Source organism: Oncorhynchus tshawytscha, linkage group LG04 (genome assembly GCF_018296145.1).
Source record: "Oncorhynchus tshawytscha isolate Ot180627B linkage group LG04, Otsh_v2.0, whole genome shotgun sequence".
In the NCBI taxonomy this organism is placed as follows: Eukaryota; Metazoa; Chordata; class Actinopteri; order Salmoniformes; family Salmonidae; genus Oncorhynchus; species Oncorhynchus tshawytscha.
Window position 1 is genome coordinate 41,688,272 of NC_056432.1, and position 70,591 is coordinate 41,758,862.

At 43.4% G+C, this 70,591-nt stretch overlaps 5 protein-coding genes across 11 annotated transcripts in view; 1 reads left to right on the forward strand and 4 right to left on the reverse strand.

Annotated features, from left to right (window-relative positions):
* Positions 1–2,738: 2,738 nt before the first annotated feature.
* Positions 2,739–4,490, reverse strand: gadd45ga (growth arrest and DNA-damage-inducible, gamma a). Its single transcript, XM_024418146.2, has 4 exons — positions 4,330–4,490; positions 4,109–4,210; positions 3,778–3,988; positions 2,739–3,574 (listed from the first exon to the last, which is right to left on the reverse strand). Exons 1-4 carry the CDS (start codon positions 4,386–4,388, stop codon positions 3,461–3,463), a joined length of 486 nt encoding a protein of 161 aa, XP_024273914.1. The 5' UTR covers positions 4,389–4,490; the 3' UTR covers positions 2,739–3,460.
* A 3,845-nt stretch (positions 4,491–8,335) lies between these two features.
* On the reverse strand, positions 8,336–17,206 carry creb3l3l (cAMP responsive element binding protein 3-like 3 like). The gene is made up of 10 exons (XM_024418147.2): positions 17,048–17,206; positions 15,796–15,933; positions 14,413–14,803; positions 13,356–13,462; positions 12,188–12,280; positions 11,444–11,550; positions 11,158–11,226; positions 10,946–11,030; positions 10,202–10,295; positions 8,336–9,966 (listed from the first exon to the last, which is right to left on the reverse strand). The coding sequence occupies exons 2-10, from the start codon at positions 15,931–15,933 to the stop codon at positions 9,545–9,547; spliced, it is 1,506 nt and encodes a 501-aa protein (XP_024273915.1). The 5' UTR covers positions 17,048–17,206; the 3' UTR covers positions 8,336–9,544.
* A 1,245-nt stretch (positions 17,207–18,451) lies between these two features.
* On the reverse strand, positions 18,452–40,937 carry nim1ka (NIM1 serine/threonine protein kinase a). 2 transcript variants are annotated; one of them, XM_024418148.1, is made up of 8 exons: positions 40,591–40,937; positions 30,777–30,868; positions 27,678–27,740; positions 27,207–27,506; positions 26,966–27,078; positions 20,895–21,016; positions 20,562–20,708; positions 18,452–20,372 (listed from the first exon to the last, which is right to left on the reverse strand). In XM_024418148.1, exons 4-8 carry the CDS (start codon positions 27,419–27,421, stop codon positions 19,617–19,619), a joined length of 1,353 nt encoding a protein of 450 aa, XP_024273916.1. In that variant the 5' UTR covers positions 27,422–27,506; positions 27,678–27,740; positions 30,777–30,868; positions 40,591–40,937; the 3' UTR covers positions 18,452–19,616. The 2 variants fall into 2 exon arrangements, with proteins under 2 accessions (XP_024273916.1, XP_024273917.1); XM_024418149.1 differs by lacking the exon at positions 27,678–27,740.
* Positions 40,938–43,869: 2,932 nt separating this feature from the next.
* znf131 (zinc finger protein 131) lies at positions 43,870–51,016 on the reverse strand. Of its 5 annotated transcripts, none has more exons than XM_024418152.2 (9): positions 50,702–51,016; positions 49,565–49,734; positions 49,265–49,366; positions 47,084–47,228; positions 46,746–46,875; positions 46,347–46,577; positions 45,802–46,186; positions 45,205–45,335; positions 43,870–45,065 (listed from the first exon to the last, which is right to left on the reverse strand). In XM_024418152.2, the coding sequence occupies exons 2-9, from the start codon at positions 49,680–49,682 to the stop codon at positions 44,580–44,582; spliced, it is 1,728 nt and encodes a 575-aa protein (XP_024273920.1). In that variant the 5' UTR covers positions 49,683–49,734; positions 50,702–51,016; the 3' UTR covers positions 43,870–44,579. The 5 variants fall into 5 exon arrangements, with proteins under 5 accessions (XP_024273920.1, XP_024273919.1, XP_024273923.1 ...); XM_024418151.2 differs by having other exon boundaries at positions 49,565–49,697; positions 50,702–51,015; XM_024418155.2 differs by having other exon boundaries at positions 46,380–46,577; positions 49,565–49,697; positions 50,702–51,014.
* A 17,035-nt stretch (positions 51,017–68,051) lies between these two features.
* The window catches only part of LOC112248822 (selenoprotein P), a 3,661-nt gene continuing 1,121 nt past the window's right edge, over positions 68,052–70,591 (forward strand). Inside the window, exons 1-5 of one of the 2 annotated variants that reach the window (XM_024418156.2) lie at positions 68,052–68,186; positions 68,912–69,142; positions 69,305–69,517; positions 69,652–69,769; positions 69,876–70,591. The exon at positions 69,876–70,591 is cut by the window's right edge and continues 1,121 nt beyond it. In XM_024418156.2, the coding sequence (XP_024273924.1) occupies positions 68,940–69,142; positions 69,305–69,517; positions 69,652–69,769; positions 69,876–70,553 (1,212 nt within the window). In that variant the 5' untranslated portion in view covers positions 68,052–68,186; positions 68,912–68,939 and the 3' untranslated portion in view covers positions 70,554–70,591. The remainder of the gene's footprint in view (positions 68,187–68,911; positions 69,143–69,304; positions 69,518–69,651; positions 69,770–69,875) is intronic. The other variant, XM_042320748.1, reaches the window with a different exon arrangement.

Sequence of the window (70,591 nt, forward strand, 5' to 3'; positions counted from 1 at the left end):
CTTCCCTCTCCACACTGGCCCCATGGTGCACCTGTAAAGAGAGGGTAAACAAACACGTTGTTTTTGTTCTGGGTATAAAGTTAAACTGGGTCGACTCGGGCAGAGAGACTCCATGCAGTTTCTCCACACATCCAGTAGCAGTGATCCTTTGTCTTCATTTCACATTGGTTTAGGTCAGTCTTGTTGAGATACAATCTCATTTCCGAGGAAGGTAGCTTATTGACCTAGGATCTGACATTTCATATTCTTTAGAGTCTAAAAAGTTAGGGGAGGGGGGGCCATAGACAAACATGGAATTGTTTTAAGATGGTCATGCTATGGATTGTTTAGCTATTTGATTTAGAATTTTAGGACCCCTTTAGGAATCCCCAAAATATATTTTTAAAATTATTTGATAGAATATTGATTTTGGCCATTACTACTAAAGCCCAAATAAACGTGTCCCGTGACACTTGTGGGAGCAAAATAGAGCAAAATGGTGAACACCATGGTGTTCGTGAGAATCTCCCCTTTCCACAGTGGGGTCCGATTAGTTTGTAGCCAAGTTGATTCGGATGCTCCAAACAGAAGTTGGCTCATCGATGGTACCGACTTCAGACAAGTCTCCTTTGTGGGGGTCGTAGAGCAAAACAGGACTCTCCCCTTTCCATAGAGGAGTCATTAATAGCTTGCAAGCCAAACCGTTCCGACGCACAGACGTTTACGTGAGAAGACCGATTTTCGGGATGTCTTACGGTCACCGCAGATGCAGAAGTGCGACACTGGCAGACGTGATGGATTGAGATGCATCCAATGCAACAAAAAAAAAGCTGATATCTCTGGCTGACAGATTTTGATAGGTTTTTTCTTGTTGTTGTTATGGTGCGTCACCGGTGCGTCAATCGACTCTAGGGGGTTAAAGTCAATTGTATAGGACCCCATGTAAACTAAGGCAAGGAGCTATCCAACAATTACCAATTAAATGCTACTGACCGAGGCAATGTTTAACTAACATTACATTCAACATTTATATTTCTCCAAGATATGAGATTTCTTTTATCTGGGGCATGACTGAAATAGTGCTATTCATTTTTTTTTTAAAGAAATGGGTCAAGTGTGAGTAGTCAAGGAGCTGCTATTTCTGCGTATTTCTATATGGTGTTAAAAGTTCAGACAAGTTGACTAAAGTCAAGGACTGGTGTGCAAGACTTTTGGCTTTAGTAATTATTGGCTTCAGGGCAAGTGCAAAAGAAAGAAGGAAAAACCCTACATTCACTGGAAATAGTCTTGATAGAACACATTTTGGGGAGCAATTTGTTGCCAAGACTATTTCAAGGGAGAGTGTTTTTTTAATCAGATAGGGACCTGCACAGCAAAACACAACCAGCATCAGCAATATAGTCCGATTCTGCTTACATGAACACATTAAGACACTTCTTTGTTTTATGGACTCACTGAGTTATTTTGGGGAGAATGTCTTTCAGTCATTGGTTTACACAGCATGATTATTTAGATGAACATAAATCATTTTTGACTGCAAAACATATTGTCTTTTCAGTCTAGCAAAGAAATGTTGTGCTATAGTTGTTTCACTCCCCTTTAACTGAATGCACTTTCTGTTAATTGCTCGAGGCAATGCAGTGCAAATGTACAAGTACTACTCCTACACATTGGAGGGATTGCAGTGGCTGCCCAGTGCCTTCTAGTCCAGTGACTAATGGACAGGGGGAATTCCTTTTGACTAGACTTCTATTAATCTCAACTCAGTTTAGCGGTCTTCTTCTCATAGAATAGCATGATGAGTGTTTACAGGAAGAGTGTGTGCGTGTGTGTGTGTTCCCCTTAACTCGGACTCTTTGATGTGGACGTGTTGACTGTCAGCTTAGGGCTACACCACATCCACCTTTCCTCTGACCGCCTGAGCCCCTTTCCAACTCACAGCCCCCAGCCCGGACTTTCAAGACCATGTCAAGGCGTGTGGGTATGCATGTGTTACTGGAAAGACCACATGCATACACATGGTAATTACTAATAGCTGTGCTCACTTTCCCTTTTGAAGAAGTTTGAATCTTTCCTTGGTTTGTGTAATGTTTTACGATAGTGTTTGTGCGCAAGAGCTATAGCATCTCGGAAACCTGTCACTCAGGGTGTGCAAGTGTGCATTGCTGTTTCCTAACAGCGTGCAATCCCCTTCAGTGAAACAAAATGTGTGCAACTGTACTTCATGATTTATTAAGAAAATCCAGTTAGCACACTTCCCCGGTTACACACACACCACCAGCCCCCTCGCTGACAGTGCAGAAGCCATGCTCTGGAGACAAAGAGAGCCCTCTAAAGCACAGGCTCCTAGCCCCTCTTCTCCAGCCCGCCCCCGTCTCTGGCCCCCCCAGCCCTGGTTGCTGGCTCCTGCGGTTGTGCAAGCTGTTGCAGTAAGCAGCTGGTGTATGGGTGAGGAAAGGTCACTGCTTGCCTGCCTGAAAAAGCTTGTGTCTGAACCGCTGGTGTTGCAACTACCTCCTACCTGTCACCCAGTTATTCTTACTCTCTCCGTCAACCCCCGCAACCCCCCCTTTGGGGTTCTTTGTGCCACACTTCCTGCCTCACCTATCTCTGTCCAATCAGATGCCACTTTGCAGCAGGTTCATCCTATCAGATTCCACTCCATCAGAGACAGGGTCAAGTGAGTGCAAATTGCGCATCACTGGAGATTGCTGCACAGAACAATATATATTTTTTCAAATCACAGCATAGAACTTGGGTAAAGTTTAAAGCATTTATTAAGAAATTGTGTAAAATGTGTTTACAGTTTCATAACAAACAGAATGGCAGTAAAATAATCAATACAATTCATAGTCCAACAAATTGATGTTTGCCAAGTTCATTCAGTGGTAGGCTATAAGAACAGCTTGCATCATTTTAAGAAAGTTATTGTCTCTGAGTTTCAATCCGAGCACTCCCCAGTGTCTTTGTAAAACTTAAAAAATGAAGTCCAATATTTTCCTTTCTCTTCTGAGAACCTTCTGAAGTCCGTCTTCTTCCACATCTCTTTCTGCTACAACAAAACCACCTCACATCCAGCCATGTTTCACATTTTCACAAGTCCACCTCCTCCTCCTCCCTCCTCCTCTCTCTTTCTCTGACCATCCCCTCAGTTCACCCCTAACTCTTGACCTTAGCCATGGCAGCTATAGGGTCATGACCTGTCTCTGTGTACTGCAGAGTCCATTCCAGTTCAAGTCCCTATCCTGATCTGGGATTTCATGACATGACATGGGCCCAGTCCACATACACCTGGGCCAGTCCACATGAGTAATCCAGAACCACACTGCCTTCCCACACTGCACTCTGGGTCCTTGGTTACAGCCACAGCCTTATATTCCAATAGACAGGCAGGCTTCAAACCCTGAGGTTTCTGATTTATTTGATGCTTTCTTCGTCATCTTCATCATCGTCAAATGAAGCATGCAGAGGGTGTAGTTGTTCAGCGTTCAGGGAGGGTGATGGTGGGAACCCAGTCATACACACTGCGGCTCTCCTCACAGAACAGATGCAGTTTGTCCAAAGCAGGGTCTTTCCACGACTCAGCACCGGGGCTCTGTGAGGAGGAGAGAGGGAGCAGGAATTAGAATCATGACAAACACATCAGATAGACAGCTACTCTATATCATATAGAATTAGATTGAATGAGTGACATGCTTATTGCTTTGTCAGCGCTCAGGGCGGCCACTATCAGCAAGAACTATGGGTAAAACATGCTGACTGGATGACTCGTGATCAAGCATGTAGACCAGGACGTACCGTGACAAGAATGCAATGTGCGTCCTTGGGTTCCCCAGTTTCGTCCGTGCCCACGAGGTCAGCCAGGCGCTCGATATCGTTTACGCGCACCACGTTGATGTCGTTATCGAAGCAGAAAGCCTGGATGAGGGTGAAGTGGATCTGGAGCGCGATGTCGCATTCGTACTCCTCGTCTGTCGCCAGAACGCAGAATGCCACATTGTCTGCGTCACTGTTGAAATAAACATAAGAGGCAGTTTAGAAGCGGGTCCTATTCTGTAATTGTACACTACGCCATACATCGGAGCATGAATACTTAGTGCATGACAAAAACCATTAGGAGTGTACTTACACATTCATAACTTTGGCAGACTCGTAGACTCCCACCGTAAGATAGTCCTGCTTCTTTGCAGACACCAACAGCTCCTCCAGGGCTGTGCCTGCAATTTGCAGTCTGAAGAGAAAAATATATATTATTAATCTCTGCACACTGTCATTACATAGTAACACAGTATCAAAAGGTTCCAGCTGCAGTAGGTTTGCATTCGTTTGTAAAATGTGTAGGCTATTTACCTATCGGTGGTATCGAGTGCGCTCTCCTGTCCACGGATCTCTTCCAGTTCCAGAGTCATGATTATAATCCAAGTGTATATCGGGCTTGTTCAATAATTGATAGATAGATACAGGTTTACAATTCACCGGCAGCTCTTGCGTTATTCTGGGCTCTCGCAGCGTTGCAGTTGTTATATAGCAGGTCAGCGGAGTTTCTCGGCAAGAGGCGTGGTTTTCCCCCGCTGACGGTCGTGATTGGCTTTGGGTATGTGCGGAGCCAAATGTCCCTGTGTGTTACAGTTTCGCTTGTTGACAACCCCACGTGGGGCAGGATTACAATATTACAAGAAATCCCCCCACCTTCATTGACTTTTGCCTTGACTCGCTGCCAACATCCAACATCAGCACTGTGCAAAACTGAAATTTCCCCTTTTATATAAATTTGAAAACACCTCACAGAAAAGAGGCTATGGGCCGCAGACTTGAAACGAATGAAACTTGCAGAACTGAATAAAGCTCCCAACCTGTACTCTTTGTTCAGTTACGGTATTAAAATTGACATGCACTCACTGGGCATATGAAGCCTACATTTTATTGTCTCTTAAAAGACAAAATGGAGGTCATTGCATAATTCGTTTCTTTAGGGCTGTTTAGTATTGATAGGTAATAATGCCTTATTGGTTTGCAATTGAACCAATACCAAAAGTTGTAAAGGCTTTTGGTATCTGGGCTACTTGCAGCAACGTTAAACATCAAATGTGTGCCTTATCTATTTTCCCAAAGTTGTTATTGGTTCCAATACGTATCTGAGCAGCCAATTGAAATACGTTTTTTTGGTTTTTGTTTTTTACGGAGAAATGACAAGCGGAAGAGAACAGCTTGCACGCGGCACACGCCAGTGTTTTGCATCTGAGGCGCAAGAACATAATTGCCCGTCTTGGCGCGTGGCGATTTATCGCCAAGACAACAGCCGCTGTCAGAATAATGGCGCGTGCCCCACCTGCCTCCTGTTCTTTCAGGATGAGAGTGAGGCCGGGGGGGAGTGGGGCCGGGGGGGGAGTCAGGGTGTGTGTGTAACTGCAACAGTTACTGCAACAGCTGCGGACAGATGCACGTGCTCACTAAAGCCTCGTTCTTACCTGGTTCTAAACATGCTTCCTTTATTCTTATCTTGTCCACATTCTGATTGTGCCCACATTTTCAGAAATATGTGCACATGGTACTAAAATGTGTCTCTTATCCGTACACTGTGCCCACATTGTGACCCACATTGTGACCCACATCATGGTCCCTCCCTGTATGCAAATTATTTGACAGCTTTTCTTACAAAATAATATTTATTTATTTATTTTAAGACACCTATTGATGCCATAAGTCAATTGTGCCACCCGTCAATGATTGTAGAAGGTGGATAATGATTATTTAAATGGTTTCACTGTCCATATCCGTCTTCACTTGTAAGATATGCAGACACAATGCATGCCGAACTACCTCCGAAGGTGGTCAGGCAAGATCTAATCACAATCAGACCACAGTGTGTTTTTTAAATTGCACAATGTGTCTTTTAATTGTCTAAACCTGTCTGGACATGTGGGCAAAATCAGAATGCGAACAAGATCAGGACAAAGGATGCATGTTAGAACCAGGTATAAACAGGGATTTAGAGTGGCACCGGCTGGCCCTTTCACTCTTTTATCATTCTGATGAATGGTTTTGATTGATACGTCTGATAGCTCGTTGAAAGATTTGACATACTAGCTCATTAACAGTTATCAACTATTTGTCTGCTATCCACACTCCCTTTTTACTCATCTGTCAGAGTCGCCTACAAATAACGACTTGATAGGCCATCTCATGAACTATTAGCTCTGGCCTAGGCTACTCAGCACTGAAATTGGAATACAATTCATGGCCAATCCTATAGGTACTTCACTCTACTAGGACTAACAATAGAAAGTTAGATAATACATATGATTGTGAAACTTGTTATAATACAGTTACTATTACTAGATCTGATATAGGCCCACAATAGGCCTACATAGGCAGGCATCATTTAAAACAGTGTTGCCCCTTAGTCAAAGGATGGCTAAAACAGTTGAGCCCTACACGGGCATGAATTTTAAGCCCTACCCATGCCCGTGACGTTAAGGCCCTACCCTACCAAGGCCGGATTGCTTCTGCCAAATTTAAGGCCTGGCCCTGCCCTGCCAGATGCTCTAAATCAGAAATAACTTCCTCCATGAGTATATCCATAAACTGCTCCGATCTGTCTGTCACTCGCTCCCTGCGCACAACTCACTCTGCATGCACTCTGCTCATGGCTCCTCTGAGTCTGTGAGTTTCCATAGCAACGGGCTCTGCTTGGGCTGCTCTGCTCAATGAAGAGACATGAGACATGAGTTGGCAGTTAGCTGTCAGCTACTTTTCGTCACCCTAAACTCTGACAAAACTCAAGGAACATTATTCTTTTCTGTGAAATAATCTCTCCTGTTGTATATTTGACGAGGTTTAAGTACGTCTGACACCATGTTATGATCTTGGTCAGATATCACTGTACTTACACAGCAAAGCACAAGCAAAAGGCTCAACTACAAAATGTTAGGGATCAATTTAGTGATGCCCGAGCCCTGCCTGTAGCCTAGTTATTGATGAAATTAACTGGCCCTACCAGGCCCTAAACCTCATATGTCAGGGCTGTCAGGCTCCAATCGGGTAACAGAGCTCTACAAAACTGTGCAGAAGTCGCCACCCGGTGGTAGTACATGAGAATTACCTTTACCCTACATTGCCAGACATAGAGTTGTTGAATAACAAAGACTCATGATGACTCTATTATGAGTCATTTATTCCTTATAGAAGGTGGTGAACATGTGCTGTTATTCACTCTTCTGTTGTAAGTGATGACTCAATGATGCTATCACACACTATCCTATACTTCCATCCTTCCATCCACTCAAACATTCCAGCATCTATCATCATACCTTCTTCACTCCATCCATTTCTACATGCATCCCATCTTTAAAACATGTATCTAGTGAAGTACAATTGTTTAAAACGAGGGGCCCAGATCTGCTAGCCTGGCCCCAGATCTGTTTGTGCTCTTGCACTCTACAGTCAAAGTGCACGTTTCAACTAAAACTTGCTCAATTTTGGAATGACAATGAGTGACAGGGATTTTTTGGCATGATAGCACAGACTGGCACTCAGGCTAACAATTTGCAGATGGCTGAACACATTTATACTATGCAAAAATTAAGTGTAATTGTAGTATGCAGAGAGGACTGTTGGGAGGTGGAATTGAATGTCTAACTATTAGGCCCAATGGCTGTCAATTCCCTATTTACTAAAACAAAAACCTAACCAACTTATAAGAGGAAGTCATCAATGTTAGTTAAAAACCCTAATTTATTTAGAAGACATTTGACATTGAGCTTTTGCAGCCCAGGTGTCTCCTCCTGCCTCCACACAGGCTTGTGCTGCTGCGTACTGGGTGGGCTGAGAAGCCTCTACCTCTACCATTTTGATAGATGATACCAAATGAGCATCTTGCTCAGCTTCTATAGCTTCCAGTGGCCATGACTTTCATAACATTTCCATGATGACCCAATACTGTAGCCTATATTTTAACAAACCTATCTCATGAGACGGAAATAACCTCAAGTAATTGTCTTCCAACGAAGAAACCATTTCCATGAGCATTTTGTATTGAAGATTGCCAACTAAACTTGAGCAAAACATGGTTTACACAACTAGCCCATTTCATGTTTTTGATTTAACCCGATTTGGAAGACCAGGTGTGATGAATTTAGTCCATCACTGGCCTAAGTGCGACACTTCAGGAACAGGGTTGCCAACCTATGAACTAGACCTTTGGAAAATCCCCAGAAAAACGTATAGCTAGATCTAACAAACTGTGGTAACACCAGTTTCTGCACAAAGAAACAGCACACGTGTAAGCAATATTTGAGCACCATGGACAGTAGCAAACTCATGACAATCCTTAATAAAAAAAACATTTAAAAAAAAGGACTTTTAAATAGTGAAGTTTAATGTCATACATTAATTGTTAAAAATGAACATTAATCATTCCAGCCTATTTACATTCCAATTTCGGACTATGGCATATCAGTGCTTCTTTTCAACATGATTAAGCTACATCTAAATCTCTTCTTTGACATATCAAAAATAACAAAGAGTTCCAATACCATTTAGATTTCATAATTCACTGAACTGAAGAAAAATTAAAAAAAAGACAACAAAAATGCCTCACTGAATGAACCGACAGGTCATTACACTTGAGTATAGTTATACTGCAACACTGAATTAACATAGCTAACAGATTTTTTAAAAATTGTTCACCTCTCCATATGACATACACTTAAAAAGATGTCCAGAGGTTTACAGGGGTAAACATACTGTAGGTCCAGAAAGAGAACCACTGGATGAAGGACTCAAACAGCTCCTACCTAAAAAGGTCAAAACTAGTCACAGTTCCGTCACTGGCACTGGAAAATGGGGACTAATTCCAGAGCACTCCCACTTTCAGTCATTTAAATTTGTCAACGAGCTAAAAGCAAAACAAAGAAAACACAAAAGAAAGCATGAAAACCCTTGTTACAAGGAAAATACCAAGAGATGTCCACAAAATCCAAATGGCCAAATGTCCTGCAATGTCTAAAGCAGAGTATACAGACAGATCAACCACTAAGCTAGCATCATGAGTATACATTTACACTATGGATGCTGAATGTGCAAAGTAAAATAGCAGAGGACTAGACATGCGCTATGGAAGGAATTGGTCATTCGCTAGCAAAGTGCTTAGCAATAAGACCTGTTGGAGACACGAAAACACAGATGGCAAGAACTAATCATTTTGTTTTTCAAGAGAGAATTTGTGTTTTAAAGTCTTCAGCAGTCAAGCGATTCCAACAGATGACTATTCCCTTTCATAGTGTACTTCCCCCGATGAGAGGCTAACGCATAACAATGGAAATCTCAGTAGTCCATTCTACCACTGGAACGGAACATCAGAACAAAGTGCTCAAAGAGGAACAGTAGTATCACCAGGAGAAGGAGGAACAGATAGAGGAATACTGTCATAACAGAACATCTACTACCCTTTTCCCACCGAGTTTCAATCAACATTATCAATAACAACTGAAACCTTTGATTCGTCCCCTTCATCCTAGCCCGCTTCCTCCCTCTGTTAGTTGATTCAAATCTGGCTCTTATCTGTCTACATCTCATCCGAGCGGTGTTGCTGTATAATGATGGACGTTGGCTTCCTGTCGATCCAGTTTTCTTTGGTCCCTGGAACCTCGTAGGCCACAGGCGTTCCCACTGGATCTCTGGATCCCTCCTGCAGGCCCCCGGGCCCAGCCCCCGGCTTCAGCTCGTTTTGACCTGGTTTGGGGAAGTCTGCAGACGAGTTGCTGTTGACTCCGCTCTCTGTTTCCGACTGCTCCACCTTCTGGTAGTCCGGTGTGTGGTTCTGGCCTCCAGTGAACATTGCCTTGGGGTTCTCTACCTTGGCCACTAGGAGGAGGCTGAGAGGGGGCGGCTCAGCGCTGTCAGTTTCCTCCACAGGCTCAGAGTAAGCCAGGGGCAAGGGGTCTGGGGTGTCATCAACAGCCACGGAACGCAAGGTCCTGGACACAACTACAGTTCAAAGGGAAAAGGCTTGTTAACGTATTCTGCATTCTTACACAATGTTTCATACAGCACCTTAAATGGAAGAGACAGGAAATATTTGTGAACAATTTTAGATGTGGTTTATTGTTGCATACATAGCTATTCTTTGTACTCTAAATGAATGTTGTTTTCAACAGAAGAACATGTTATTCATAGTTTAGACAGTCTTAGCATTTCAGACGACACTTCTCTCCTGACTTACCGGAAGAGGGGGTGTATATCTCCTTCTGTCCAGGGCTGCGGCCAAACGGGTTGACAGAGGGGAAGATGATGAGGCAGAAAGACAGCAGGAACACCTGAGCAGAGAAGAAAAAAAAACATAAGAAAGTTGTTAAAAATGTGGTGTGTGCGACCCAGATTTACAAACCCAGTAGATGAGGTACATCGCTCAACAAAGATGAACGCAAAAAGTATTTTACTGTGTAATTAAAAAATATAAAAAAATCCATTTGTTTTTCTATGTTAAAGTAACCTTGTTTTGTATAAGAAATATAATTCTCATCATTACGGACCCAAGCAACACTCGTCGTTTGTTAACCGAAGCGGAAGTACTTGTTGATTTATGTTTCCAACATACCATTGATTGGCAGTGGGACAAAATCATGGGTAGTCAAAGTTGCGTTGGCCTCAATAGAACACTTTCATAAAATACACTAGTACAGTACAGGCAGGCACTCCTTGAGCACCATATGAAACCACAAGCAAGCCTCAATCAGGGTTGGGCTATCATGTCCCAAACAGTTGAAGCTATAAAAATGTCAACACAGGCTGAGCTGGCAACCTGAAAGAGCAGGATGTAGCACCCACCATGTTAAAGTTTAACTTCAATTTGAAAAAGGTTGACAACCAAAATGTCAACAAGTTACATCTGCAGACGTAAACTTGTATGTGGGAGTCCTTCAGTACTCGTTTTGCTACTAGATCTACTCTGTGTTAGTCCTCTTACCATGACACAGGTGCTGGTGGTGGTCGTCTTCATGGTTGACATCTTCATCATGGACTGCAATTTCCTTAGCTGCTCTATCAGAGACCTAGACAGGGGGACAATTATAATACCCATTGGACATTTCCTCAACATTAGTCTACAAACGTTCATTCTCTGATACTCATCATAACAACATTCATTCCATAATCATGATAACAGCAGTGGTGTCTTACATGTTTTGTTTCTGCAGTTGTTGGACCTTCTTCTGCAGCTCCTGGTTGTGAGCGGTGCAGATGGAAACCCTAGGCACCAATCAGCAATAACTCAGTCAATCAACCAATCAAACTCTACTTAACACAGACACACAAACACAAACACCTTTTGACCCGACGAAGACATAATAGGCTAAACATTGGTGGAGTGAAATGGTGAAATCAATCATACGATGACTAATACTTTATTAGTAGTGTGTGCTGGCTTTCAATTCATTTTCAGAGATCCCGCCATTCGTTCTCTCACCTGTTCTCCAGGCCGTCCACGTACACCTTCTTCTTCTTCCTACTCTCCTGGGCCGACTGCTTGTTGCGGATCTTCCTCCTCACCCTCTTCAGGGTCCTCTCCTCCGCCTGCGACAAAGACAGAGGAGGAATGGTTACCCATCACATGCTTGACATGATTGAGCGGATAGTACACAGTGCTGAGGAGCAGTCTGCCGTCACACTGCTGGAGCCAAACAAGCTATCTGGGACGGTTTCTCATTTGGTTTGATTGGAAGTGATTCTGCAGGGTTTTATTTATTTTTTCTCATTTTGAAAAAGGGTCAACAAATAATTACGCTGTAGTCAAACGTGCGTGCAGGAGAGATGTCTATTATTTAATAGACATTTTCTGTCCGCTGGCCAAGTATGAAACATAGATTAGAGGAGGCTGGTGAGAATGGGCTCATTGTAATGGAATAGAGTCAAACGTGTTTCCATATGTTTGATACCATTCCATTTATTCCATTTCAGCCATTACAATGAGCCCATCCTCCTATGGCTCCTCCCACCAGCCTCATATGATAGATTTTGCCTTCATAATAGCAAGCTCAACACTCTAGCAACAAAAGTAGCAACAAATTAGGTAGATTGTGTCACACCCTCCCTGGCTGTCATTTTTAAGGGGTGCTCCCTGAATGCCAATTAGATCAATGTTTACAATGGTTTCTAGGTTGGTCTCCAGCGCGTCAACAAGTATTTGTAATAAATCAATGGAGAAAATGACCTTAGTAAGAGGCATGCAGGACGGTATGGTTGCTCCTTCCTTAGCGAGAAGTCTCCTTTCCTCATCAGTCAGAACAATCTCCTTGAACTGGAACTAAAAGGGAAGAAAAACATTTTTATTTGTTTTATGAGATGTGCTGAAGATCTGCTCAAGGCCACACGTACACCACTTTGCCACAAAGATTATGTCTTGTGAGATTACATTTTGTTCATGTCCTCCAGGGATAATAACTAGTAGCCGCGGGCCGATTATGTTCTCGAGCGGCTGGTCAGGGGGCCAGAACATAATTACAAATCATTTGCTGAATCTACTAGTTAATGATCCCTGGAGTACATTAACAAAATGTTCTCACACATTATCTTATTATTTGACCCTGCTGGTCATCTATGAACATTTGAACACTCTGGCCTTAATGGTCATGTACTCTTATAAAATCGGAATCCGGCACAGCCAGAAGAGGACTGTCCACCCCTCAGTGCCTGGTTCCTCTAGATTTCTTAGCCACTGTTCTCTCTACATCTGCATTGCTTGCTTGATGTTTGGGGTTTTTAGGCTGGGTTTCTGGCTAAGCACTTTCTGACATCTGCCGATGTAAAAAGGGCCTTTATAAATACATTTGAATGATTGAGACTGCAAATTGACCACAAGGCCAAACAGATATTTGACTAAAACATTTCAAACCATGCTTATATTTGTATACAATCTCTCTGTTATGCGTGGGAATACTTGGAAACAGATTTTCAAAATTAAAATAACTTTGATACAATTTCCTGGTGTTGTTACAGTTTTAAATAATTGTTCATATGGGGGGGGCAAATAAAACCACCCGGAGGCCAAATTCAGCCAGCCAGTTGGGGAACCCTGGTGTACTCAAATAATGTACAATCAATGCCATTCTTACTAAAACAATGAGTTTGGCAATAAGTTTAATGGAGAAACTGCCACTTCCATTTGCGATACTACATCAGAGACGTTCCTGCAAACAACAGACATGCGATACAACAGGATATGTACTGCCATTGTTTTTTGTACCACATTGGGCGACGCTCCTCACCTCCTCTTCATCAACAAAACAAAACAAAAACAGCCTTTCCGGATGACATCTTCCGAGACTTGATCATCTTGTTTCCTCGTCTATAATATATTAATTTGATTATGTGAAACTCACCAGATCAGCTTTGTTGTTCTGTGTAGAGTCCTCTATGGCGAGAGAACAGGGAAGTTCTTCACTGGAATAGATCTGTTCCACTTCCATCCCCTCACTGTCCAGGTCGTCTGATGAACAGGAGAGCACAAAAACACAACATATTCATTTTTTTCTGTTCACATGAACAGTCAAGTTCTCAAACCTTACTAGGTTATTCTTTTGAAATCTTCTAGCCCAAGGACACGAGTCTAGTGACTGGACTCAAATCTGCTAGACTTAATCCCCAAAACATAGAAGAGATAGCTGGAATTAGGTGGTGCGAGTCTAACTGATCTTTATAGTTTTAATGGGAATATTTAAGATGAATAAAGTTCATATTCAGTTAAGAGTGATTAACACAATACTTAACATATTTAAGTTTTCGCTTTCTGTAATACACATGATTTCCAGTGTTCTGTTCAAGTAAGGTTCTGTTGATAGGGATAGAGACCAGACTGGAGGTACAAGGACCAAGGACACTGATTATTATTGTATTATGTGAAACTGTGATTCTGTAGCAGCTGACAACATTACTGCATTCAATTTTGACTTCCTAAAAGGCTCTCAGCTGGCGCTTACAGACCACTTGGTACCGTCTGATTACAATTAAAAATGGCATGTCTCCAAGAGGCCAGCTAGACATTTTCTCTGCTTCTGTTCTGGAGGTGTCTCCCTGCCTGTTGCAACTTGTAATAAACCAGATTGATTTCGGATAGATTTGATCAACGACTGCTCTCCTTGTGTTTCACCTGGAAATTCCCCATTACAATAGTTGATTGGCTGGTGTGCTACATTATTCACGATTCATGACCAGCTGGGCTAGTGTGTGTGTGTGTGTTGTGTATGGTCACACCTGGGAACCTCTTCATTTGCAAAGCCCCCTAAAGTTAGTCTACAGTTAGTCTGTAGATGCTCAAACTACCAACAAACTATCCAATTGGTTGAATTGTCAAGAGCCAATTTGATGTCATGCAACTATTCATACCACCCAAAGCTATGAACCTGCTAGACAAGTATAAAGGTCTAGATCAACATTTACCCAGATCAATAAAGACATCCATGTCAGGCTTCTCAGCCCTCACACTCTGTAGAGCATTCAGGTCTCCTCCCTGAAGTAGAGAGTAGCTGTGGTCCGTTTGCACAGCCAGGGCTTCAGGGCTCTCAGCCTGGAGCTCCAGGGCCATCAGGGGACTGTCGGAGTAGCCCGGGCTGGGCTGGGAGTACCCTGGGCTGGGTGCGGTATCACTGTCACTCCCCTGGGGGCTGGGGCAGGCCAGGAAGTTCTGTCCAACTACGCCCCCAGTGCTGCTGTCATCAGAGATGCCACTGTCGCTGCCCAGTGGAGAGTGTGAAGCACACGAGGCAGCCATGTTGTCTTCTCCCTCCAGCAGGCTGGACAGGAAGTCCTCAGTGTCCATGCCTGTCAGCATCTACAACAAACACAGCAGGATGTTGGTGTCCATTCAATGACTGTTTATTCCACAAAGAGAAAATGTGAAAAATTGTTATTCTGCTTTAAAGTAAGGAAGTAGTGCTGAGCAATTAGTGCTTTTTGAAGTCGTTTCGGTCGATTATAAAAAGATAATCAGGGTTTTTGATGTTGATATTTTTTTTAGATATTATATGCACTTTGCATTATGTGGGTTGAATGCTGTAACACTTTATAAAATAATGAATAAAAGTCCCATGATGGTAGTGGTTGCCCATTACTGCTTATCACATATGAATCCATCATTTAGTCAAATTACAATCATTTAGTCAAAATATTTTTTAATTACTATTATTTCATATCCAAGTCATCATCTCTATAGCGCTGCTGCCTAACAAAATCACTATTTTAGTAGATCAAAGTAAATATGACTTCTGAATACCAACTGTCAATTACTTAGATAATGTATTTTCAGGCTCATGAAGCAACTGCTTTCTATCCCTGTCGATCGCACGTTCTCTCAGTCTCCTCTCAGTCTCCGTGTCTGCTCCGTTCAGACCGGACAAGTTTAAGCAGGCGCGCAATGGATTATGGTTATTGTAGTTCATTACTACGCTTTCTGCACTAAACTATGTAGAATATTGGCCTGCTGGAAACAACAACTACTACATCGCACAGTTCAGGCTTCATCTGATTTATCTCTACAGGAACTGCACATCGAGCTCACCAAACAAAAACAAAATAGAATTAAAAATATTGAACCAACGTCGGTACAGTTAGTTGTTAAAAAAAAATCTAATAAATAACTGATATTTCAGTTAATCGCTCAGCACTATAAGGAAGTTTATCACATTATTGATGTAAAACAAAATAAATTATTCTGCTTTACTAGATACCATTAAATTAATGGTTCGTTCCCTGACAATTACAAAACTCTATTAGCCTATTGGTTAGCAAACATAAAACAGTGTTATTCCTAAGTGGGAGACATACATCTTGCTCGGCGAGCCAGTTTTCTAGCCCATTCCCATCTGTGAAGAAGGGATCGTCGGCTCCAGTCTCTCCATACTGGCACAGGATCCCCAGAAGATCCACTCCATCCATATCAGGAAGATCCTCAGTGACTGACATCTGGGAAAACAGAATCAGCAATGTCACCATTACAATCAGGAAATATAAGACTTTGGTTTGGGGGCAGGTTCAGTTCAATGATGTGTGATAAGATAATTTTGACTGAACTCATTCTTGTTCAAATAAAAAGGCAAATATATAGGAATATCCTACCCAATAACTGTATCTTTCATTTTAAATTCTCTAACATGTAAATTCTGGACATGAGAAATTCTGGATAGAGACTAAAGTGAGAATTGACACCAGTCACTAGTGTTCGGCAGCCCCCACCCATTATACAGCTGCGCGCTCCCATCAATGACCTCATTCATATACATCGCCCCGCCCACTTCCCCCTTTGTCACATGAGAAGCAACAAAACAAGCTAGTCTACCTGCCGCGTTCAGATGCAAGTCGGAACTAAGAAACTCGGAAATGTCCGACTTGCTGATTCGTTGAACGCGGAAGGCGAATAAATACAACCAGTTAGCAAGTCGGATATTTCCGAGTTTCCTAATTCAGACTAGTACATGAACGCGGCACAAAATGTTCGTGATAATATTGCACTTCAAATCTGGATGAAGTACTCACATTTGATATGAACTGCTGCTGCGAAAAATCTAGCTCACAAATAAATGTAAACCAGTTTGTGCTCAGTAGGCCGATGGTTAGTTAGCAAGCTAGCTAGGTAACGTTAGCCAGATACATTGTTGCCGGCCTAGTTTATCTAGCTTTCGTTAACTACAAGAAATAGCATTGTTAGCATAGAAATATAATGTACTGACAGTGCAGACACACGGGTTAGTAGTTAACGTTAGGCTAGTTAGTTGGCTAATCAAGAGTTTGCTTGCCATACGCAACACAACTGCATAGTTGACCAGCCAATGCATGTTCCATGACCTACCAAATTTGACAAATAACTGAACATAGCATTTCCAATTAAATATAAAGAATCGATGGTCATAAACTGCACACCACGGCTTTACACATGTTTAAACTGACAGCAGCTAACGTTAATAATGTGCCAGCACGACATATTCATCTGTGCAAATATTGCTGAGGGCGTGGTCGTTGTATGTGTTCGTTTATTAATAAAATAAATAGCATTAATTTATCATGTCTCAAATATACTTACATTTCTCAGTATACTGCCTGACAAGTTACAATAGCATTCGGGTGAATCAGTGAAGCTATTTTCGTTTTCTATTCGCCGTTACTGTATGTAGAGTACACTCTCAAGTATGACTACTCTCTTCCTGATGAAATCACCTTGCAGTTCCAACAAGACAGAAATTGCGTCATCACGTATCGACGAGTCAGCATGCGCAATATTAGTCCATTATGGGAAATGTAGTATAGTGTGTGCAATACAGTATGATCACAGTACACAGACTCAAACTATACTAAACCATGAATCAAAGGCATCACAAATGGATGAGGTTTACTGCTTGTGAAAATGTATTCTTGATAGGATATAATGGCATTTTCTCTCATACATCTTTGATATTTTTGTTTCTTCAGAAAATATTGAGCTGCACGAAGAGAGACATACTGAGACGAGGGCACGACAAAGCCTATTTCGCCTCAGGAGACTGAAAAGATTTGGCATGGGTCTCCAGATCCTCAAAAGGTTCTACAGGTGCATCATCGAGAGCATCCTGACTGGTTGCATCACTGCCTGGTATGGCAACTGCTCGGCCTCCGTCCACAAGGCACTACAAAGGGTAGTGCGTACAGCCCAGTACATAACTGGGGCCAAGCTTCCTGCCATCCAGGACCTCTATATCAGGCGGTGTCAGAGGAAGGCCCTAAAAATTGTCAAATACTCCGGCCACCATAGTTATCGACTGTTCTCCCTGCTACCACATGGCAAGCGGTACCGGAGCGCCAAGTCTAGGTCCAAAAGCCTTAACAGCTTCTACCCCCAAGCCATAAGATTCCTGAACAGCTAATCAAAGGTCTACCCAGACCCCTCTTGTATGCTTCTGCTACTCTCTGTTTATAATCTATGCATAGTCACTTTAACTCTACCTACATGTACATATTACCTCGACTAACCAGCACCCCCTGTATATAGCCTTGCTTATTTTTTACTGCTGCTGTTTAATTATGTTACTTTTATATATATATATATAGACTCTATATATATATATATATATATATATATCTTTTAAAAATGTATTTTTATTAACTTCTTAAAGCATTGTTGGTTAAGGGCTTGTAAGTAAGCATTTCACTGTAATACCTGTTGTATTCGGTGCATGTGACAAATACAATTTGATTTGATACTGTACATTAGGCAAACACATCATGCCTCCCTTCAGTTTCATCCACAGCTTAGAGACTACATATGCCGATAAGCCTGATGTGTAGGCTAGTTACTGTTTCTGTATTGTAAGTAAGACATTAGGGTTGTTTCTTATCAGATACAGTCACCATTTATTGTCCATAATATAAACCCATTAACCCTAGATGAGAAAAATATGTTTTGCAATGAACATTGACATGTGAAGTTTATCAAAACATTACAGGACAACAAAGTATTTCAGCATTTTATTTAATATTTTGAAAAGATATATTGGGCAGTAATATGGCATCATAACAATTGAAAATCAAATTATTGGCGTTGACAGGTAAGGTGTACAAATAACTGTCAACCCAACCGGGCCAATGTGTTCCTGTCAACCAGTTACCTGCTGATATCTAGCCTGGTCCCAGATCTGTTTGTGCTCTTGCCAAGTCCATTGCTTATTGTCAAGCCAAACATGTTTTGCATGACAAGGAGTGACAAGGAGTTAGCATGATAGCACAAAAAGCAAAAACAGACTGGCTCTCAGGCTAAGAGATATAGACATCCCAAACCTCTCCTTGAGTACCCCCAGCCACCCCAGTTATTTTATGTATTCCAGAACTAGCACTGCTGATTCAACAAATGAAGGGTTTGATGATTAAGTAATCATTTGAATCAGCTATGCTAGTTCTGAAATACATCAAAGAAGAAGTGGACTGGCTGGGGCTACTCAAGGATAAGTTGGGGAAGCACTGTGATAGGATATCATACGCAAAATGAATAAAAATAACATGCATTTATGAAATAGGAGATGAAAATGTCTAGAATCATGATGGCATGTAACTGGAAAAAAAATGTCTCTCAAAAACAGTGCAATAAAACATTCGAGAGATAATCACCTCCTGATTTCTAATTCAGATCATCAGATTCTTCTTTCTCATTAGCCTGGATGCTTGACTCTTTCAGCATTCCACAATGCTACATCTGGTTTTACCAAGCCTCAGACGCTATAAACCAGAGTTGTATAGGATTTATTGCTGCTTGAGGTCATATGAATATACGTATGTGTTAACAGTATATCACTTTGGAGAAAAGCGTCTGCTGGATGACCGTATGAACAATTTTAGCCTTGTCTGGTAAGATAAAGTCGAAGAAGACAGGCACCCAGGCTAAAGTATATTCACACAGAGACTGATATAAAAATAAAACAAATCCTAACATCAATCCCAACTTTTGGATTTCAATTTTTTTTAAATTATCAGTGGTTAACATTTTGTCGATAAACATTCAAGACAGAAGTTGTACTGATTTAAAATTCACCACCTCATTCCTCATTCACAGTCACAGAAATGTTTACTCTATTGACAAAAAAAAACTACAACAAAAGTTCAACTATAGGAGCGAAGGCTTTTCGTCACAGAATCACACAGAGCTTGGAGGTGTGCCGTAAGCTGTGGTACGCCTTTAGCCGGTCCTTTTTACTCACGGTGGACCCGACCACATGTGTAACCACAGGCATGCTCTCCACCGCCCGCCTCTTGTGCGCACGGTGCAACAGAATCCTATAAACGCCCGTAACAGAACTCCTACAGTCCTTCCCCTGATTATTTAAGATATGCTCCGGGGTGATCCCTAGTATCTCCAGCGCCTCCCTCACCTCCGCCTCATCTTCCTCCAACTCTGAAGGCGTGCTCTCGGCCAGATAGGACGGGTCCAGTTTAAAGGGCTCCATGGCCCGAGGGAAGTCTATAGGCAGCAGCCACTCACAGCCCATCATCTGCTCCACACTGCAGCGGTCTGAGGGCTGGGGCTGGAGGATGCCTCTGATCAGCCTCTGGCAAGGCTCCTGTACCCAGGAGGGCAGCACATAGGCCCCCTCTAGAATGCAGCGCTTCAGTTTGGCCACCGTGTCCGCCCTGAAGGGCATGGTTCCTGTCACCATGAAGAACAGCATGACGCCCAGGGCCCAGATGTCTACGAAGACACCTAGGTAGTGTTCGTCCCTGAAGAGTTCAGGCGCGGCGTAGGGCGGGGAGCCGCAGAACGTGTTGAGGGTCTCATCGCGGCGACTCAGCGTGCTGAAGCCGAAGTCTCCCACCTTGACGCAGGTGCTGCAGGTGTAGAACACGTTCTCTGCCTTCAGGTCACGGTGGATGATGCTGTTGTCATGCTGTGGGGTGGGTCAAAGATTTATCTGGTTAACATACCGATATGTACCTTAACTACATCTCATACTCTTTAAATTACATTCAATGTTGCACAACGGAAAAGAAAAGAGACTGCATAATATTTATTTGGGTGGGCTCTGATGATTACACTGAAAAGTGTATGTAAGCAAGACTTCAGCCCTGAGCCATACCATGTGTTTGACAGCCGAGAGGATCTGAGAGAAGACGATCTTGCTGTCGATGTCCGACAGTTTCCCCTCCATGCTAATCTTGGTGTAGAGCTCTCCTCCACCAGCATACTCCATCACCAGGTGTAACCGTGACAATGTCTCCACCACCTGTCACCCGGCAGGAAGGCAGAGAGAGGATGGTCAAGTTGTCTTCTGATAAACTCTGTTTAAGTGCATTGCAGTGATGATCTTAGCTTCTGACGAGGCTTTGTGTAACTCATTCCTTATCAACAGTGTGTGTGTGTGTGTGTGTGTGTGTGTGTGTGTGTGTGTGTGTGTGTGTGTGTGTCCGACCTCGTAGAGACGTATGATGTTGGGGTGGTGTAGTCTCTCCATGCTGGAGATCTCTCTGGACAGTAGCCTCTGGGTCTTCTGGTCCAGCTTGGTCTTATCCAGGATCTTAATGGCCACCTTGTCTGAAGGAGAACAGACAGAGGGACATGTTCATGAAACATAGAAGTTAGTACCAAAAAGAAGAGGCTGAGAGAAGGAGTAAGGCTATTTTAGCTTTTGGTGTTTTATTCTCTATTGAAAAGACTGTGCAATACTTTGTCGATGTCAACACACACTTCATTAGCATATCTGTATGCATAAGCAAGTTATGTGGCCGATGAAATGAGTGCATTCTACATTCTATTCCAAGCTAGGTGGCTTTCTCAAGTATGATGTCATAATAAGGACTGACATTTTTCATACTTTTCGGTTTCATTCTGTCACTATGATAATGGGATATTTATATTCAATATCAGTTGTGGAATGTGGTTCAATATTCTGGGAAATGCCCAAGTCCTGACTTAACACTTGTGGCAAGAGGATGTGCTTTACAGCGATCTACCCAAAGTGATTCAAAACGCATAGCTAGCTAGCCTATCCAAAGGCGACTATCTGCAGATTTTTCTCAAAGTAGCTTGCTTGTTCTGCAGCATTGGCCATCAGTGTGTGCTTGGTGCTAGCTTCCTTTACTGCAGGAATCAGGAGAACCTGCAGGAGTTGGCTGAATATGAGCCAGTCAATGTTGTGGATGTAAGTCCTGAGATGAGGCACGGGAGGAGCTGGATAATGTTGACTTTAACTTTGTGGAACAACTGACCATTGAAAACCTCAAGGAGAGCTATCTTATGTCTGGGGTTCAGCTTATTCCGTTGTCCCCCAGCATTCTCCTTTACCACCACGGCTATAATTGAATGAACAGAATGACATACAACACTCCGCATGGTGCCTTGCAACACAGAAAACAAATCGCAAACTTCCTAACTAAATGTAACACTGCTGGGCATCTCCATCCATTATCTGGGGGTGCACCAGAGCAAGCAGCTAAAGCCTATGACTGTCTCCGGGACCAAATCCCAGGATGTAGTTTTAAAAGAGCTGTAGAAGCCTAGACAAATCTGCAAACAGTTAGATATAGGCTTATGATATTGCTTTCTTGTATGCTATTGTATATTGTCAATTTTCTCTGAGGCAACTAACTAATTTGTTAGAGCTTGATTTTCATGGAAACCCATTTTCTTGATTATAGCCTATTCTAAAACAATCAAATATAAGTATTACTCGTTTCAACAAGTACTTTCTTGAAAAGTCGTATTTGACTATTGATGAGACGACAGGACAGAGCAGAAATAACCGAACGGAAATTATGATCACACATACTGTGTAGGTTGTAGAGAACATAAAGAACATGAAAACATCCAATTGAACCCATTTAGGAGAAGGGTGAAGCTGGTTCAGATTTGGCTTTGGGGAGGATAAGCTCCTCAGAGGAGGAAAGGGAGGAGCATCCTCCTCAGTGAATTTAATACAATTAAAAATAGTGAAACAATAAAAAAAAGTTATCCTTTTTAGAAAAATTCTATACTAAATATACTATATATACAAAAGTATGTGGACACACCTTCAAATTAGTGAATTTGGATATTTCAGCCACACCCGTTGCTGCCTGGTGTATAAAATTGAGCACACCGCCATGCAATCTCCATAGACAAACATTGGCAGTAGAATGGCCTTACTGAAGTGGTCAGTGACTTTCGACGTGGCACCTTCATAGGATGCCACCTTTCCAACAAGTTCATCAAATTTCTGCCCTACTAGAGCTGCCTCGGTCAACTGTAAGTGCTGCTATTGTGAAGTGGAAATGATTTTTATATTTATTTTTATTTCACCTTTATTTAACCAGGTAGACTAGTTGAGAACAAGTTCTCAATTACAACTGCGACCTGGCCAAGATAAAGCAAAGCAGTGCGACACAAACAACAACACAGAGTTACACAAGGAATAAACAAACATACAGTCAATAATACAATAGAAAAAGTCTATATACAGTGTGTACAAATGAGGTAGGATAAGGAAGGTAAGGCAATAAATAGTCTACAGTGGCAAAATAATTACAATATAGCAATTAAACACTGAAGCGATAGATGTGCAGAAGATGAGTGTGCAAGTAGAGATACTGGGGTGCAAAGGAGCAAAATAAATAAAATAAATAACAATATGGGGATGAGGTAGTAGGATGGGCTATTTACATATGGGCTATGTACAGGTGCAGTGATCTGTACCACCATAGAGACTGCCAGAGGTCCGGACAACAGGCCCGCCGATTTGACACGCTGAACTCTGTCTGAGAAGTAGTTGGTGAAACAGGCAAGGCAGTCCTTTGAGAAACCAAGGCTGTTGAGTCTGCTGATAAGAATGTGGTGATTGACAGAGTTGAAAGCCTTGGACAGGTCGATGAAGACAGCTGCACAGTATTGTCTTTTATCGATAGAGGTTATGATATCGTTTAGAACCTTGAGCATGGCTGAGGTGCACCCATGACCAGCTCGGAAACCAGATTGCATAGTGGAGAAGGTACGGTGGGATTCGAAATGGTCAGTGATCTGTTTGTTAACTTGGCTTTCGAAAACCATAGAAAGGCAGGGTAGGATAGATATAAGTCTGTAGCAGTTTGGGTCTAGAGTGTCTCCCCCTTTGAAGAGGGGGATGACCGCGGCAGCTTTCCAAACTTTTGGGATCTCAGACGATACGAAAGAGGTTCAACAGGCTGGTAATAGGGGTTGCAACAATTGCGGTGGATAATTCTAGAAAGAGAGGGTCCAGATTGTCTAGCCCGGTTGATTTGTAGGAATTTTGCAGCTCTTTCAGAACATCAGCTATCTGGATTTGGGTGAAGGAGAAATGGGGGAGGCTTGGGAAAGTTGCTGTGGGGGGTGCAGGGCTGTTGACCGGGGTAGGGATAGCAAGGTGGAAAGCATGGCCAGCCATAGAGAATTGTATTGAAATCATCAATTATCGTGGATTTATCGGTGGTGACAGTGTTTCCTAGCCTCAGTGCAGTGGGCAGCTGGGAGGAGGTGCTCTTATTCTCCATGGACTTTACGGTGTCCCAGAACTTTTTGGAGTTTGTGCTACAGGATGCAAATTTCTGTTTGAAAAAGCTAGACTATGCTTTCCTAACTGCCTGTGTATATTGGTTCCTAACTTCCCCGAAAAGTTGCATATCGCGGGGGCTATTTGATGCTAATCCAGTACGCCACAGGATGTTTTTGTGTTGGTCAAGGGCAGTCAGGTCTGGAGTGAAACCAGGTCTATATCTGTTCCTAGTTCTAAATATTTTGAATGGGGCATGCTTATTTAAGATGGTGAGGAAAGCACTTTTAAAGAATAACCAGGTATCCTCTACTGACAGAATGAGGTCAATATCCTTCCAGGATACCCGGGCCAGGTCGATTAGACCCATTAGGGACGCAGGCAATGAGACAGTGATCGCTGAGATCCTGGTTGGCCGGGGTGTTAAACATGTCCCAGCATGTCCCAGTTTAGGTCACCTAACAGCATGAGCTCTGAAGATAGATGGGGGGCAATCAATTCACATATGGTGTCCAGGGCACAGCTGGGAGCAGAAGGTGGTCTATAGCAATTGGCAACGGTGAGAGACTTGTTTCTGGAAAGGTGGATTCTTAAAAGTAGAAGCTCAAATTGTTTGGGCACAGACGTCAAGGAGCAACTACGGCTCAGCCGCTAAGTTGTAGGCCACACAACCTCATAGAACGGGACCGCCGAGTGCTGAAGTGCGTAGCGTGTACAAATCGTCTGTCCTCGGTAGCAACACTAACTTCAGCACAAGAGCGGTTCGTCAGGAGCTTCATGAAATGTGTTTCCATAGCCGAACAGCTGCACACAAGCCTAAGATCACCATGCGCAATACCAAGTGTCGGCTGGAGTGGCGTAAAGCTCGCCACCATTGGACTCTGGAGCAGTGGAAATGCGTTCTCTGGAGGGATTAATCACGCTTCACCATCTGGAATCTGGGTCTGGCGGATGCCAAGAGAACTCTACATACCCCAATGCATAGTGCCAACTGTAAAGTTTGGTGGAGGAGGAATAATGGTCTGGGGATTTTTTCATGGTTCGGGCTAGGCCCCTTTTTCCAGTGAAGGGAAATCTTAATGCAAACAGCATAAAATAATATTCAAGACGATTCTGTGCTTACAAATTTGTGGCAACAGTTTGAGGAAGGCCCTTTCCTGTTTCAGCATGACAATGCCTCCATGCACAAAGCGAGGTAAATACAGAAATGGTTTGTCGAGATTGGTGTGGAAGAACTTGACTGGCCTGCACAGAGCCCTGACCTCAACTCCATTGAGTTGGTGGTCAGATGGAACGCCATCTGTGAGCCAGGCCTAAATCGCCCAACATACGTGCCCAACCTTACTAATGTGCTCTCTCTCTCTCGATTTGATTTAATTTGAGAGCTAGCTTTATTTCGATTTTATTTTCTTCTCACTTTCACTTACTTGGCTAGCGAATGCAGCTAGCTAGTTTAGCCGACTCAAACACCTGGCTCTAACAGAGAGGGATGCTATGTTAGCTAGCTGGCTATGGCTATCCAACACTGGAACTCTTCAGGGTAAGGTCAAGGTAAGGTTTTGATTTTATTATTTTATTGCCACCGGGGCTCGCCGGTGTAACTGTTTTATCTGCCGGCACTGTACAGCATGATTGTAGTTGGTTTATTAACATGTTAGTTCTAGTAGCTAGCTATGTTGACTATGACGTTAGCTAATATGGTGACAATGATGTAGGCTGTGTGTGTAGTGGTTAGTGATTATGGTGTGAAGGTTTGGCTTGGAAAAGTTTTGTCACCTGGTCACAGGCACTGAAGTCCACAAGCGAAGGAAAAAGTTGAGAGGAGGAGAGCGAGTAAATGCAAGAAGAAATTACACAACGAGCAACCCTACTATTTATATGTGGCTTCTATGAAAGTGAACTGTGTTTGCGGTGATCAAATCTGATTAACTTTTCTTAAACAGAAGCAAACAGAACAAAACGGGGATAACATACCTGCATTTGTCCAACAGAAACTCTTGTTTGCAACTACTGGACTGATAATTACACCCTAGGTCAGCTAGATACACGAGTGTTCAAGGCGGTATTGAATGTGTCACTGTCTGTCTTTGATTTGTCTCTTGACCTGTGCACCTACGTTGTAAACTTTCATTCATAGGCTAGGATGTATCAACCTCATGATGGGTTCAAGGAAAATTTGAATATCATGTAGTAGCCTAAACCTATCAATGTTACATTGAGCCGGGTGAATGGATTATGAATGACAGTCATCCAATATGTTGTAATAGAAATAAGGCTATGCTCATCTTAAACATCTCTGACCACCCTGACCTCACCTGCAGCACCCATACTTGATATCAATAGCATAAATGAATTAATAATATAGAGGTCCCTAAGCGGTGTGATGGTGCTGAGATATCTAATTGTGCTTTGACATGCATAATTAATTAAGACTGGTATTAGTCTCTCTTTCTGCTCTGCCACAGCTTTCAGTGACAGCCTTTAAAAAAAGCCCCGGAGCTCATTTTGCTTTGTCGGACTAAGCAAGCGATACCACACACGCACACTCACACTACATACAGTCTTTGATGAAGCATGCAGCAATTCCAGCCGTCGCTAGGGAAACACGAGATCTCTAATCAATCCATCTTTTCAAGGGCAGCAGACAAGCTGTCTCGCTGTGGCTGATTCCGACCACAGGCCCAAACCACTGGCTCATTAGCAAACAGCTATCTAAGGATACGTATTATTAGCTCATTGATGAAAACAGCTAGTCAGTCATCACTGTGGTTTGAGACTTTGCTGGAGCAGAGGAGCTGGGATTTTCCGAGAACTATTCAACTCAAGCCAGCATATTTAGTGAAGATTGGCCAGGCCTAAATAGATCTTCTCACTTTTACTGGTCAATGAATTGAATAATTTAAAAGATTCAAAGGTTTAGTGAGCATCTACAGTACAGCAGTACAGTCTGTTATGTTAAACATCAGCTAATGTGTTTGCTGCTTGGCAGGGGTCTTCCTTACCGTTGGTGAGGGCGTGGATCCCCAGTTTGACATGGGAGAAGTTTCCACAGCCGATCTCCCCGCGGACCTTGTAGAAGCCGATACGTCGGCCCACTGTGAGCTCACGGACCACCCTGTCAGTAGGGTTACCAGAGGGGTTGCCAAATAATCATCATTAACAAAGGATCCAGAAAAACAATACATGATAATTAATTTTCTTTCTTGTTGTGTTCTAAGAGAGCGTTGGGCGTCCTGGTTCTACCTGTCGTCCTGGCACATGTCGAGGTTGAGCCTCTCCAGGGGGGTGAGTTGGCGGGCAGGAACCCCCTCATCATCTGTAGCGATGTCTGAGCTGTCCTGGCGGCTCCAGCGGGCATATCTCCTGTCCTGACCGCCTGTACTCCCAGCCCCAGAGCCCCTGGAGCTCCCCACCGTAGCCCCAGCAGGGCCTACCCCAGAGGGGCACACGGCCGTCATCCTACCCAGGATGCCTAGGATGGGGGTAGCTCATGGCTGGAGGGGGTAGCTCATGGCTGGAGGGGGTTCTGATGCAAGGCACCACCTGTGGGAGAACACACAGAACAGAACGTTATCATGAGGGAAATACCCAGAGCCCTGTTCAATCCAGTCTATAAAACCCCTTTTCTGGGCTGCAAAAACACAGACTTCTTTTATTTTATTCATGATCTCATCAAAACCAAACTAAAAGTGAAGAGCAAAGTGTGAATCTCACCTTTATACATAGGGTCCATGTAGAGAACTTTTCTGTTGACCGAATGTCCAGACGACCGCAGATCTAAGCCAGCGAGACAAAACAGAGGCTACTATTCTATTCCTCAAGTGCGTTTCTCCAGACCTTCGATGGACTGCAGTTTGAACACTCCCTTAACCAAGGCGGTTGATGACAGTTTCTGACCCATAGCTCAAGGAAGTTAACCCCAGACCATTTGTAATCCCAACTCTAGATCATTCTTTGAAACAGAGGATGGCTTAGAGTGAACAACAGTTCACCTCAGTCTGCTGGCTCTCTCATTAGTGCAGCTGCGTTTTAATTGGTGCTTTGATTCCCTGAGCTATAAATAGCCCACAGGTGGTGGAGGAGGGGGAGGGAGGAAAGGAATATGGCTGAACGTTAAGGTGCTGCCATGGGGTACTTCCTTAAACACCACACAAAGTTGTCCATCTCTTGGGGCGGCAGGTAGCCTAGTGGTCAATAACCGAATGGTTGTTGAATTGAATCCCTCAGCTGACAAGGTAAAAATCTGTTGTTCTGCCCCTGAACAAGGCAGTTAACCCACTGTTCCCTGGTAGGCTGTCATTGTAAATAAGAATTTGTTGTTAATTAACGGACTTGCCTAGCTAAATAAAGATAAAATGTCAATTGAAACAATGAACTCAGTTGAAACATTAACTTTAACATTCTTCCATTCTCTCGTCTCTTCTCTCTAAAACACTGGTGCAGGGATTAATGAAGACAGTTGCTACATCTTTTAATCCCGGCTTTATTCATTGTGTGTGTGAGCATGTGTGTGTGTGTGTGAGGGTAGTATACAGAATATGTGTCCATACTTGTGGACAAGTGTTAATGTATGTCTGCTTACCTGTGTGAACACTCAAACACACTCACAAACTGATTAGAACATATTTTGTTTTCAGGAGATGATTAGGTGACAAGTGTGTGTGTGTGTGCAGGCGAATTTGTGCACGTGTGTCTGTGCTAGTTCATTCACACGTGTGCATCTGTACTAGTTCATTCACACGTGTGCATCTGTACTAGTTCATTCACACGTGTGCATCTGTACTAGTTCATTCACACGTGTGCATCTGTACGTGTGTGTGATTAGGTGATAACTCCTTGTTCTGAAAGCTCTAACAATGTCCCTGGAGTAGAGGCGGAGGTAGCTTTACACTCATTAATGTGTTTATTATGGATGGTAAAGGGAAACAAGGTTTTCTAACCTAGCACTAACTCACTTAGCACCACTGTCATGTGTCATGTCCAAGGGTCTAACCTATGCTCACAGGGCCAGTTTGTCGGACACAGATTAGCCTTCCCAATTAAGAACTTTTAATTGAGATTCTCCATTGATAATGCTTTTTTAGTCCAAGACTAGGCCTAATCTGTGTCTGGGTAATCTGTGTCTGGGAAATGCCAAACAGATTATAGGGCCCACTTTGTGATTATTAAGAATGAATCACAATGCACTCTTCAGCTGACGTATCAGAGGGATGCACTAACAGACAGAGAGAGAGCGAGAGGAGTAAAGAGGGTTTGAATCTTTGAAGGTGAGCACACTTGAGTTCATCGGTCTGAGAACCCACCCACACTATAATAACCTGTAATGCAGCATGATCCTCTCCATCATAGCAAAGGGTTAGGTCCTTTATCCTCAGCCCAAACACCAGACACACTACTGTTCTCACACAACCACACTGCTCTCTAATACTACACCGATGTATCTCAGACATGACCGGCCAATAGCCATACACCATCACCGACAGACAAACGTCAACAGAGGAGGGACGCCTGCAGGTTTTCAGTCCAATTCTAGGCATTTGCTATCTACATTTGCTTTTCCAGAATATACAACTATAGTACATTTCTACAAATACCGATTGATCGATTCCGCAGCAAGTACCAATCTAAATGTACATAATCATGATCTTATATAAACACCTCATTAAGACACATGATATCTCAAAACAGAATATCCCTCGTCTTGCCAGGAGCTCCCCTATTCAATGTCTATTAAGGGGAAGCAGTGGAGGTGGAGCATAGCAAATCAAAGAGATTCCCCTTTGTGACCTCTCCCATCTGTCCAGCCTTCAAACACCTTTCGGCCTTTCTGTGTCTCTCTAGCATGAATATCTAACGATTGATCTGAGGCCGACTAAAAGGACTCGCCAAGAGAGAAGAGGGCTCCGCTTTTACAGCACAAAGCGAACACTGCTCCGCAAAGTATAATTACGCTATAACAAGCACTGCACCTGCTATAACATCTGCTAAACTGAGCAATAAACTTTGATTTGATATTAGCCATTTATGTGAGCGTGCAGACACACACACAAAGGTGTTGTTTATGAATTGTAATTGGCAGCTGATACACCTGAGTGTATAGAGTACCTAAAAGGTGACCTCAGTAAATCGATGGGCTCCCGAGTGGCACAGTGGTCTAAGGCACTGCAACTCAGCGCAAGAGGCGTCACTACAGTCCCTGGTTCAAATTCAGGCTGTATCACATCCGGCCGTGATTGGGTGTCCCATAGGGCGGCGCACAATTGGCCCAGTGTTGTCCAGGTTTGGCCGGGGGTAAGCCGTCATTGTAAATAAGAATAATTTGTTCTTAACTGACTTGCCTAGTTAAATAAAGGTTCAATAAAATGGGAAATGTTTGTGTGGTTGCTTGGCAATGGACAGTGAGCATATTTGTGTGCATCTCTATTCTGGATTAGGTATTAACTGGTGAATGTGAAGAGAGAGCAGAGCACTGTGTTCACAATTACACATTGCTTCATTGAGTTTAAATCACACACACCACCACAGGAGGTTGGTGGCACCTTAATTGGGGAGGATGGGCTTGTGGTTATGGCTGGAGCGGAACAGGTGGAATGGTATCAAATACATCAAACACATGGTTAGATGCCATTCCATTTGCTCCGTTCCAGCCATTATTATGAGCCGTCCTCCCCTCAGCAGCCTACACTGACACACACACACACACACACACACTAGCTAAATGACGCTACCTTTCTGTATGGTGTAGGCAATATCAAATTAGAACTACATGGTAAAAATACTTATTCACGAGCCTGTAAAAGAGATTCAACTCACCAGTCAAATAGCAGCAGACAGGGGCTAAGGATCCATTAGGATGGTTGGTGGTGGAGGGCTGGTCCAAGCTCTGGTGATCCTCTTCGTTTACTCTGCAATAACAATGGTGAAAACTATAATGGAAGAATCCATCCACAACACGTAACGCAGGTCTGAAGTGCACTCCACTCTCCCTACATGTAGGCTACCAGTTGTATGAGAGGATGTATTTTCCTTGAGAGAAGCACTGGTACTGCAGCTCACAACACCAGGTAGCTTCGGGGAAATGCTTTCTATGAAAGGGATCCTCCTCTTCCTTTGACTAAAACTCTCTCTCACTGTCTCTCTCTCACTCCCACTGTCTTTTTCTCTCTCTCTCTGAATTCTCTCTCTTAGTCTTGATCTGCTTGTGTGTGTGTGTGTGTGTGTGTGTGTGTGTCTGTAATTTCCTCTCTTTTACACACACACACACAGAGGGAGGGAGGGCTCTGGCCACACAAAGCTCCCCTGTGTGATAATTGAGATGTGCGGTTGTGGAGAATAAAGAGCTGAGTGGTGAAAGGACAGGGACAATAGCGGCTGTGGGCCTTAGTAACAGAGAGACAGGCCTCTCTAGAATCTGTGGGACAAACATTTCACATTTCCAAAAAGGACTGACCCAAATCTCCCCACTGCTATAACCCCTCTTGTGCACGCACACGCACACCAGAAATTGTCTCTGGCATTTTCCACACACTGGCTTATTACATTATTTGAGATAATAATAATTTTGCAAGAGAAAAACAAGTGAGACAGGCACTCTGGGCTAAAAATGGACCAGCCCATCTGGCATTTGCCCGAAACACCAGATCACCAGTCCGCCCCTGTACACACACACACACACACACACACACACACAATGTTCCCTTGCTCTGAGTCATGGAGCCCCAGCCAAAGAAACATAATCTGGGCATTTCTACAGGCCTGGTTAGGTACATGAGTGGGTCTGCTTTAAAAGCACACATGGGATGTGATCAGTGCTGTTTTTACAGCTTGGCAAAAAAAAGAAAACCAGCCCTGTCACGGACCAGGATGTCTTGCTCCCAGACAGACTAAAAAACTTCTTTGCTCTCTTTGAGGACAATACAGTGTCACTGACATGGCCCGCTACCAGAACCTGCGGACTCTCCTTCACTGCAGCCGACGTGAGTAAAACATTTAAACGTGTTAACCCTCGCAAGGCTGCAGGCCCAGACGGCTTCCCCAGCCGCGTCCTCAGTGCATGCGCAGACCAGCTGGCTGGTGTGTTTACGGACATATTCAATCAATCCTTATCCATGTCTGCTGTTCCCACATGCTTCAAGAGGGCCACCCATTGTTCCTGTTCCCAAGAAAGCTAAGAGCTAAATGACTACCGCCCCGTAGCACTCACTTCTGTCATCATGAAGTGCTTTGAGAGACTAGTCAAGGATCATATCACCTCCACCCTACCTGACACCCGCTCTAATTTGCTTACCGCCAAAATTAGTCCACAGACGACACAATCGCAAACACACTGTCCTAACCCATCTGGACAAGAGAAATACCTATGTGAGAATGCTGTTCATCGACTACAGCTCAGCATTTAACACCATAGTACCCTCCAAACTCGTCATCAAGCTCGAGACCCTGGGTCTCGACCCCGCCCTGTGCAACTGGGTACTGGACTTCCTGACGGGCCGCCCCCAGGTGGTGAGGGTAGGTAAACAACATCTCCACCCCGCTGATCCTCAACACTGGGGCCCCACAAGGGTGCGTTCTGAGCCCTCTCCTGTACTCCCTGTTCACCCACGACTGCGTGGCCATGCACGCCTCCAACTCAATCATCAAGTTTTCAAACGACACTACAGTGGTGGGCTTGATTACCAACAACGACAAGACGGCCTACAGGGAGGAGGTGAGGACCCTCGGAGTGTGGTGTCAGGAAAATAACCTCACACTCAACGTCAACAAAACAAAGGAGATGATCGTGGACTTCAGGAAACAGCAGAGAGAGCACCCCCCCATCCACATCGACGGGACAGTAGTGGAGAGGGTAGTAAGTTAAGTTCCTCGGCTTACACATCACGGACAAACTGAATTGGTCCACCCACACAGACAGCGTTGTGAAGAAGGCGCAGCAGCGCCTTTTCAACCTCAGGAGGCTGAAGAAATTCGGCTTGTCACCAAAAGCACTCACAAACTTCTACAGATGCACAATCGAGAGCATCCTGGTGGGCTGTATCACCGCCTGGTACGGCAACTGCTCCGCCCATAACCCTAAGGCTCTCCAGAGGGTAGTGAGGTCTGCACAACGCATCAACGGGGGCAAACTACCTGCCCTCCAGGACACCTACACCACCCGATATCACAGGAAGGCCATAAAGATCATCAAGGACAACAACCACCTAAGCCACTGCCTGTTCACCCCGATATCATCCAGAAGGCAAGGTCAGTATAGGTGCATCAAAGCAGGGACCGACAGAATGAAAAACAGCTTCTATCTCAAGGCCATCAGACTGTGAAACAGCCACCACTCACATTGAGTGGCTGCTGCCAACATACTGACTCAACTCCAGCCACTTTAATAATGGAAAAATGGATGTAAAAAATGTATCACTAGCCACTTTAAACAATGCCAATTAATATAATGTTTACATACCCTACATTACTCATCTCATACAGTGGGGCAAAAAAGTATTTAGTCAGCCACCAATTGTGCAAGTTCTCCCACTTAAAAAGATGAGAGAGGCCTGTAATTTTCATCATAGGTACACAACTATGACAGACAAAATGAGGGAAAGAATCCAGAAAATCACATTGTAGGATTTTTAATGAATTTATTTGCAAATTATGGTGGAAAATAAGTATTTAGTCACCTACAAACAAGCAAGATTTCTGGCTCTCACAGACCTACAACTTCTTCTTTAAAAGGCTCATCTGTCCTCCACTCGTTACCTGTATTAATGGCACCTGTTTGAACTTGTTATCAGTATAAAAGACACCTGTCCACAACCTCAAACAGTCACACTCCAAACTCCACTATAGCCAAGACCAAAGAGCTGTCAAAGGACACCAGAAACAAAATTGTAGACCTTCACCAGGCTGGGAAGACTGAATCTTATTAGTAAATGGAAGACATACAAGACCACTGATAATCTCCCTCGATCTGGGGCTCCACGCAAGATCTCACCCCTTGTGGTCAAAATGATCACAAGAATGGTGAGCAAAAATCCCAGAACCACACGGGGGGACCTAGTGAATGACCTGCAGAGAGCTGGGACCAAAGTAACAAAGCCTACCATCAGCAAGGGCATTGAAGATGAAACGTGGCTGGGTCTTTCAGCATGACAATGATCCCAAACACACCGCCCGGGCAACGAAGGAGTGGCTTCGTAAGAAGCATTTCAAGGTCCTGGAGTGGCCTAGCCAGTCTCCAGATCTCAACCCCATAGAAAATCTTTGGAGGGAGTTGAAGGTCTGTGTTGCCCAGCAACAGCCCTAAAACATCACTGCTCTAGAGGAGATCTGCATGGAGGAATGGGCCAAAATACCAGCAACAGTGTGTGAAAACCTTGTGAAGACTTACAGAAAACGTTTGACCTCTGTCATTGCCAACAAAGGGTATATAACAAAGTATTGAGATAAACTTTTGTTATTGACCAAATACTTATTTTCCACCATAATTTGCAAATAAATGCATAAAACAATCCTACAATGTGATTTTCTGGATTTCTTTCCCTCATTTTGTCTGTTGAAGTGTACCTATGATGAAAATTACAGGCCTCTCTCATCTTTTTAAGTGGGAGAACTTGCACAATTGGTGGCTGACTAAATACTTTTTTGCCCCACTGTATGTATATACTGTACTCAATACCATCTACTGCATCTTGCCTATGCTGTTCTGTACCATCACTCATTCATATATCTTTATGTACATATTCTTTATCCCTTTACACTTGTGTGTGTATAAGGTAGTAGTTCTGGAACTGTTAGGTTAGATTACTCGTTGGTTATTACTCCATTGTCGGAACTAGAAGCACAAGCATTTCACTACACTCGCATTAACATCTGCTAACCATGTGTATGTGACAAATAAAATTTTATTTGAGAGTACAGTCGTCCCCTGGGCGGTGTGGTGCCTGGGAGAAGGTCGATCTGGCAGTCATAGTGTCGGTGTGGAGGAAGTGAAGTGGCCCGAGCCTTACTGAAAATCTCCGGAGGTCCTGGTACAGTGCGGGAATAGCGGAGAGGTCCGGAGCAACTTCCGAGCCCACCGGAAGATGTCCCGGGGCGGGCTGTGCTGACTTCAGGCAATGGGAGTGGTAAAAACAGGCTCCGGCCCATGATGGCACCAACAGTACAATCAATAATGGGATAGTGTCACTGGAGCCAAGAGAATCCCAAAACCACGGCATCTGAGGAAACTTATTGTGGGTGACCCGGCCTATAGAGCGTCCGTCCAGTGCTCTAACGTCCATGGGAATGGAGAGGGGCTGAGTGGGGAAGCCCAGCTTGGACACCAGGGTAGCGTCCATAAAACTCTTATTGGAGAGTCAAATGAGTACCCTGAGAGATTACGACAGGTTCCCCCACAGCAGGATGGCATGGAAAGCGGTGCGAGTAAGGGGAGAGGAAAAGTTATCCGTATTGCCCACCAGAGTACTCACCCCTACTAGTGAGCCTGGTCTTTTAGTGGACAGGAGGACATAAAATGACCAGTAGTCCCTCAATATAGGCAACTCGTCGTGTGAAGCCTGTGTAGACGTTCAGCTAGGGACAGCCTTGCTCTGCCTAGTTGCATCCGCTAAGGAAGAGGTGATTCAGCAGACTTCGGAGACTCTCGGGGGAACTCAAGAGTCTTCTCGGCAACGGAGACGTCGGGGACTTCTGGGATGCCTCGGAGACGAGGTGGAATCCTTGGGTGGGTAAGTGTAATCGGATCCCCTCTCCTTCCTGGGTTCCTGTAGCCATCCATTGATCCGGATGGTAAAGATCCGTTGGTAGTTCACGGGCTCCTAGTTCGTCCTTAACCTCCACCGATACTCCGTGCAGGAACGTGTCCAACAGCGATTCTGGGTTCCAAGCACTCTCAGTTGCCAACGTGTGGAAATCCACTGCATAGGTTGCCACACTGCAGGAGTCTTGCTGAATCTGGAGTAACTTCCGGGTAGTCTCTCTCCTGGACCATGGAGAATCGAAAACATTCTTCACCTCTGCCACAAACTCCTCCAACAGTCAGCATACGGCTGACTGTTGTTCCCACACGGCCGTAGCCCAGGCGAGAGCCCTCCAAGACATCGGCGTGATGAGATACGCTATCTTCGAGCAGTCTGAGGGGAAAGAGGAGGGCTGCAGCTCGATGATGAGAGAACACAAATTCCCAACTCTCCAGCAAACGGTTCCAGGGGTGGTAAGCGGAGCTCTCGGGAATCCAGGGTGGCCGGTGAGGCCACGCTGCTAACAACTGGGTCACTGAGGGGCTGGGAGGTTACCGTCGCGGTAGGCTGTCTGACAGACAACCCGCGGATTTGCTCCAGCAAACAATGCAAATAGTTTGGGTAGCCATTTGATTACCTTTTCATAAGTCTTATGGCTTGGGGGAAAAACTGTTGAGAAGCCTTTTGGTCCTAGACTTGGTGCTCCAGTACCGCTTGCCATGCAGTGGTAGAGAGAACAGTTTATGACTGGGGTGGCTGGGGTCGTGCCTTCCAATAGTGGCTTCTTGGGAGTAGACGGTGTTGGAAAGCTGGTCCAAGTCTGCTGGGTCCATCAAGGCTAGTTCGTACTGTCAAGGCTCCGGAAAAGACCCAGATGCAGATTGTTACTTCGAAACTAAAGTGTATTACAAAAACAGGGGGGCAGGCAAACGACAGGTCAAGGGCACGCAGAGGTTAGTAGTCCAGAGCAGAGTCTGAAAGGTACAGAACGGCAGGCAGGTTCAGGATCAGGCTTGATGTAGGCTTGATGAAACAAAACTGTCAACAGACAAACAGAGAACACAGGTATAAATACACTGGGGATAATGAGGAAGATGGGCGACACCTGGAGGGGGGTGGAGACATGCACAAAGACAGGTGAACCAGATCAGGGTGTGACAATACTGGTACTACCAGGCTTGAAGTTAGTCTCAGAAAGTGTCCATCACACAATAAGGTAAATGCCAGACTGTAAAATTAAGCATTACTGACAAATGAACATGGAGATATAATGCATTCGGAAAGTATTCGGACCCCTTGACTTTTTCCACATTTTGTTACACTACAGTCTTATGCTGAAATTGATTAAATAGATTTTTCCCCTCATCAATCTATACACAATACTCCATAATGACAAAGCAAAAACAGGTTTTTAGAAAGTTTTGCTCATTTATTCAAATAAAAAAACTGAAATATCAAATTTACATAAGCATTCTGAACCTTTACTCAGTACTTTGTTGAATCACCTTTGGTAGCGATTACAGCCTTGAGTCTTCTTGGGTATGACGCTACAATCTTGGCACACCTGTATTTGGGGAGTTTCTCCCATTCTTCTATGCAGATCCTCTCAAGCCCTGTCAGGATGGATGGAGAGCGTTGCTGCACAGCTATTTTCAGGTCTCTCCAGAGATGTTCGATTGGGTTCAAGTCCGGGCTCTGGCTGTGCCACTAAAGGACATTCAGAGACCTGTCCCAAAGCCACTCTTGCATTGTCTTGGCTGTGTGCAAAGGGTTATCGGCCTGTTGGAGGGGTACCTTCGCCCCCAGTCTGAGGTCCTGAGCGCTCTGGAGCAAGTTTTCATCAAGGATCTCTCTGTACGTTGCTCTGTTCATCTCTTCCTCGATCCTGACTAGTTTCTCAGTCCCTGCCGCTGAAAAACATCTCCATAGCATGATGCTGCCACCACCATACTTCACCATAGGGATGGTGCCAGGTTTCCTCCAGAAATTACACTTGGCATTCAGGCCAGAGTTCAATTTTGGTTTCATCAGACCAGAGAATCTTGTTTCTCGTGGTCTGGGAGTCCTTTCTGTGCCTTTTAGCAAACTGCAAGCGGGCTGGCATGTGCCTGTTACTGAGGAGTGGCTTCGGTCTGGCCACCCTACCATAAAGGCCTGATTGGTTGGTACTCCCATCTCCACAGAGGAACTCTGGAGCTCTGTCAGAGTGACCATCAGGTTCTTGGTTCCCTCCTTGACCAAGGCCCTTCTCACCCGATTGCTCAGTTTGGTTGGGCGGCAGCTCTAGGAAGTGTCTTGGTGGTTACAAACATATTTCATTTAAGAATGATGGCCACTGTGTTGTTGGGGACCTTCAATGCTGCAGACGGTTTTTGGTACCCTTCCAGATCGACACAATCCTGTCTCGGAGCTCAAAATCAAATCAAAGTTTATTTGTCACGTGCGCCGAATACAACAGGTGTAGACCTTACAGTGATATACTTACTTGCAGGCTATAACAATAATGCAAAAAAGGTATTAGGTGAACAATAGGTAAGTAAAGAAATTAAACAACAGTAAAAAGACAGGCTATATACAGTAGCGAGGCTACATACAGACACCGATTAGTCAGGCTGATTGAGGTAGTATGTACATGTAGATATGGTTAAAGTGACTATGCATATATGATGAACAGAGAGTAGCAGTAGCGTAAAAGAGGGGTTGGTGGGTGGCGGGACACAATGCAGATAGCCCAGTTAGCCAATGTGCGGGAGCACTGGTTGGTCGGCCCAATTGAGGTAGTCTACAGACAATTCCTTCGACCTCATGACTTGGTTTTTGCTCTGACATGCACTGTCAACTGTAGGACCTTATATAGACAGGTGTGTGCCTTTCCAACTCATGTGATTGATGTGATAAAAAATATATATATTTTAGAATAAGTCTGTAACGTAACAAAAGTGGAAAAAGTAAAGGGAGTGTGAATACTTTCCGAATGCACTGTATAGCTTTGGCCTAGTAATCACTCATGGGCCTCCCCACCCTAAGAATGACATTCTGTGAACACTAGGTAAAGAACAGACGATTCAAACAAGAAACCCAGCAGACTTGATTAGACCAATCATATAAAACGCCTTCAGAAGGGAGAGGAGTTTGATTACGTAGATAGCATCAGCAATTTGTCGGTGTAGGCAGAACAACAATCAGGAGAACGAGAGAGAGAGAGAGAGTGCGAGAGAGAGACAGGTTCATCTGATCAGAATAACTCAACTTCAATCAGTGATCACATTGAGTGACCACCGCTCACCAAGATCAAGTAGAGCTGGAAACAGATCAAAGAGAATCTTCCTTTGAGACTAGTTCTAAATAGATCTATCTTACATAGTACAAGGTATGTGTTTTGTGCCCTGTGTGTGACGGGAGATAAAGGAAGCTGTATGAGGAGTGACTTCCAGGTCACACACACACACACACACATCCCCGGGGGTCTGATGAAGTTACCATGACACTGTACAGAAGGAGAGAGGTTGTTTTCACACTGCTGTAAGCACTCGGGGGAACACATGCACACCAACTAAAATGATGGCTTGGACGAGGTATCACCAGTGACTCGATTGATTGTACCAACTCACCGGGCAAGTGCTATCCTATCCATGCCACATCAACAGAAACACATGAGGTGTTAAGGTAGAGAACAGTCCCAGGTCAGTGAGAACAGAGTGAATTATATGATATTCTACATTATATTTAGCCTACACCTGTTCTATTCAACTCTATGCTCTACATCCTAATGAATCTCTTTGGGACATATCTTTCATTTGTAAGCAATTGGCAATGATCTACAAAAGAGAAACAAGAAAAAGTGTTAAGAAGTTATGAGGTGCCTTGACCAGTGACAAGAGCCATTTCCGCTGCATTGCATCTCAATAATCGATTCACTTTCTTGTATTCTCTAATCTGAACACTTTAAAGCAGCTTTTATCTTATAAAAGCCAATTCACGTGTAATGTGCTCCGTGTGATGGAGCATCAAAGGCAAAGGAAACAGACAGTCTGTCTAACAGCCACACAACAGTAGCCTCCCCACATTTGAGTGTTTATAGAATTGTAATGGAAGTGGTCAGAATAATATATTTAGCCCTCAGGCCTAATCACTAAGCATTAGCTCAATGGGATAAGGCATTCCTGAATTTCTCAGACAACCCAGGTTTGATAGCAGGTTAGTTGTGAATTCTGGTTCACATTACAGGGAGCATGGTATAAAGACCTCACAACTAATTTACCCTATCCATCCTACGAAACTAGGCAGCTTTGACTCAGGTATTCCATGCATCATTCTTGACACATCACAGAGACACAGAGAGAGAGACAGAGAGAGAGAGAGATACACCTGTGTGTGGTCTCCCTCCACATTGGTGCTTCAGTCTCTAAACATCTAAACTTTAATGCTCAGTTAATCCCCTTTATCTATAGCAGTGTATCTCAAGTCAATGCTATTACATCACTCCCGACTATAGTAGCCTATAACCAACCTCTGCCCATTTAATCTGTCCACGAGAGAGTACTGCCCACTATGCTACCCCTAGACGTTGCTCATATGATCGATCTGTTGAATTAATAATAGGCCAACACTGTTCTTATAAGTTTCAGTGATGTTCACAACATGTCATGTACCTGGTCTGTTTCAACCACAGCCACAAGGTAGCCTAAACGTGACAATAAAACGACATCGAGAACAGCAAGAACAGAACAGAACAGATTGACACAGGGTAGGCTACAATAACATTCAGGACGTCAGAAGCGGCGTCACCTACAAATAAACATCATGAGAACACAACCATCCAGCAGAATATTGCTATTCATTTTACTTGGCCAGCCTGTCAGCTATGCACAACACATGAAACACCCATGTCGCCTTACCTTTCTGAATTACACGCAGACGCCGATTCAAAAGGCAAAATTACCGACAGAATTTATTCGGAGGACAACTATTTTACCCTGTAGTGTTGCCACTGATGTCAATTGCCACTTTGCTTCGCAACCAGCCAGCTCGCGACAGAGGGAATCCCTTTGAGTGACAGTTTCTTTGGCGAATTAGGTACGGCAGGGTGTGTTATCTGCCTCTCTGTAGCCAATGCATAAATGCGTTTGATGGCCTTGGCTGGAGTCCACCGGCATAGACAGAGGATTCGTTCAGCACCACTGAGCTCTCCGTACACTGAGCTAGTCCTGTCTAAATTCTTTCTGCTTGCGGTTCAATTGTCAGTTCAAACAGGAGGGGGAGCGGGGAAATCCCTGTCTTGTGCCCCAATTTCATCAGATAATGTATTATTTGTGTACATTTTTGCTATATTTTTATTAAACATATTATTTCAGCTGAAAAGTTGAAAGCTTCCAAAGTTTTGAAAATAAAAAGGCCATTCAAGATGGTAAAAGTCTTTGCAGCATCAACAGCCATTATTGATACATCTCTATCTTTTTTGTTGTTGTATTGTACTAAACTGAAACATGTTCTTCTATTTGTTTTGTATTTCATTTGAATAAACCCTGTTTGATATGTAGAAAGAAGAGGAAGGGAAGCGCTACTAAGGTACACAATAGTACATTTTGGTAGACAGAAGGTGGTCTATGGTAAAAGGGGTGAATTGGTCATCAAAAAGAAAGGAGGACCAAGGCACTCTTCTTATGATTAATTAAAATGCCTTTATTTGTAAGGCATGCTCAATAGAAACAAAAGTTTTAAAACCCGACGCGTTTCGGCTGCATGGACTTCGTCAGGGAGTACAAAGAAATAATAAAGTGTCCTCTTTTGAACAGCTTTTGAACAATCGGAAAAGCTGTTGGAAAGAGGACATTGTATTATTTCTTTGTACTCCCTGACGAAGGCCATGCAGCCGAAACGCGTCGGGTTAAAAAAAAAAAAGGTTTCTATTAAACATGCCATACAAATAAAAGCATTTTAATACATTTTATGAAGAGGGCCTTGGTCCTCCTTTCTTCCTGTTTGATATGTCTGGTAAGACCTTTTCCATTCTATTGCTTATAAGCTTTGTTATTATTTTATTGTCACAATTTATTAAACTTGTTGGTTCACAATCAGCAGGGGACTCTCTAGATCTGGTTTCATGTCCTGGTTTTATGTCCTGGTTTTCATGTCCTGGTTTTATTACAATTTAAATAATAGTTTGGTACATGGAACTAGGAAGTACTGATTTTGATTTGTGTGACATGTGTGTTGTCATTTGCGTAAATAGGGGTGGCTACTTTGTCAACAAAATGTTGAATAGAATTCTATGGGAAAGCCATCCATTCCTGGGGCTTTTCTCCATGTGAACATTTTAACAGTATATATTATTTCTTATGTCTTGTCTGTTAATGAACAAAATAATCACCTATAGATTTCATTCATTTGGACTTAACATAATTTAACAAAAAAATATTCCATTCTATTGTTTTGAAAATACATTTTTCTTTTGTTTCTTAGGACCTGCCTAAACAAATGAGTAATGGATTTATTTTTGAGGGTGTCTATTCAATAATGTATTAAAATAGACGCCCACCCACATCTGCACAACACTCCTACCACTCTTCCCTGCACGGGAGGTATTCAAGGCCATATGAAGGGAAGAATGTGGTAAAAATGGGCCAAATAAAATTTCAAGCAAAATACCGTAAATCCTACGTGAAAGCAGTATTGTAGTGTATTTGAGGTTTAAAAGGCTTCGGAAGTTTGTAATTTCCACTTATAGTAGACATTTCAGACTGTATTTTCCCTTATGAAAAATCTATCAACCCCTTAAAAAATTATAACCCACTTAATAATTCACATTTCCTGTTGCTGCAGGATTATCTTCCAGCTGTAGCAAAGTGGCTCAAATTAAGATCCTACACCTGTACCTACTGTAAAATATTGTGGTGGACCTTTGATGTTATGGGCCTATTTTGCTTTCACTGGTCCTGGGGCCAAAAAACCTGGTTGGCGCTGGCAGGAGGCTGAAACGTGGCTGCAAGTATCTTCCAGCACGACCATAACCCCAAGCACGTCAAAATTCACACAAAAAATATGTTAATAGGCCACAAAATCAACTTTTTGCAGTGGCCATCTGTCTCCGGACTCAGTCCCGTGTAACTGGTTTGAAATGGCTAGCTAGCCAGCGGTGCGCTCTACTAACGTTTCAATCGGTGACATCCCTTACTCTGAGACCTCGAAGTAGTTGTTTCCCCTTGGCTCTGCAAAGGCTGTGGCTGTCGTGGAGCTGTGGCTATCATGGAGCTGTGGCTATCGTGGAGCGATGGCTAACGATGCTTCAAGGGTGACTGTTGCCGGTGTGTGCTAGAGGATTCCAGGTTCAAGCCTTGGTTGGGATGAGAAGGACAGGAGCAGTACTGTTATGTAGTTCAGCATTTTTACAATTGATTTGATAGTCTTGTTTGTTTATCAAGGATGACAATTTTGGACCCGACTTTCACGAAACAATTGTGCAGGTTTCCTTAAATGTGACAAAAAGTCTGCAGCCTTTATCACTGTAAATAGTGGACTGGACAACCATCTTCATCTGTTGCATATGGTGGCTTACAGGCCTTCTTGTTAATGTCATTTGAGATGCTCCTGCAGTCAAAGCAGCCCAGGAAACCCTCATTGGGCTCCCGTCTGTATGCTGCCCTCTCAAGGGCCTTCTGCTGTGGTGGCAAGAAGAGCACCAAAGCAGTAAATGACAGCAACAGTGGTTGACAGTCAGAACCAATGTGGTTTAAGTCAACCTTTTATTCACAAGCATATTTAAAACATTTTTAAATTGCATTTAGTCCCAGCAGGTTTTTGTTCATTCGTGATGACTAGTAACCTAAACTTCCACGTCTCCGTCTGACACATTTGAAAGCGGCACATTGGAAAGCATTGTAAGAAATGTAATTGAAAGTGTGAACACGTTTTGAGGATTCAATGTGTATTGATTTACGCCACTCCCTCTTAATTGATCTGTACAAAGAAAACAATGCACTTATGAACATTTGTTAAAATTAAAAAAACGTGTTAGCTTTTAATACTTTCGCACTTCTGTTTCTTAACAGCGTAACTCATAACAGTGTCGTGCATAAACCCCAATGTCTTGTGGGTACAGGGCTGTGCTGCAGGCAGAACAGGAAAGAGGTAGACGAGCAGGGGAATTGGTGGGCAGAAACCAGAAAACATACATACACTAACAGCCATTATCTTTTTATTAAAATATTAAAGCATTTCCCCCATCAGTTAGGACATGCGCACCATCAAAAACATGCTCTTTAGTCAAGTGCTGAACGATTTATCAACATATCTGTGCTTCAGATGGATTCCAACTGGGCAACAGCAGTGAGGCACATCCTTAATATGTCTGCAGCTGTATGACAGTGAAACAGACTGTGCATTCCAATCAATAACTGGCGTCTGCTAGTGAAACCATTCAACGGAGTAGGGACCTTCACGGATCGCATACCGTCTTGGCAAATGAATTTTGATCATCTCAAATGTACATGCTAAAATGTTTTTTTTAAAAACACACAAAAAAACAAAGAAAGCAAAACAGAAAGAAAGCTTTTGATCGGTCTGTGACAAAACCTTGAACAGGGTCAGTGTAAGTGCATTCAGCAGGTATATCTCTGCCAGACACACAGAGAGAAGACAGAAACATGCTGACAGCAGGTTCGAAAAAATATATAATCTAAAAATGTGAGCAACTTCAAATACTTGTCTCTGTCCGTTACCCTATTAGTCAACAGGGTGAGGAGGTGGAGCTTTTCCAGTTTGACCATAACCAGTAGGCACATCTCAAATAAAACCCCTTTCCTCATACAGTGCACTACTTCTGGTCAAAGCCAAGGTACTGTATTTATGGGTAACAGGGTACGATTTTAGATGGAGCTCCGCTCCTGCTTCATACATCCACAGTCTGTTGTGATTCCTCCTCCACCTGGATCTCAGAGTTCACCTGCCCCGCCGCTGACACCTGCACCACCCGGATCTCCACTCCTGCCTCCTTCAGTCTCTGCACGTCCTCCTCACACATCTCCGTCACCTCTTCCACCACCATGTCCGTTTCCTCCATGACTACCACGTCTACGGGCTCCACGGTAACATGCTCCACCCTCATCCCGTCCTCCAGTAAGAGGGTCTCTCCCTCGTCTCCCTCCTCGTCCTCCTCCCCGGCCACTTCCTCTTGCGTTGCCATGGCACCGATGTCCAGTTCCTGGGTCATTAGCGTGTCGTCTGTGACACTGTGCAGTTCGCGGAGGTGTCGTCGCAGGTCGTGGGGCTGGGTGAACCAGATGTCACACATGGTGCAGTGGTTGGGCTTCTCTCCTGTGTGGGTGGTCAGGTGGTCTTTAAAAAGGTCCCAGCTGTTGAACACACTGCTGCACACCTAGAGAGAGCGAGATCATTTTAGAACCTCAGCAAGTGCACTATTCAAGCGGTGCGATTGGCGCACCATCAGCACAAAAACAGTACATTTTGACTCCTGATTAAATCAGGCAACAAAAAAAAAGGACTGTTCTCCGTACCTGACATTCGTAGACTTTTTTGCGTCCCTTCTTGGCCCCGACGCCGTTTTGACAGGCAGCCATGTGACATTTCAATGTGCTGTTCCTGGCAAAGCGCTCATGGCAGTCTGGACACTCAAACGGCTTCTCACCTACACACAAGGACCAAAAAAACGAATTTCATCCAATGCATAACTCAGGAGATCCTATTGAGGTGGTCGCATTCACATGAACAGGTCACACGGTCATCAACGCACATGATCATAGTCATAGAGGAGAAACAAAAAGGTGTTGTTGAAGTGAAGTCTTGCAAATAATTGCAATGAAATGCTGTGGATGCCGTTTTAGCCTGCCCAGGAATTGCACTATGACACAGATGAACTCGAACCCCTAAATCACATGTCAAACTTGGAGGGCTGAGTGTCTGCGGGTTTTTACTCCACCCTTGTACATGATTGAAGAATCGAGGTCGCTAATTAGTAAGGAACTCCCCTCACCTGTTTGGCTAGGTCTTAATTGAAAGGAAAAAAACACAAATCTGCAGGACACTTGGCCCTCCATGGAATGAGTTTGACGCCCCTACCCTAAATGAATCCCTCTGGGTATTATCATTCTCACCGGTGTGTTTACGTAAGTGCTCCTTGAAGTGTCCAAAGTGGTCAAACTGCTTGTCACAGTAATCACACAGGTGCATCTTCTTCTTCTGGGACTGGCTGCGCGACAGCTCCTCTGCCTCGTAATGTAACGTGTTCAGGTGCTGCTTCAGCGCCGCCTCCCGCATGTACGCCTTACCGCAGTGGCAACACACATGCGGCTTGTCCAGGGCAGCCACGTGCGCGCGCATGTGCTGTTTGAGGTGGTAGTAGAGGCGGAAGCTGCGGTCACATTTGTTGCAGCGGAACATCTTGTCCAGCTGAGAGATTTGGACCTCGACCACCTCTAGGCCCTCAAGAGTCTTGGGAGCTGTCACTGTCTCCTCCTGAGACACCACCTCCTGGATCTCCTACACACACACACACACACACACACACACACACACACACACACACGCAACTTGTTTTAAGAAAGATTGGAAATGTCACCAAAAAGAATAGTCTCCTTATAATATTAAAATTAATGCTTTGAATCAAGGTTGGTCACTGTCCAAGTGTGTGGTTTTTTACATGCGCATTAGAGAGGCAGAGTGCTTCGTTCACCTCCTCCAGTCCTTCCTTCTTCAGCACGTGCAGCATTGGCCCCCTCTGCTGGTACTTGCTGGTGATGTCAGCGAGCAGGGCCAGGGCCGAGTCGTCCGAGGCAGCCTGGGCGTTCCGAGCAGCATCCACCACCTCCTCCTCCATAGCAGTCTCCTCCACCTCGATGGCGCCCTCCCCGATCTCCACCTCAATCTCCACCTGCAAAGGACAGACTGGGGTCAGCACAGCAACACATATTAGGAGGAAAGGACCGAGGATTAGGATGATGATGAGGAGGATTTGGGACACTTTTGTTTAGAACTTTATGCAGGTCATAATTCCATGTCATAATAACTCAACCATAATGTGCCATTGTAGACCTCTAACCTGCTCCCCCACCACTGATGGAAGAGTCTCCGCGATCCCGCTAAAAGTCTCCGCTGGCTTCCTCTTTTTGCTCTCGCTCTTCCCCGCCGCCAGGGCCTGGGCCGGACTGACGGGAGTGCCATCACTCATCCTACGGAGAGAGAGAGGTTTTTTTTAATTCCATCAAAGTGCTCTACGTTCAAATACACAGGGATAAAATATCAGCTAAACAAAAAAAGATGACAACCAAACAAGACAACACCAAAAAGGGACTAGCCTATATTGGTGGTAAGGGACTATAAGGAGTACGGGGCTATATTAGTAGTAAGGGGGTCCAGATGTTCTAATGGCAGGCTAACCTGATGGTGAGGGCCTTGATGGCCTCCTGCATCTGGAGGTACTCTGCTGCCTTCCACACGTCATTGACCTCCTCTGGCCCATTGACGGCAAGTGTAGCCGTGTACGTAAACTCCATCAGCTGGCGGAAGGCTGAGTTACTCACTCCTGGAGAACAAACACAGAGGATTGATGGGTGCACCGGGTTAGCATGTGACAAGTCTTGTTTTTTGCTTATCTCAGGGGCTATAGAGCTCTTTCTGCAATTGTTTATTCTCTTGATATGACAGTAAGACAGAGGATGTGTCATTGGTTCAGCAGTACCAGGGTTTCTGCGCCGGACAACATGACCAAAAATATTTTAATTTACTGGCCAATAGAACATGACATAGCGGTGGGAATACACTACACTAGAAATACACTCTGCCAAAATTATATAATGACTTCTGTCTATATAGAAAGAAATAAAATACTTAAGCAGAAATCATGACTTAGTCACAGCTGTGGATTGTTTCAAATCACAAGCTTGTAGGTTTCAAATCACAAGCTTGTAGGTTTCAAGTCACAAGCTTGTAGGTTTCAAATCACAAGCCTGTAGGTCTATGCCTATTTGGGAAGCCGGCAATTTGGGCAGCGTGCGTGGCAATAGGCCTAGCTGATTATTGAGTAGTGGCTGTCAGTGAAAAGCTCTAAAATATGTTTGAAGATAATGCATCTTGAGTATAATTTTAAAATGTTGAGTGAAGAAGAGGGGTGTGTGGCAAAGATACTGTATAGGCGAGACTTTCTCCAGAACGGCTTAGCTGTCTCCCGTCGATTCTTGCGCATTCATTGTTTCATTGTGTGAATTGTTTTCCATTAGATCATTTTTTGGATCAATTCCCCATTACATATGTCACCAGTAGTAAATGTACTGTTAATCCCTGCCATTTGGTTACATTAATTTCTGTTAATGAATGTATTAATTATTTATCGTTCTCATTCTCAGAGTGAAAACATTGTTTGCAGAGCTCACAAACTGCTACACTTGTGAGAAACAAGTTTTGGTTTATTTCATAACCATCATTTACGAGATTTATCAATTTTTCATTGTCTTTTGTTTGGAGTGCTCCATGAGAACAATGAAATATAGGAAAATGTTTTTTTTTTTTAACATCCATTGCGAATGATAATATATTAAAACTATGGTCCCTCACAGTAAGCTATTTGAAAAATATTTACAACAATCTCCCCCTCGATAATCACCAATCTTCAGTGTGAAAGAGCAATGGAAGTTATAGGCCTACTGCGGCATTAGGCCTATAGGCTATGAGTTCCATGCGCTAATTTCTTTAGCCGCCAATGGACCAAGGTGTATCAATGTGTCCATATGGCAGAGGCTGGTGATTAGTCACATTAGTTCATTTATTTTTTGTATATAAATCATTTTAATTCAGATTTTTATGATAATGAGCATATGAAAATCATAACTGGCACGCAGAACAGTAGAAATGGTAGGATAAATTGTAAGCATACCCAAACTAGCGCCGGCTATGAAGTCTTTATAAAATAATTGCCTCCACGTTTCCATGGTCGGATTTTGCTGATAGACTACTTTAAACCAATGCAAGACATACCTCATAATAGGAAATAAAACATTCAGGTTTTAAAAAATTAAGTATGTTTTCAAAATGTATACTGCCTCCAGTTCACATTGTACAGTGGTGGGTGACTCGCTGATAGCTTGCACTTGAATTGTGAATGGGAGGCACGCTTTAATTACCAGCTGAGAAATAAAAATAGTAGCTCTTTTTAATCCTGTACCAAAACTGTTATTTTTAACACACAATTGCATTTTGAAATGTTGCGCAATGAATGGCTTATAAAAGCACGTTTACTCCAGCAGCAACCAGCTGTGGGGCTGCAGGAAAAATAATGCTCAAAATAGGCTCTATATGCTGTCCGTGTGTGATAGTTGTTTTGGATAAGATGCACGATGACTAATGAAAATACACACAGGCCAATTTAATTCCACTAAATTATGTAAATGAACCTATAGACATGGTGGTCAAATGTATTTCCATCGACTGATATTTCCATAAATGAATAAAAAGCATTATTTTGCACAACTTTTTGGCCGGCAACAGTTTATTTTATAAAAAATTAATTTATATATATTTTTTAATCACTTTTGCCGGCTAACGGAAACCCTGAGCAATACACACCTTCAATCTCCACTAGTGGCTCTTGTGTGAAGTCCTGGAAGAACTTGTGGAAAAACTGGCTGCATGCTGCCAACACTGCCTTATGAGCCCTGAACTGGTGCCCTACGGACCAGAGTAAGATGAGCCCATAAATGGTACAGCACAGAACATAATTAAATTGAATACTTCATACAAAGTGGACACTTGTCTTGAATACAATGATATTGGAAAAATAAATGGTTTATTCTGAAGAAAATATACAATCTTAAACTGCACCTCCACTTTCTGCAATACAACAAGCGTCATTGAGGATGAGCTTACCATCCACTATGAGAGTGATGTCTGTGAACTGGTCCAACTGCCTCTGTTCGTTCAGTTTGTCCAGCATAACTTTATAGAGGGCTGGGAACTCACTGCCACAATCCACCTCGTCTGCCATGGCTCAGCCCCTCACCTAGGCACAAGGAAGAAATCCATGCAAAGATGGCACACTGTACAGATGATTACATCACCAGTAATGGTCTGTGTCTGTACAGTTACATGTGGGAAAACACGTTGGTTAAATATGACCAACATGCTCACAGCATGATGGACAGTACTGTGATATTAACATTTTGATTTCAATAACATTTTATCATTGGGCATTTTGTAGCCTACTGAGTATATGTTCATCATTATCTGCCAATGTGGGTTTATGTGAAGGGAAAAAAAACGCTATGTCAGACTGATTTCTCAACATTATATTATCAATTATATCTGGGGTCCTTGGGACGTCCATACCCTAAACACTTAGCTACCTAACCACGTCCCAAGCATTCCCGAAACTTCATGGTGGTCGGTGCTATCATAAGGATGTTCGAGGAGGGGAAAACGCGTCAATCTCATGTATTATCCAATATAATAGTATCAATGCAAAGGAAAGAGGTCGAATTCAGCCAATCATGCGTTTGACAGCAAATATAATCGTATTAAGTTGGCCAATGGCAATGGAAGACGGTGGGCGCGATCGACATTGCAGTATACTTTAAAATGCGAGGCAGATCTACAAATCACCTTGGTTCGTAAATAACTACTCAATATTATTTGTAGGTTAGTTCGTCAGTTAATTTACCCATGATACATCACGGTTTTGATACTCTCAAACGCCAGCTAAATAGCTTAGTTACAGCGGAAGGCCTCTAGCTCTACTCTGGCTATAATTCAGAACGCAAAATCAAACTAACGATCAACATGTAATCATAATGTGTATCTAATCATACCAACGCTTTATGATACAGAATCCCGTTAACGTTAGCTAGGTAATCACTTCAAAAAGGCCCGTGAAAGCTCGCCATGTCGAGTTTGACCATCGCCATTACGTCATCAAATCGCGCATTAAAATACACTTTTTCCAGAGACATTTCCCAATTTAGACCTCATTTGGCCGAAATATTTCAACTCATGCATCAGAAAACATACCTCAAGTTAGGTTCCGAAGCTTTAAATAGTTGTTTTTGCGTATATATATCTCTCCCGACTCTAGCAGCGTTGCTCTACTTTCGTTTGTCTAAAAAGGGCGGTCACTCAATCGGGCCTCAGATTCCCGCAAGCCACTGCAAACACCAGAGGACGCCGAGGCGTGTTGCTAGGCAACATACGGCCTTCCCCTTTCGATTCTCTGCATTTAGGTTGTCACTAGTTAACGCCAAAGATTGCCTATTATATTGACAAGATAATCGATAAACCGCACTAATATGAAAAATACGTCCTCAAAGATGGAAGGCAGGCAGGAGGAAGCCATTTCAAGTGGGACCTATCTAGCCAATGAGAGGGCAGATACCTGTTTTTCACACGTGTAACTGAGATAAAGATTTTTATTTAACTAGGCAAGTCAGATAAAATAACAAATTCTTATTTACAATGACGCCCTACCAAAAGGTCTCCTGCGGGGTCGGGGCCTGGGATATAAAATAAAAATACAATGTAAATATAGGACAATACGCACATCACAACAAGAGAGACAACACAACACTAAATAAAGAGAGACCTAAGACAACATAGCAAGGCAACAACACATGACAACACAGCATGGTAGCAACACAACATAACAACAACATGGTACAAACATTGGGCACAGTCAACAACACAAAGGCCAAGAAGGTAGAGACAACAATACATCACACAAAGTAGCCACAATTGTCAGTAAGAGTGTCCATGTTCGAGTCTTTGAAGGAAGAGATTGAGATGAAACTGTCCAGTTTGAGTGTTTGTTGCAGATCTTTCCAGTCGCGACCCAGGGATGTGTGTGCTTTGGGGACTTTTAACAGAATGTGAATTGCAGAACGGGTGGAGGATGAGGGCTGCAGTAGATATCTCAAATAGGGGGGAGTGAGGCCTAAGAGGGTTTTTATATATAATCATCAACCAGTGGGTCTTGCGACAGGTATACAGAGATGACCAGTTTACAGAGGAGTATAAAGTGCAGTGATGTGTCCTATAAGGAGCATTGGTGGCAAATCTGATGGCCGAATGGTAAAGAACATCTAGCCACTCGAGAGCACCCTTACCTGCCGATCTATAATTTATGTCTCCGTAATCTAGCATGGGTTGGATGGTCATCTGAATCAGGGTTAGTTTGGCAGCTGGGGTGAGAGAGGAGCGATTACGATAGAGGAAACCAAGTCTAGATTTAACTTTAGCCTGTAGCTTTGATATGTGCTGAGAGAAGAACAGTGCACCGTCTAGCCATTCTCCCAAGTACTTGTATGAGGTGACTACCTCAACCTCTAAACCCTCAGAGGGAGGGGCCAGCTGCGTATAAGACTGTATCATCTGCATATAAATGGATGAGAGAGCTTCCTACTGCCTGAGCTATGTTGTTGATGTATTTTGAGAAGAGCGTGGGGCCTAGGATCAAGCCTTGGGTGGGGTACTGTCTTGGTGACAGGCATTGGCTTAGACAGCAGATTTTCTGACTTTATAGACTGCACTCTTTGAGAGAGGTAGTTTGCAAACCAGGCCTAAGACCCCTCAGAGACACCAATACTCATTAGCCGGCCCACAAGAATGGAATGGTCTACTGTGTCAAAAGCTTTGGCCAAGTCAATAAAAATAGCAGCACAATATTGCTTACAATCAAGGCCAATGGTGACATCTTTGAGGACCTTTAATGTTGCAGTGACACATCCATAACCTGAGCAGAAACCAGATTGCATACCAAAGAGAATACTATAGACATCAAGAAAGCCAATCAGTTGATTATTGACATGTTTTTCCAACACTTTTGATAAACAGGGAAAAATAGAAATAGGCCTATAACAGTTATAACAGTTAGGATCAGCTTGATCTCCCCCTTTAAATAAAAGATGAACTGTGGCTGCCTTCCAAGCAATGGGAACCTCCCCAGAAAGAGAGAGAGGCTTGGCGATGATGGGGGCAGCAACCTTGAAGAAGAAAGGGTCTAAACCATCTGACCCAGATGTTTTTTGGGGGGGTCAAGTTTAAGGAGCTCCTTAAGCACCTCAGACTCAGTGACTGCCTGCAGAATTGCCATAGAGGCACCAGAACATACAATTTGAGAACATTTTGAAGATTGTTCCACAAAAAAAGGTGCAATGAAACTAAAAGTTGATTTGCCTAACTCAGTAGAGACTCTGGTATTTCCAGAGTTAGCCATCCCTGATGCCGGGTGTGGTAACACATATGTCTAAAGTTTAGTCATGATGTTAGGTACAGTGGGACCTTTTTGTAAAAGGGTTTTATAAATGGAAACATAATATATTATCCTACATGACATCAAAAAGTGGCAACAAACTTTCTGGTAGAGAATGCAGTGATTAGTACAAAAATTGTTGCCCGTAATAAAGTGCAGTGCGCTATGATTAACTGCATCTAACGGCTTTAATGAAGTGGCAGCTGCGTTCGTATAGATGTCGCCATAGTCTAGGACCGGTAGGAACATCGACTGAATAATCTACTTTCTACAGTTTAGCGAAAGGCAGGACCTATTTCTACCGAAGAAGTCCATTTTTATTAACCAACTCATCAATATGCTTTTTAAAAGACAGCTTTTCAACTATCCAGATGCCCAGATATTTATAAGCATGGACACGATCAACATGGACACCCTCTAAAGTACATATGCTTAAAATCATCAGACGTATTTGTATGCGCTTTAAAGAACAACATATACTTAGTTTAACCTGCATTCAATACTAATTTCAGGTTAAAGTTTTTTCTGTAACATAATGAAGGCAGACCGTAGTTCAGATAGAGCCTGTTCAACCATGGGGGCAATAGCATACGCAACAGTATCATCGGCATACAAGTGCAGGTTACATATTTTGACAGAGAAGTCGATATTGTCAATGTAAACAGTACAAAGTTCAGTACCCCAAATTGACCGCTGCAGGACACCTTTCGTAATATCCAGGAAACCTGATTTAACACCATCAGTAGATAGAACTCAATGTACTGTATATCTGTCAAGTAATTTTAAAGCCAGTTACATGCAGCCTGGTCTAGGCAAATTGAACAAAACCTCTGAATTAGTAGTGAGTGATCAACAGTATCGAAATCCTTTGACAGGTCAATGAAGAGGGTAGCACAATGTTGCCTTTTATCCATACATTTCTAACTAGGAATGCAGCAGAGACATTGCTATGACCTGGTCTAAAACCTGACTGGTGTACATTTAAAATGCATTTAAAAAAGAAAGAATATCTTTGGTGGGAATTCATCAAGGATTCTAATATTTTAGCAATCTAAATACACTATAATAATTGACTTCAATGTCTTTATCAGAGACAGAACCATTTAACCATGTTTCCAAGAGAACCAGAATGTCAGGACATGAGTCCTGCACCCGCATGTAAATCGTATAATTAAAAATATATATACTTAGCACATTTCGGTGCATTAGAACAAGTCTCTACGAGATTTCAAGTCAGAGCAGGTATTAAGCTCATTCCCATAAGATCTAACAGGCATAGGGTCATCTGCAGCGATTTGTAGAGTGAGTGGAGACATTTCCAAGGTCCCTTGCGAACTATGTGAGAGCGGAGCAGACTGAACATTTGTTAGACCTCCCTCAAGTTTCTGGATGGCATGCAGGAGCAGGAGCAGGAGCAGGAGCAGGAGCAGGAGCAGGAGCAGGAGCAGGAGCAGCAGGAGCAGGAGCAGGAGCGAGAACTAGGACAGCAGTGTTGTCAGAGCTCAGTACACCCGGATGCAGCTCCCGCCAAACGAGGGGAGCTGCTGCAGGGGACCAGGGTTGAAACACTCAAAGAATATGGCTGCCTAAATATGGTTCCCAATCAGAGACAACGAGAATCACCTGCCTCTGATTGAGAACCGCCTCAGGCAACCATAGACTTTGCTAGAACACCCCACTAAGCCACAATCCCAAAACCTACGAAAACCCCCCATACATAAACACAACACAAAATAAACCCATGTCACACCCTGGCCTGACCAAATAAATATAGAAAACACAAAATACTAAGACCAGGATGTGACAAAATGACTTATTTTGAGGAATTAAAGGCTTCATAATTCATAAAGGTCATGATAACCATCCCCCCTAAGAACGGTGTTCAATTGCTGACACAAAAAAAGCTAAGTTTGGTAACTTGACCCCGAAGATTTGTGTTAAAATCTATTTCATACATTTTGTTTGGACATTTTTGAGTAATTCACTTTTAAAAGCTCAAGTCTAGGTCTTATTTTAATTAAATCAATCAAATATTGAAACACAATGGCATTGCACATCTCACTATTAATACCCTCACTATGATGATGTTTTGATCTAAGGTCCCTCTTTTAATTTTCCCACCAAATCATGTCCAAATCATCCTAAATTATCTAAATGCTATATAACTTGTAGACGATTTGGACATGATTTGGAAAATACAAATTCGGGGGGCTAGTTACTCCATTGGAGGGGGGGCATTTGCCCCCAACACACTCAGCTTCAATTTGACTGCTTTATTAAAAACATATTACATTTTGTTTTCTAAACAAGTGGATTATTTATCTTTAGGCTCAGCTAATGGTATATGTATAAAACATTTATAGATCTAACGTAATGGGATTATATATACAATTTTTAATAAATGCCTAAATATTAGATCAACAGTAACTTAACATGTTTAGATAATCAAGAGTAGTAGAAGTAGAGTAGAGTAGTAGGAGTAGAAGGCAGGAATAGTGTTTGACATTTTTTTGTGTGACATACAGTAAGTGTCACAGGTCAGAGGTCACCTTTGAGTGTACTCCCTGAGGGTGCCACCGGAGGGCATCCTTATGTTTTCTAGTGTCCAGGTGAGCCTCCCCTGGCTTATTGGGTTCATCTGGTGTATGACTATTTAGGTCCTCTGTGAACTGGGCCGGTTGCACAGGTCTCTTGTTTTGTTTAGTGATTCATGTGGCAGTGTGTTGTTGTTTTTGCTGTTTAAGCGGCAGTAAATGTTCTGGATTTGTCCTCACCTCTGCCTGCTGTGTTTCTCTGCTCCTGGGTCCAAGTTTGTATGAGACTTATTGTCACAGTAAGTGGTTTCTGTGAGAATTACAGGGTGGAAAGTTAGCCTGGGGGGCTAGTTACCCCACATTAACCTATTATATCATAGAATAAAACGTAGATCTCCTAAACCTGTGTTAACCTCCAACCTTGTTTTCTGTGTATATCCCAAAACTCAAATTATTTTCCCCATTGAACCAGAAGTGGAAAATGTTAACTAATTTCTGCTTTTAGGGCTACAAGCTGATGAGCTCTGTAGCGAGGAATAGTAATGGTGTCTTTTTGTAGGCACTAACGGAGGCTAACTCCGCCATGGCTCCTTGGCCAAAGCTTATGGGGAAATTCATGGTTTTTTTGTATGGTTTTTGGTATAAATGCTGAAAATAACATATGTTGTAAACACAGGCGTAGGATATCTTATCTTATGTTTGTTCTACTGTATGAGAATCTTCATCGGCTAACATCACTTTTTGTGAATTTGTCTATGTCATCAAAATAAGCACATACAGGCTTCATAATCATGTTAACAGACTGATATTCTCATAGAACAAAACGTATATCTCCTAAGCCTGTGTTAACCTCACGTTATTTTTGGTGTGCAGTATATCCCAAAACACCGTTGTTTACCCATGAATTTCCTGCTTAAAGCAAGTTGATGTTTATTGTCATGAATCTTGCCCTGGAGCCAGAACTAAGCGATTTCTGCTAGATGGGCCAGCTGTCAAAATGTGTTATCTTAAAAATTAATAAAAACAAAAATGAGCTTTTTGGTCTTAATTTAAGGTTAGGTTTATGCATTAGGGTTAGCAGTGTGGTTAAGGTTAGGTTTAAAATCATATTTTATGACTTTGTGGCTGTGCCCGCTAGAGACACTCGACAAAGCTGCCGCCAGGGCAAGATTTGTGACAATAAATGCCAACCTGCCCATAGCAATGGCCAATGAACCAGAGGCAGAAAATGCTTACTCATTTCTGTTTTTTAGGACTACAAGCTGGTCTGGGGCCTCAGCATTTTCTTGAGTTTATTTTTACAGGGACAGTGCATATTAATCAACGTTTCAGTAAAAGTGCTGGTTTCAGCCAGCTGGCAATTTTTTAAAACTGCAGTCCCTGGGCAGGTTGTGGATAGAAGCATTACATTTGGTACATTCCGTAGGTTTGTAACAAATTGGTTGTGCCTAGATGGAGTACATCTGACTGAAAGTGACTTTTCATAGCCGGTTAGGAGAACATTTTAGCTAACCCTTTCCTTAATCTTAACATTAACCTAACTCTCCTAACCGGCTATGTTAATTCTCCTAACCTGCTGGGTAAGTTCTCCTAACCTGTGACAACAAAAGTCACATCCGGTCATAGCTGTAAACCACCAGGTCAAAACCATTCAAACTTAACCTGGAAGCAAGTTTTTTTTAAATGGCTGCCATAAAAGCTGTTATCTGACAAATAAAAGAGGAACTAATTAAATATTTTCACCAGGAAGCTGAATTCAAAATGGCCACCAATGTTGATGAATGAATGAATCCACAGTAATGAATCCACAGTAATTTTTAAAACACCTTTTAAAGTGACATTTTCATTTAAAAATAATGAAATAAACTACTAATACATCAAATGTCTTAAGTTCTGATGTCTTTGGAAAACATGGTTGCATGAGAAACTGAGATTTTACCGTAATTCTATTTTCAAATGTTTGCATCTGCACAGTTCTTCCAGTAAATGCATTTGATTTAATTACGTATTTACTAACTAAATAATAACACATACTTCCCATACACATTTACATGAGACAAAAGTCCCTAGTGGACTGATAAGATATGATGGCTATTTACACAATGGAGAGCGGGTGGGGAAAGAGATAAAGGGACATTTATCGTGTATACATTCTATAACTATTCTCACATTAATCATATACCTTGCACATGAACCACTGCCTGTCTGTGTAAGAAATGTAATGTATTTATGTGTAGATGTCTTTGTTCGTCTCTCTGTTGCAACCAATCAATCCTTCTATGGGAAGGGCTTGATGGGTGTAAGGCTCTAGTTGTCCATCAGAGGTCACAATGTCCTTAGTTGTCCGTGCCTTCAATGGTGCACCAGTGATAGTCTGAGGTGAGCTTCTCGCCTCTTTTCTTCCTTGGGTAGGTAGTCAAAGTTCTACCCCTTTACATGCACAACTGCAGACTGTCAAGGTTTTGGTTTAGAGAGGTTGTCATCTTCACCTAATGTTGAGCGTTTAAGAGTTTCTAACCATTTCAACGAGTAGCCACAGCTGCACGCTTTCAGGTCTGGGAGTTTCAGCCATTTGTAATGTTTAGCTAACACTTCACATCTGCTGGTCTGGAGATGTTTATTCTTAGCAAGTCCTTTTAAGCACTCTGGTCGGAAAGGGTGGTTCCGTCACACTGACATGCTCTTCTGGCCTCATTCGGGGCGTGGCTTAGTTGATGTGCAACGGACATGAAAAACCATTCTCATTAGAAAACCAAAATCACATTCCTATCATAACAGAAATAGTTTAATCTTTCTTCATATTGCATTAACATCATATTGGATGGAAACTTGAAAGCCGAAGGGGTTTCCTTCCTAAGTTACAGTATTTGGTTCATACAGTTTTTAATAACCTCACAAAATGAAAAGCAATATGACATGATTATTCCCACTGACCATTCTTAACATTCCTATCTTAGAAATATTTTTCCAATATTTACTGTTTGGGTGTTATAGTTTTGGCTGCAAAGGCATCCCTTTGGTTGTTACTGAAGAGCAGAGAGGGAGAGTTTCCCTCCGCCACCAGCCATACCACTCGTTCTGTGTGTGATTTCCTGCAAGACCGGAATGTCAGTGTTCTGCCATGGCCAGCGACGAGCCCGGATCTCAATCCCATTGAGCACGTCTGGGACCTGTTGGATCAGAGAATCTTGCCCTGGAGCCAGAACTAAGCGATTTCTGCTAGATGGGCCAGCTGTCAAAATGTGTTATCTTAAAAATTAATAAAAACAAAAATGAGCTTTTTGGTCTTAATTTAAGGTTAGGTTTATGCATTAGGGTTAGCAGTGTGGTTAAGGTTAGGTTTAAAATCATATTTTATGACTTTGTGGCTGTGCCCGCTAGAGACACTCGACAAAGCTGCCGCCAGGGCAAGATTTGTGACAATAAATGCCAACCTGCCCATAGCAATGGCCAATGAACCAGAGGCAGAAAATGCTTACTCATTTCTGTTTTTTAGGACTACAAGCTGGTCTGGGGCCTCAGCATTTTCTTGAGTTTATTTTTACAGGGACAGTGCATATTAATCAACGTTTCAGTAAAAGTGCTGGTTTCAGCCAGCTGGCAATTTTTTAAAACTGCAGTCCCTGGGCAGGTTGTGGATAGAAGCATTACATTTGGTACATTCCGTAGGTTTGTAACAAATTGGTTGTGCCTAGATGGAGTACATCTGACTGAAAGTGACTTTTCATAGCCGGTTAGGAGAACATTTTAGCTAACCCTTTCCTTAATCTTAACATTAACCTAACTCTCCTAACCGGCTATGTTAATTCTCCTAACCTGCTGGGTAAGTTCTCCTAACCTGTGACAACAAAAGTCACATCCGGTCATAGCTGTAAACCACCAGGTCAAAACCATTCAAACTTAACCTGGAAGCAAGTTTTTTTTAAATGGCTGCCATAAAAGCTGTTATCTGACAAATAAAAGAGGAACTAATTAAATATTTTCACCAGGAAGCTGAATTCAAAATGGCCACCAATGTTGATGAATGAATGAATCCACAGTAATGAATCCACAGTAATTTTTAAAACACCTTTTAAAGTGACATTTTCATTTAAAAATAATGAAATAAACTACTAATACATCAAATGTCTTAAGTTCTGATGTCTTTGGAAAACATGGTTGCATGAGAAACTGAGATTTTACCGTAATTCTATTTTCAAATGTTTGCATCTGCACAGTTCTTCCAGTAAATGCATTTGATTTAATTACGTATTTACTAACTAAATAATAACACATACTTCCCATACACATTTACATGAGACAAAAGTCCCTAGTGGACTGATAAGATATGATGGCTATTTACACAATGGAGAGCGGGTGGGGAAAGAGATAAAGGGACATTTATCGTGTATACATTCTATAACTATTCTCACATTAATCATATACCTTGCACATGAACCACTGCCTGTCTGTGTAAGAAATGTAATGTATTTATGTGTAGATGTCTTTGTTCGTCTCTCTGTTGCAACCAATCAATCCTTCTATGGGAAGGGCTTGATGGGTGTAAGGCTCTAGTTGTCCATCAGAGGTCACAATGTCCTTAGTTGTCCGTGCCTTCAATGGTGCACCAGTGATAGTCTGAGGTGAGCTTCTCGCCTCTTTTCTTCCTTGGGTAGGTAGTCAAAGTTCTACCCCTTTACATGCACAACTGCAGACTGTCAAGGTTTTGGTTTAGAGAGGTTGTCATCTTCACCTAATGTTGAGCGTTTAAGAGTTTCTAACCATTTCAACGAGTAGCCACAGCTGCACGCTTTCAGGTCTGGGAGTTTCAGCCATTTGTAATGTTTAGCTAACACTTCACATCTGCTGGTCTGGAGATGTTTATTCTTAGCAAGTCCTTTTAAGCACTCTGGTCGGAAAGGGTGGTTCCGTCACACTGACATGCTCTTCTGGCCTCATTCGGGGCGTGGCTTAGTTGATGTGCAACGGACATGAAAAACCATTCTCATTAGAAAACCAAAATCACATTCCTATCATAACAGAAATAGTTTAATCTTTCTTCATATTGCATTAACATCATATTGGATGGAAACTTGAAAGCCGAAGGGGGTTTCCTTCCTAAGTTACAGTATTTGGTTCATACAGTTTTTAATAACCTCACAAAATGAAAAGCAATATGACATGATTATTCCCACTGACCATTCTTAACATTCCTATCTTAGAAATATTTTTCCAATATTTACTGTTTGGGTGTTATAGTTTTGGCTGCAAAGGCATCCCTTTGGTTGTTACTGAAGAGCAGAGAGGGAGAGTTTCCCTCCGCCACCAGCCATACCACTCGTTCTGTGTGTGATTTCCTGCAAGACCGGAATGTCAGTGTTCTGCCATGGCCAGCGACGAGCCCGGATCTCAATCCCATTGAGCACGTCTGGGACCTGTTGGATCAGAGGGTGAGGGCTAGGGCAATTCCCCCCAGAAATGTCCGGGAACTTGCAGATGCCTTGGTGGAAGAGTGGGGTAACATCTCACAGCAAGAACTGGCAAATCTGGTGCAGTCCATGAGGAGGAGATGCACTGCAGTACTTCGCTGGTGGCAACGCCAGATACTGACAGTTACTTTTGATTTTGACCCGCCCCCCTTTGTTCAGGGACACATTATTCCATCTCTGTTCTGTGGAAATTGTTCAGTTTGTCTCAGTTGTTGAATCTTGTTATGTTCATACAAATATTTACACGTTAAGTTTGCTGAAAATAAACGCAGTTGACAGTGAGAGGACGTATATATTATTTGTAGCCGTCTATTTACCACCACAGACCGATGCTGGCTCTAAGACCGCACTCAACCAAACCAAATCAAATGTATTTATATAGCCCTTCGTACATCAGCTGATATCTCAAAGTGCTGTACAGAAACCCAGCCTAAAACCCCAAACAGCAAGCAATGCAGGTGTAGAAGCACGGTGGCTAGGTAAAACTCCCTAGAAAAGCCAGAACCTAGAGAGGAACCAGGCTATGAGGTGTGGCCAGTCCTCTTCTGGCTGTGCCGGGTGGAGATTATAACAGAACCTGGCCAAGATGTTCAAATGTTCATAGATGACCAGCAGGGTCAAATAATAATCACAGTGTAGAGGGTGCAACAGGTCAGCACCTCAAGAGTAAATGTCAGTTGGCTTTTCATAGCCTATCATTCAGAGTATCTACCGCTCCTGCTGTCTCTAGAGAGTTGAAAACAGCATGTCTGGGACAAGGTAGCACGTCCGGTGAACAGGTCAGGGTTCCATAGCCGCAGGCAGAACAGTTGAAACTGGAGCAGCAGCCAGGTGGACTGGGGACAGCAAGGAGTCATCGGGCCAGGTAGTCCTGAGGCATGGTCCTAGGGCTCAGGTCCTCCCCCTCCTCCGAGAGAGCATACTTAAATTCACACAGGACACCGGATAAGACAGGAGAAATACTCCAGATATAGCAGACTGACCATAGCCCCCCGACACAAACTATTGCATCATAAATACTGGAGGCTGAGACAGGAGGGACCAGGAGACACTGTGGCCCCGTCTGACGATACCCCCGGACAGGGCCAAACAGGAAGGATATAACCCCACCCACTTTTCCAAAGCACAGCCCCCACGCCACTAGAGGAATATCTTCAACCACCAACTTACTATCCTGAGACAAGGCCGAGTATAGCTCATGAAGATCTCCCCCATGGCACGAACCCAAGGGGGGCGCCAACCCGAACAGGAAGATCACGTCAGTGACTCAACCCACTCAAGTGGCGCACCCCTCCTAGGGATGGCATGGAAGATCACCAGTAAGCCAATGACTCAGCCCCTGTAATAGGGCCAGACTACACTCAATCATATGACCTACTGAAGAGATGAGTCTTCAATAAAGACTTAAAGGTCGAGACCGAGTCTGCATCTCTCACATGGATAGGCAGACCATTCCATAAAAATGTTGCTCTATCGGAGAAAGCCCTGCCTCCAGCTGTTTGCTTAGACATTCTAGGGACAGTAAGAAGGCCTGTGTCTTGTGACCGTAGCGTACACGTAGGTATGTACGGCAGGACCAAATCGGAACGATAGGTAGGAGCAAGCCCATGTAATGCTTTGTAGGTTAGCAGTAAAACTTTGAAATCAGCCCTAGCCTTAACAGGAAGCCAGTGTAGTGAGGCTAGCACTGGAGTAATATGATCACATTTTTTGGTTGTAGTCAAGATTCTAGCAGCCATGTTTAGCACTAACTGAAGTTTATTTAGTGCTTTATCCGGGTAGCCGGAAAGTAAAGCATTGCAGTAGTCTAACCTAGAAGTGACAAAAGAATCGATTAATTTTGGGGGGGAAAGAAAGTTTCTGATTTTTGCAATGTTACGTAGATGGAAAAAAGCTGTCCTTGAAACAGTCTTGATATATTCGTCAAAAGAGAGATCAGGGTCCAGAGTAACGCAGAGGTCCTTCCCAATTTTATTTGAGACAACTACAACCATCTAGATTAATTGTCAGATTCAACAGAAGATCTCTTGGTTTCTTGTAACCTTGAACTAGCATCTCTATTTTGTCTGTTTAAAAGTAGAACATTTGCCACCATCCAATTCCTTATGTCTGAAACACAGGCTTCCAGGGAGGGCAATCAAAATGTACAGCTGTGTGTCGTCTGCATAGCAGTCAAAGTTAACATCATGTTTCTGAATGACATCACCAAGAGGTAAAATATATAGTGAAAACAATAGTGGTCCTAAAACGGAGCCTCGAGGAACACCGAAATTTACAGTTGATTTGTCAGAGGACAAACCATCTACAGACACAAACTGATATCTTTCCGACAGATAAGATCTAAACCAGGCCAGAACTTGTCCGTCTTGACTAATTTGGGTTTCCAATCTCTCCAAAAGAATGTGGTGAGCGATGGTATCAAAAGCAGCACTAAAGTCTAGGAGCACGAGGACAGATGCAGAGCCTCGGTCTGACGCCATTAAAATGTAATTTACCACTTTCACAAGTGCAGTCTCAGTGCTATGATGGGGTCTAAAACCAGACTGAAAAGTTTCGTATACATTTTTTTGTCTACAGGAAGGCAGTGAGTTGCAGCGCAACAGGTTTTTCAAAAATGTTTGCGAGGAATGGGAGATTCGATATAGGCCGATAGTTTTTAAAATATTTTCTGGGTCAAGGTTTGGCTTTTTCAGGAGTGGCTATTACTGCCACTTTTCGTGAGTTTGGTACACATCCGGTGGATAGAGAGCCATTTATTATGTTCAAAATAGGAGGGCCAAGCACAGGAAGCAGCTCTTTCAGTAGTTTAGTGGAATAGGGTTTAGTATGCAGCTTGAAGGTTTAGAGGCCATGATTATTTTCATCAACGTGTCAAGAGATATAGTATTAAAAAATTTGAGTGTCTCCCTTGATCCTAGGTCCTGGCAGTGTTGTGCAGACTCAGGACAACTGAGCTTTGGCGGAATACGCAGATTTAAAGAGGAGTCCGTAATTTGCTTTCTAATGATTATGGTCTTTTCGTCAAAGAAGTTCATGAATTTATCACTGCTGAAGTGAAAGCCATCCTCTCTTGGGGAATGCTGCTTTCTAGTTAACTTTGCAACAGTATCGAAAATAAATTTAGGATTGTTCTTATTTTCCTCAATTAAGTTAGAAAAATAGGATGATCGCGCAGCAGTGAGGGCTCTTCGATACTGCATGGTATTGTCTTTCCAAACTAGTCGGAAGACTTCCCGTTTGGTGTGGCGCCATTTCTGCTCCGACTTTCTGGAAGCTTGCTTCAGAGCTCGGGTATTTCTGTATACCAGGGAGCTAGTATCTTATGACAAATGTTTTTTGTTTTTAGGGGTGCGACTGCATCTAGGGTATTACGCAAGGTTAAATTGAGTTCCTCAGTTAAGTGGTTAACTGATTTTTGTACTCTGACGTCCTCGGGTAGATGGAGGGAGTCGGGAGGGCATCTAGGAATCTTTGGGTTGTCCGAGAATTTATAGCATGGCTTTTGATGATCCTTGGTTGGGGTCTGAGCAGATTATTTGTTGCGATTGCAAATGTAATAAAATGGCGGTCCGATAGTCCAGGATTATGAGAAAAAACATTAAGATCCACAACATTTATTCCACAGGAAAAACTAGGTCCAGAGTATGACTGTGGCAGTGACTATGTCCAGAGAAATGTTGGACAAAACCCACTGAGTTGATGATGGCTCTGAAAGCCTTTTGGAGTGGTCTGTGGACTTTTGCATGTGAATATTAAAGTCACCAAAAATTAGAATATTATCTGCCATGACTACAAGGTCTGATAGGAATTCAGGGAACTCCGTGAGGAAAGCTGTATATGGCCCAGGAGGCCTGTAAACAGTAGCTATAAAAAGTGATTGAGTAGGCAGTATAGATTTCATGACTAGAAACTCAAAAGACAAAAATGCAGTCGCTTTTTTTTGTGTAAATTGAAATTTGCTATTGTGAATGTTAGCAACACCTCCGCCTTTGCAGGATACGCGGGGGATATGGTCACTAATCTAACCAGGAGATGAGGCCTCATTTAACACAGTAAATTCGTCAGGCTTAAGCCATGTTTCAGTCAGGCCAATCACATCAAGATTATGATCAGTGATTAGTTCATTGACTATAACTGCCTTGGAAGTGATCTAATATTAAGTAGCCCTATTTTGAGATGTGAGATATCACAATCTCTTTCAATAATGACAGGAATTGAGGATGACATTGTTCCAGTGAGATTGCTAAGGCAAACACCACCATGTTAAGTTTTTCCCAACTTAGATCGAGGCACAGACACTGTCTCAATGGGGATAGCTGAGCTGGCCACACTGACTGTGCTAGTGGCAGACTCCACTAAACTGTCAGGCTGGCTAACAGCCTGCTGCCTGGCCTGCACCATATCTCATTGTGGAGCTAGGGGAGTTAGAGCCCTGTCTATGTTTGTAGATAAGATGAGAGCACCCCTCCAGCTAGGATGGAGTCCGTCACTCCTCAGTAGGCCAGGATTGGTCCCAGAAAGAGGGCCAATTATCTACAAATTCTATCTTTTGGGAGGGGCAGAAAACAGTTTTCAACCAGCGATTGAGTTGTGCGACTCTGCTGTGGAGCTCAACACTCCCCCTAACTGGGAAGGGTCCAGAGACAATTACTAGATGCCGACACATCTTTCCAGCTGATTTACACGCTGAAGCTATGTTGCGCTTGGTGACCTTAGACTGTTTCATCCTAACATCGCTGGTGCCGACGTGGATAACAATATCCCTATACTCTCTACACTCGCCAGTTTTAGCCTTAGCCAGCGCCATCTCCAGATTAGCCTTAACATCGGAAGCCCTGCCCCTTTGTAAACAGTGTATGATCTCTGGATGATTTGTTTTAAGTCTAATACTGTGGATAATGGAGTTGCCAATGACTAGGGTTTTCAATTTGTCAGAGCTAATGGAGGCAGGCTTCGGCGTCTCAGACCCCGTAACGGGAGGAGGAGAGACCAGGGAAGGCTCGGCCTCTGACTCCGACCTGTTGCATAGTGGGGAGAACACGACACGTATATATAAAACGGTCATTAAAAAGTAAAAACCGTAAGGTTAGCAACAAACCGCACAGCAGCACTTAAACAAGTCTACAAGTTGTGACCGGAAATGACATTGTTGCTCTCGTCTTCCTACAGTTGCAGTAAGTAGGCTTCTCTTTCAGTAGCATCCAGATGCTTGTTCCAATTCGCTTGCTTCGTGTCATTGTTTCCCACTTGACGCGAGCGGCATGCCCTGGCTATGTGTCCTTTCTTCTTGCAATCCCGACGCTCAAAATCTTTGAAGTGGCACTATTCTGGGTTGTGCCCTTTTCCAGCGCAATGGTAACATGGTTTACCTGTTGCTTCCGTTTTCTTGGCAATGCTTTTCTTCTCGACTGCATTTGCTTTAAAAGTATTTTGTGAAAACTGTTGTGCACTTTTCTTCGTTATTTCAAAAGAAAAATTGCATATCCACAGCAAGTGCTAAAGTTACTTTTGTGTGTGAGCTACGTTCAGTAAACGGTCTCTCAGCTATGCACTTTTAACACCGCACGCAAATCTATCACGTAATGACTCTTCAAGAAAGTGACTGATAGCTAGTTTAAGAAAACTAAGTACTCACTTATCGACTCTCTCTCTGTTAACTCCTTGTATGAAACTTGCATCTTTTCAACAGCATTTTTTCACTTGGTTCTGTGGCGCACATAAGTCCATTAACAAATTGTGAGTCTTTCTGCCAACAATCGTCAGAAAAATGGCTTTAGACTTGAGCCCATTAGCTTCAAAATACTGTTCAAAGTGAAAATCCTCGGCCTTACCGAACGCCATCTTCGGTGCTAGCTTTTCTACACAGACTGTGTCGATGGAGCTAACGCTTTCTTGCTCGCTCTGTTCCCCTTCGGGACAAAAACTCCATTACCTCTGTTGCCAATCTGTTGCATCCCTTGTTAAAGGAAGCAGGGTTATTTTTAGTTATTGCAAAGATAAACTCAATAGTATAAAGCATTAACATCCCAAAGAGGTTTATTTCCAACATGACAGCAGATACAACATAGCCGGTTTCAAGTCCATCCTAACCTGCTCAAAGGAAGCACACTAGAATACCTTGGCAAACAACCAATGAGGGCCTGCCAATAAAACTATGCGCATCCAATCAGATACATATTTCCAATATCATGCACTGAACATGTGCATACCATTTTAACCAGGTGTGCTGCTTATCTCTCAAACACTATAGAAATTATTACTTTTAGGTCACTGTGCTCGAAGATAAGCCTTTTGGTTGCTAAAACCTCTTCATCATTGCCTTTCTCTGTGCATGCTGCCAGACAGTTCATAGGACAACTTTGGGGTTTGTCTTGCATTTATTTACAACACAGTGTAGCTTTCACGGGCAGCAAGTCCATACATGTTTTTTTTTTCCATTTTACCTGTGTACTCTCCTCACTTTAATACAAACACACACACACACTTTCTCCTCTGTGTTAGAGTTCTCTGTTTTGTGTCTGTGTCCAGTTAGGCAATCAGCCAATGCATTTGTGTTGGCCTGCATAACGTGCTGGACACTGGCCAACCCCCACTCTCTCCCCTCACTCCCTTTTTTCACTTTTCCCCTCCAGAGAAAAACAGATAGTCAGAATGTTTTGTTGTTTAGCCATTCTGTTTCAGGCCAATGAATGAGACAGAGGGGATCATGCAGTAGTGAAAAAATCGAATTAAGGGGAAAATATTGGGCAATTACGTTTTAGTCATGTCTTTATTTTCCTAATGCAATGGCAGACAACAGACAACTATAAAGCTGTCACGAGAGAGTTCACTTTCTTTCCATGTAACCCTTTCACACGCTCGAGTTGCTCGCGCTTTGACTTGACTTTCAATCAAGTCCGGTTCGGAGGCGCTGTGAAAACCAGAAAGTTCGACAGACAGAGAGCTGGCTGGTGGCCGAGATTACTTTCCATGTGTTCTGTGTACTCCCTTCATAAACACTTTTCAATTCAAATGTGATGACCATAAACTATTAACTACAGTATGATGGTATTACAAAAAAAGTAACTTATTAAACTGCTGTAGTGCAGGAATCTGCACAGACCCCTTGTTGAACTTTGTCCTCCTTTCGGGCAGGCAGGAAAACAACACTGCTAGCATAAAAGGGAGAGCAGAGAGAGTTGAGGGTTGTTGTTCTTCCAGAAGCTACTGCTAGACCGAGCTGAGCCGACCGAGGGACTTTTTACTAGACAGTAAGTGACTGCAAAATAATTTCCTAACTTTTTGTGCATGTTGATAAGACCGAGCTTAATTAACTCGCTCTCTTTTTGACGTATATAACCCTGTGATACCCGATCACTTGAACAAATTGAGACCAAGTGTTTTGCTACTTATTTAGCTTTGTTATTTTGCTTGTGTTGTCTCCATATGGCATATAGGCTGTATTTGATCATTTCCAGTTGATTGGCAATTGTGTGTTTCTAAAATATGAATACGCAGAGAACGAAAGAGAACTTTCTGCACTTACCCAGCCTCACAGAACTTTATTTTTCTGCCGTTCATCAGTATGCCTTTGGTTGTGCAATATACTTTCTAAAATAACAACATCTATCCCTATAATGTCTAGAAATGTAAAACATTTCATACTAATCCCTCATTTCTTTTCATGTCAGCAAATAAATACCTTTTCTTTGTCTTTTTTTTTAATGCCATTGATACAACTGATTTCCAGGCAGCATTGCTTTTAATTAATACGTCTGATAAGGGAATGACTGAGGGAAAGAGACGAAATTTAGGAAGATTGGGACGCAAGCCAAAATTGAGTTGATCTTTAACTATCTTGTGTCCTACTACCAGGCACGGTATTGGGACACAGAAAATTGTGACATGGCATTGAACTACTCTACAAACCCTGTCCTCATTACCTGAGCAGACTCGTACCTGACTTGCTATATATATATCTCATGCACCCCCTCAGCAGATCAAGCCTGCGGTGCAGCACCGTGATGTGGGCGGGACTAAGCCTGCTCCTGGCTCTCTGCCTGCTCCCTGGGGGCGGAACAGAGAGTGAGGGGGAAGGGACCCGCTGTAAGCAGCCACCTGGTTGGAGTATTGGGGAGGTGGAGCCTATGAAGGAGGTCTTGGGCCAGGTCACGGTGGTGGCCCTACTCCAGGCCAGTTGATTGTTCTGCTTGGTGCAGGCATCCTTGTAAGTGAACCAGATAGGGCTCGTTCCATTTTGGAACCTTAGCCACTTTCCTACCTGTAGTGGAGTGTGGTTGTTGCCTGTTCTTTTTGTTATTTGGTGATTACTTTTGACCATCTCTCCATATCCTCATGTTTCACTTCCCTGTCGTGTTCCTCTGAGCAGATTGGATGGGCTGCGCCTGAAACTGGAGGGTCAGGGTCTGGAGAATGTGACCTATATGGTGGTGAACCACCAGGGTGAGCAGGCCCAGCGCCTACACACCCTGCTGAGGCAGAAACTGTCTGAGAACATCACGCTATACAAACAACAGCCCAAACAGGAAGACGTGTGGCAGACCCTGGCCGGAGAGAAGGATGACTTCCTCATCTATGACAGGTCAGCTCCAGACTGTGGTCTCTCTGTCTGTCTGCGGTCAGTCTTCTCAGAAATACAAACTGTGCTCATCATGCTGTCTGTTCCCCTAACAATTATCCTTCTCTCGCTCTCTACTCTCTCTGTCTCTCACCCAGATGTGGTCGTCTGACCTACCATATCTCCCTGCCCTACTCCATCCTGGGTACTCCCTATGTAGAGAACGCCATCAAGGAGACTTACTGCACACGCGTCTGTGGGGACTGCACGTATGAGGTACACACACACACACACACACACACTGGGCGTGTCTGTGTTTGTATGTGAGAATTAGCTCTGAGTTATGGAAAACAAACCGAGACCCCTCTTTTCCCCCACACAGAGCAAGGAGATCCCAGCAGAGTGCAACAGGACAGTAGAGGCGAAGCCTGAGGGAGAGGAGAAGCCAGTCACCGGAAGGGAGACAACTCATGGTGGACACGGCCATCATCACCATGGTCACGGTCACAATGGCAACCGCCATGGTCACAATGGCAATCGCCATGGTCACAATCACCATGGTGAGAGGGGGATGGGTCACGGTCGTGATCATGGGGCCGAGCAGCAGCACCAACATGACAGTGAGGGGCTCCAACACGGCCAGGCCCATGGCCAGTTGCACGTTGGTCAGGAGCATATGGGTCAGCAGGCGGTGCAACTGGGCCAGATGCCCCAGGAAGGGCAGCGAGGCCATATTATGCAGAATCCCTGAGTGAAGGGGAGGTCCAGGTGAAAGGTGGAGCACAGCTGACAGTGGAAGGAGGGGTCTGATCTAAGTCCCTCTTCCAAGGCCAGCTGATGCTGACACTGACGGAGGCTGTTTGGCGATGGGGTGAGCAACGAGCCAATCGGGCTCTGACACTGTGATGAGGCGCTGCCCGCCTCCTGACAGTGACAGGGACTGATGGGCCTCAGGGAGACCTGACAGTGACGCTCGTCCCTCGCTGACTGACAGCAGCCTCAGCCAGTCATGTGAGCCTGACCCCTGGGTGTTGAGAGCTGAGGGTGAGGGCTGCTGTAAGCAGGGCCATGGCTCTGTGACAGTTACCTTGCTATACC

Excerpts from the sequence above, each read along its gene's own strand:
- znf131 (XM_024418152.2), bottom strand. The coding sequence starts at position 49,682 with ATGGCAGACGAGGTGGATTGTGGCAGTGAGTTCCCAGCCCTCTATAAA. Across the intron at positions 47,229-49,264 it reads GCCACTAGTGGAGATTGAAG|GAGTGAGTAACTCAGCCTTC; the intron begins GTGTGTATTGCT and ends TTTGTTCTCCAG. Across the intron at positions 46,578-46,745 it reads CATCAGTGGTGGGGGAGCAG|GTGGAGATTGAGGTGGAGAT; the intron begins GTTAGAGGTCTA and ends TGTCCTTTGCAG.
- gadd45ga (XM_024418146.2), bottom strand. The coding sequence starts at position 4,388 with ATGACTCTGGAACTGGAAGAGATCCGTGGACAGGAGAGCGCACTCGAT. Across the intron at positions 3,989-4,108 it reads TCTGCCAAAGTTATGAATGT|TGACGCAGACAATGTGGCAT; the intron begins GTAAGTACACTC and ends TTATTTCAACAG. Across the intron at positions 3,575-3,777 it reads CACATTGCATTCTTGTCACG|AGCCCCGGTGCTGAGTCGTG; the intron begins GTACGTCCTGGT and ends TCCTCCTCACAG.
- nim1ka (XM_024418149.1), bottom strand. The coding sequence starts at position 27,421 with ATGACGGCCGTGTGCCCCTCTGGGGTAGGCCCTGCTGGGGCTACGGTG. Across the intron at positions 27,079-27,206 it reads GACATGTGCCAGGACGACAG|GGTGGTCCGTGAGCTCACAG; the intron begins GTAGAACCAGGA and ends CCCTACTGACAG. Across the intron at positions 20,709-20,894 it reads ACATCATACGTCTCTACGAG|GTGGTGGAGACATTGTCACG; the intron begins GTCGGACACACA and ends GCCGGGTGACAG.
- creb3l3l (XM_024418147.2), bottom strand. The coding sequence starts at position 15,933 with ATGTCAGTCACTGAGGATCTTCCTGATATGGATGGAGTGGATCTTCTG. Across the intron at positions 14,804-15,795 it reads ACTGGCTCGCCGAGCAAGAT|ATGCTGACAGGCATGGACAC; the intron begins GTATGTCTCCCA and ends TGTTTGTTGTAG. Across the intron at positions 11,031-11,157 it reads CAACTGCAGAAACAAAACAT|GTCTCTGATAGAGCAGCTAA; the intron begins GTAAGACACCAC and ends CCCCCTGTCTAG.